Raw genomic sequence first — 69,857 nt, forward strand, 5'->3', positions numbered from 1 at the left:
CTGCAGGAAGCTGCCAGCTGCCGCTAACCCAGCCCTGACAAACAGCCACCGCTGGAGCACAGCTGGTTCTGCCGAGCAGAAAGGCACCAGAAGACCTGTGGCAAGGTTTGAGTTACAGGATGCTATTATTTTGCTGTTCCTATTTCCCCACGCATACACACAACACTTTCTTTCTTTCTTTTTGAAATCTTCCTTTCAATTGCGTTGTCAGCATTTATGATCCCAATCATATACTAAGGAGAGAAGAGAGAAAATTGCTTTCTGAGCAGCCTGGCAGAAGAATCGCACTGCTTAAGGTCTTCCTCCTCCTCGCTGTGGCAATGAAGGTACTCAGGTGGCTTTGTAAGTCGCTTCCTTTGCTTCATTGCAGTCCTGATTGACTGGAGCAGAAAGCAGTGGCTGGCGTGATTAGGAGACGTGGAGATACAGCCGCCTCAAAAACTACCCCTAGCTTTAGCAAACCTTTTCTGGCAATGAGCTTCTTGCACATGGGGAAGCTGTCAATTTATTATCACTTGAACGGCACACAAAGCAGAATATCGGCCCGTCTTTGTTCACAGCTCCCAACTGTACCAGCCATTGCTGCACCTTCTCCTCTCCTGAGGCAGGCAAATATCGCTTCCTGAACCAGAGGGGGGGGGCTTAGGCTGCAGAAATAAGCAGACGGCACCAGCCCTGCCGTGTATCTCTGCTCTCATCTGAGGTCTCCGACGCTGACGACAGATGACTCTTTTCATCACAGAAGGATTTTAGGGTTCAGGTCCACGAATCAGTCTAGGCTGGTCTAAGCTGGCCGTGCCTCCACCCCAGCAAGCCACATCGGTGACCAGGGCCACTGACCCGCACTGTCTTTTTTCACTTAGATTATACCCTGTTGGTTAGCACAAATGAACTGAATAGAAAGAGGAAAATTGCTCCCCAGGCCCAGCGCTTGGCAATAGATTTTCTACACGAAAAGGAAATGCCTGTCTCTTCAGTTTTAAGTGTTCGTATTCTTAAGCTAACAAAGAGAGGTTCCTGGTATTCCTCCTCTGCAGCCATTCATTTGCCTCTGGGAAAGGTTTGGCTTCTGTGCTTGCCAAGCTAATCAGTGAAACAAAACACAGAACATTAATGTGCATTTAAATCCCAGGCACTGTATAGTCACAAAAAAAAAGAAAAAATGTTCGAAAGAGATACCCACCTGATCCCCACGGCCGCTCGACGGGAAGTGCCTCAGTCTAGGGAGAGAAAAGCAGAGGGGACTTTTTCAATTTGAAGTTTCCTGACTGAGATACCAGCTGAGACAGGAAAAATGTGGAAGAAAAATGGATAGGACCTGAGTTCCAGGTTGGATAAGCCCCAAATACACAAATTAACCCATCACCCAGTGTAATTAAGCATCGCCGACATGAGGAGCAGGTTGCCAGGGAGGCTGATGAACAGGCAGTTCGGGCAGGCTTTCCAGAGGTCCTGGCGCGGGCCTTGGCGCCGAGGAGGACAGCAGTAAGCCGACCGAAGGCTTTGAAATCCTGCTCTGCGTTTCCTCCTGGGAAAAGCCGTCACCAGCAGCGTTTTGCTCGGCGTCTGTATTTTTGCCCACCGGGAGACTCCTGCAATGCGCGGGTCTCCTCCTCTTTGACGTCGAATGCTTTGCAGCCCCACGTTACGCATTTCGGAGTCTCAGGCGGGCGCTGGGTGCCGTGCGGCGTGCATCGGGGAGGGCAGGCAGGGAGGGAGCAGGCAGTCCCCTGTGAGCATCCTCTCGCCAAACCCTGCTCCTTTCACCCGTATCCCAGGCAGTTTCTGGGAGAAGCCGGGACATGCGGTAAGCAGCAGACCTGTTGGACGCTTAGTGCCTCCTCTCCTTAGCAAAGCATCACAAAAGTAAGGAAGGGTTTCGTAATTTTTGCTTTCACATCTGGAAGGGGAAGAACCCCACAGGACTGTGATTTAGATCAGTCCCTTGAGCAAGAGTCGAACAGAAGCAGGAGATCAGCATTCCTGAAACCTCTCCTCGTGCCAGAGGTACCTCAGCTTCAGAGAGGGCTAACAGCCTCTCATCTGCTCCGACAGGCTCCGAAGAGCTGAACAAAGCTCCCCTGAATCCGGAGGGAAACCTGAGAGTTTCAAAAATACTTTGAAGTTTCATTTGAACCCAGTGGCACGGAAAACGTTTTCCACCTTGGCCGAGGGGGACCGACCCCTGCAGAAATCCCACAAGCTGAAGGGTAATAGCTGGGACGCAGCGTGCTGCTCCTGCCGCGCGCCAGCCGTGGTGCTGAGACGTGACCCCCGCTGCCGGTGTGACAGCTTGGGAAGCTTTACTAGCTATGCTCGCTAATGATAGGTATTTTTTCTCTTTTTTGTGAGAACCTAATCTTCTGGTGTAATAAAGTTGCATGTTTTTTTCTTAAGCTGAGTTAAGCAGGAATTTCGCAGAAGCTGGCAAGTGCTTGGTATTTCCCTAGAGATAACAAACCCAGAGGGAGTGTGTGCAGGTAAATCTCCGGGGTGTCCGGCCGGGCGGGAGCGCCCGGAGCTGGGTTTGCTCCCCACGGATGCACGCCCATCACTGCCCGTCCGGATCTCCCTGCGGGAGGGGGCTCCAGCGGCCGAAGGCGGAGCGAGGCTGGTGGGTCGAGACCACAGGCGGCAGCTGTGTCAAGCCTTGGCAGTTCGTCCGAGACAAAAAGACCATGAACCGACGAGGTGGTACGCCGTAACGTAGCTCCCTTCCGTTTTGCTGACTCCTGCGCTTCTTCCCCAATCCCAGTTCCAGAAGAGTTAAGTTTAAAATCCAGAGCAGCAAGGGTGCAAAACTCGCCCACGGGCGCTGCTGGAGGAAGGCGGCAGACGGCAGAGGAGCCTCGTGCCCGCACCGCTCCGAGCGCGGAGCTCCGTCTGGCTCCTCGGGGAGAAGGGGAAGGGACCGGCCAGTGCCTGACTTCAGTCCCAGGTTCAGCTCTCTGGTTTCTTTTGGATGCCTGATCTTTTAAGAAACAACCTACAATAGGAAAAACTGCCTTTTTAAAATTTGTGTTTATGCTTTTTTCCCCCTAGAAAACAGTATACTAATATTGTAGTGAAGAGGAAATAATCTGTCCCAACTTTACACAGCAGTGAAATGCGTATTGATGGGCCTTAACTTCGCACTGCGCGACTGTTTCCATTTGAGTAAGTTGTACAAAATATTGCGGATAAAAGAGCCGAAGTTTGCACAAGTAATATCTTTTGCCCAATAATTGAAGCCAGGAGCAGTCTTCACGGAGGATGCTGGCTGGCTGTATTCTACAGCCGTATGCTAGCTGGGTGGTTTGTGTGTTTATTTCTTGCCTGGATTGTCTAGGATTCTGTACCAGTAAGGAAAGAAATGGAAAATTACTACCTTCACCACAGTTATTACAGAAATCTAAGTCTCCAAGCGGCTCTGGAAATCTTTCCATATCGCTTGGTCCCAGGTCCAGAGATCACTCCCCAGTGCTCTTATTTAGCTCCTTAGACCTGAGGCTTTGAGGCGCCGATTTTCTCAAGCACTGCATTTTGATAAGACACTGTAGCCCCTGAGCTGTTTGTTTGCTTTAAGGTGTAGAGGTGCAAGTGTGGTGCTGCATAACTACATGTCTAAACTGCAGCATTTTTCCAGCACCTGAAGGCCAGCCCTTCAGGAAAGTCCCAGCACTGCTCAGCAAACCCGAGGCTTTTCACGACATTGAAAAATGCTCCTCTTCATTTCAGACCAGTTAAGCTATTCCTCTGTCGCTGCAGTGTTTCCCCTGAAGTGTTTCTCTGAGCCTACGGCCCTGCTGTGGTTGTCCATATGCCCTATGCACGCAGACTGACGCTATCCCGGGACGGCAAAGCCGGCAGGCAATTGCTCTCTGCCAGGCTTGCCCATTCCTGGGGCTGGTTGGGCTGCCCCGTGCCCACGGTCCTGCAGCAGCTCCGTTTCTTCAAAATCCTTCGTTGAGAAACCCAGCTGAAACCTTCCTGGGGACCCAAACTGGCTGTACATAGGGGGTCCTCCTTATCCACGTTGCCTCCTTCAAGCAAGGATAGCTTTTCTCTAAAACGAAGGTGTCTGGACTTTTCCTCCAGTTATCACATTTCTCCACGTGCGCATTAATCCTATTTTTCAGGCTGCTTGGAAGGGAAGTTGGGTGTAAAATAACCAGGATTGCCCCTGGAGCCCATTTTAGAAAGGATGCCACATTTGCCATTTTCTGTTCCCTTGGTGGTAAGGCAGGTTTAACTTATAAATTAAAAAGCATGATAATCAGTAATTTTGTAATTGAGCTCTTTAGACCTCCTGGGGAAGTGCCATTTGGAGTATGCTCTTCAGATTTCATTATTATAATTTCATAACCTCTTTTGACTGAATTAGCTGAAAGCTAAATATTGAATGCTTCAGAGCGAGTGACTGCCAAAACCCCGCTCCTTTCCTGATTGTTTTTGCTTCTGCTGCCGTTTGTTGGCAAATACAGAGCGATGTACTGCTCAAACCCCTCCGCCACCCGCTGAATCCCAGCTTTGCAAAGGCTTTTGCCCCCCGTCCTCCCTGCGAGCACGCTGCCGATGCGCTTGGCTTTTTTGCTGTTCAGAAACCCGCAGAGCCTCAGCACCCTGCGTCCTCTGCCTCGGCTGCGCCCCAGCCCTGGCCGCCCCGGGCTGCGCGGGCGGAGCTGCGCCCACGGCAGGGCGAGCCTCCGCACGTGCCGTGCGGGAAAAGGGCCAGGGCAAAACGCCGGCCGGCCACGGGGCGATGCAGGGAGATACCCGTCACTGGTGCTTCGCCACCTTTTCTCCCCCATCCAGAAGATGGGGAAATGCAGAGATCCCTCCCCGCTGAGCGGGTGAGCTTTCACCAGAGCTCCACAGCTCAGAGGTTTAATGACCTGACATGTCCGTTTACAGCTGCCCACAGATACATTTGCCACCCCATTAAGGTCCCCAAATCAGCGGCTGGTGGGTGACTGGGACCCAGTTAGAGCTTGGAAGGACGCTGCAGTTGCTGTCAGCTTCTCTGCATGACCGTCCTTTGCTGGCTTATGCAACTTCTGGCTTTGTCACCTCTCTTCCTTTGGTCAGAACTGCACAAAGGGACAGAGTTTTGAAGTAAATGTGTATTTTACCACTACTTTTTGAGCCACATCTTCCTTCATTCCTCCCTTCCTTTGGTATGTGAGCCATGACAGCAAACGTATCATGCCTTCAAATTAATCAGGCCTTTAAAGGGAAAAGAGATGATGAGCCGTTACAGGATGCCATTATTTAAAAGCCAGGAAAATGTACAGCAAATGCTAAGGTGCTACCTAAGTTTTCCTCACCTTGTCAGGCTTGGCCTCCTTGGCTCGTGGGGGCTGAGGTGCAAATGAGAGCTCTCTCGGCGTCTGCCGGCGCTCTTGCCTCCCGGTCTCAGGCACCTTCAAAAGGGTTCAAAGTGACAGCGTTTCTGTCGCAAAGTCTCGCCTGCAGAGTTTCGGCTCTCTGGCCTCAAATCAGCTATGCACTCGTGGACAGGCTTAGTTCTAAGACTGTGAAAAGTGAGCGAGTTTTGAACTTTTCATCAAAGGCAACAGGGCTCCTTGTGAACGCAGTGGAGTGTGGTTCTAAATGTGGTTTTTGCATGGTCTCACCTGAACTTGGGAGTGTCCCTGTTTACTGTTTCTGTATCTTCACAGGCAGGCTAAAAGCAATATGCACTGGCTGGTGCACCCAAGAGTAAGCCGGGATGAAGTAAGAGGGATGAAGAAATAAACGTGCACAGTGACGGTCGTACGTACATCACACACAAGAAATGACTTATCCTTTCCACTCATTGTCAAGTCAGTTTTATTAGCAATGAGTTTTCTGTTAAGGAAAACATGGTTGGTTGGCTGGTTTGTTTTTCTGTCCTGTCCTCCTACACAGAGGGTGAAGAAGAACTACAGAAGAACCTCCTAAGAAGAAAACATACCCCTTGGTGTATGGAGCCAAGTCTACCACAGCAAAGGAAGATGGATTCTTCAGAGAAGGTCGGAGGGGTTGGTCTTCCCACACGTACGGGCTGTTCCGATCTAAGGACAGAAGATTGCTGACCCGCGCAACAGCCGGGCTGGAGCGCTGGGAGGCACAGGTAGGGACTGGCTGGCTGTCACTGTCCGCTGCTGGTTTGTCAGACCACAGTGGAAATCATGCGGCCAGCTGTCAGGCAGGAACTGAACATGCTGTCAGTGGCGTTCTGTGTGATTTCAAGGAGGAAAAAAGGAAAAAAAAAAAAAAAATCAAGGCTGAAGATCCAGACCTCAGTGGAGCCACTAGACAATACCCATCAGCTCAGGGAGAGGGCAGATTTACAACATCATATTGGTTTTCTTTGTTCTGTCACCCAAGCCTTTCAGCTGAAAATTCAAGGACTATCAAATCCATTTTAAAGCCTTTCTTTTCCAACCACTCTGAAGTTCCATTATTAGTAGCTATTACATACTTGCCATTTGTATTTTGAATAATAAAGTCTAAATTGTAACTGTCCACAGAAAATCAAATGCAATTGCTATTGCATTTTTGCTCTTTTCTTATTTCTCCTATTGAAGCCCATTTTGTAAAACTTGCCCCTCCACCCACTCGCTTGTGATGAATGTAAGTGCTATTTAGAATATGTGCTAATGGCAGACTTTAATCTGAAATAATGTGTTTGAAAGCACTGTTCCCATTTAAATGGGCAGCTAATGCTAGATCACACTCTGACCCTGGGGAAATTGTGCCTGAGTGTCACTGGAAGATTAGTTTGCACTTCCCAGTTACTGCCACCTGAATTTTAATTTGACTTAAGATAGCAGATGAATTTAAAATCTGGTTGTAGTTTCTGTTTTAAATGTGAAATATCAGTTGTTTAGAAATCTGGCATGTTTATCCCAGGTTAGGAAAGCCTCCGCATGGCTGCTGCAGAGTGGCTCCATCTGGAGGGAGGCTTGTAGTCCACGCTGCGTGAGCCGAGCCCAGATGCGACAGTAAGACGAAGGGAAGCAGTCTGGTGCAGAAGATCTTGCCCTGCAGTTTTGAAGTTATTAATTCAAGCCCTGGCTGTGCTGCAGCCACCTTCGGTAAACCTGAGCTGGCTTTTTAAATGTGTCTCAGGAGCGAGAAGGGGTGAGTGACCTACACGTTGCCCATCTGTGCACATTAAACAGCGCATGTAGGTATAGGGCTTGGTAATAAATATTTCAGGGACTCAGCTCTATCTTTTGTGCCTTAAAATCTGGTGGTGATAACAGAGTAGACACCAATATTTGCGAGCAAAAAGAGGAGTTCTTGCAGCTCATAAGTTACAATGCCTCTGGTGCCTGTGTATCTGTGGTATTATTAATTCATCTGTCTAGAGGGCATCTAGCCCTACAGGAAAGAAAAAGACCTTCTGACATTTAAAAGTAAGACACAAGAAGGAAAGATACTGAATGTCTTTAATATCTCCAGCCTGCAAAGCCTCTGCAGAGACAGGCAGGTAACTTGAATATTGCCCAAGAAAAACAGGCAGAAAACTCTAAGCAATTTTATTCCACAGCACAGCCATTCCTGCTCCTAAAATGTTTTCGACAGGTAAAAAAGCAGACAAGCACCAAAGAGACACTTGTCTAATGACATGGAAAACAAAGGACTGGCAGCTCCATGGAGCGTCCATGGGACAGGAGGTGGCTGGCATGGAGCAAAGACAAGAGTGCGCAGTGTCAACGTCAGTCAAAGCATCAGCGTCATGGGAAGCTTAAGGCAAAGGGAGACTCATTTTGTTGCTATGAATTCCTTTAAAATAGCCTGATTTCAATCAAATGCTTTCAACTGTGCTTTTGGCAGCATTGCTGACAATGATGTTAGCCTCCGCTTGGATTTCAGGTTGCAAACTATCTGAGCTGTTCAGTTCATCGGACATTGAGGCACATGCATGAACACTGACTGCAGCAGAACATCAAACCCGCCGCAGCACTGGGACCCGTGGATGATGAATCACCTCGACCTGCTGGAGGCTGTGCGCAGGCCGGCTGAGCGTGGAAGGTCCATTTCAGCCACCAGGAAAGCGTACAGAGAGAGTGGGGTGGAGAAGGAGAAGGCTCCTGGACAAACCCCTTCCTCTTCCCCCTTCACCGAGCAGAGGGGCAGTAACCCAGGGCAAGAGGAGAAGCCAGGAGGAGTAGTGGGCATCCAGCTTCTTGTCTATCCTCAATCCAGAAACCAAGCAAGCGGTAAGGCGTAAGTGGGCAATAGCGGGACCAACTGCAAAGAGAAGAGTCTCTGTCCCCAGTCAGGAGGGTTAATAAGGATTATTGTTGTACAAAGGAAGGCTAGATGCAGCAATTGTAATCAATCAAGTCTTAATTCTTCAACCAGTGAGTGCTAGAGAACCTGCAAGAGGCTCTAGCACATACCTGTAATTAAATAATTTGCACCTGGAGAAAGATAACATGCCTGGTATTTTGCTGGAAATTTGATTAGACAAACTCATAGCTTTCCTCTTTGAACATAGTTGCAGTTATTAAAGCCAGTAATAATATGTGCCAGGCAAGAAAAATAGGAGAGGATAATGAAATGACTCTTCAGCTGCATGGGAATCTCACAGTCGTGATGAGAATGACTTCAGGGGGGAAAAAAAAAGGCAGAAGCCTACCAGATCATCTCGTTGTAATGATAATAAATGTACAGCATGTCCTTTCTACAGCCCTCAGGCAAGAAACTCCATATAGTAAATACAAGACTTCATTCTGCTTTTGCTGAAAGCAACTGGAGTTTTGCCACAGCCTTGAACTGGAGCAGCTTTGAGACCCTGGGAAGCAATAAATACAAAATTCTGAGCAAAGAACTGGTTCCCTGGAAACACATACATCAAACGTACATAGCTTTCCTCCCACAGAAGGAATTCCTATCTCTATCTAGCTCTCTTTTTCTCCTGTTTACTAGGAAGACCTTCACTGGTTTCTCAAAAAGCCTCTGGCTGATGCGGTGCAAGCTGGGATGCTCGGTCTGCTTCACGGCAGATATCCAAACTGGAAAAAAAAAAAAATCTTTACGTTATCATTACTATTTATTTGCCTTGACAGAGGTTACAGATGTGGCTGGGGACCAGGGTGTGTGCTAGAGCCAGGACAAGTGATCCCGTCAAGGCTGAGGGAGCACAAGGACCCATCGCTCCAGCCCCGCACGTGGCTCCATGGCCGCCAGCGGCTCCAGCTTTGGGCGGTGTAGGAGAGGGCACACGCTGAGTTACCTCTCCCCAGCACCACCTCAGCTTCCCAGGAACGGGCAGCTGAGCTTGAGGATACGTCTGGATTATCGTTTTTTAATTCTTGGTAGTAACAGCTACTGGAGACTAGTCCATCTTCCCAGAGAAGAACTGGGGACACCAACTGGTCGCTCTAACAGCATGCAGAAAAGGTGAACTTAACGCCAGAGAACAGGACAGGTGTCAGGAAGCTCATGTATAACAATTTTAAATGCATTATTAATTGGAATTAGCAATAATTAGATCATTTGGAAAATAAAAGTGTTATTATCATTGTAACAAACAGGACTACCAATAGCTGCTTGTTGAATTGGCCTGGACCATTAAAACCTTAGATTTGCAATAAATTTGAATTATTGGCACATCAGTGTGTGACCTTTTTACCTGTAAACAAAATTCTGAATCTAGCAGGAGGCATGTTCTCTGCGTCCCATGTCCCTCCCGTGCATTCCCCATCCTGTAGCTGCCGGGAGCCAGCCGTCGGCTTGGCGTGACGTGGCCGTAGTGGTGCCAGGCACGAAAGGGACAGTGGGAACGGAGCCACGGGCAGGATCAGGAGATCACAGAGGTGACTGGAAGTGGGCAGAAAACAAAACCTTCTTTCTTTTTTTTTTAAATAAGGTGTGAGTGACACACACAGCATGCAAAATGAGAAAGATGATAATACCCAGTTTAAAAACATGTTGTCTAAAATCTTTGTCTGAAACCTAAACTGTGTCAGCATCTGTCAAGAGGAATCCAGACATGGGAAAAACACTTATCTAAGAAAAACCCATCAGTGCTGAAAATCCACTAAAAGCCTCATTTCAGAAATTCGGTCTTGGAGAGTTTTGTGAGGGTTTTTTTCTTTTCCTGTTAATTACATTGCAAGCGTCTCTGCACACACAGATGCTCCATACTAGAAAAGGCGGCGAAGGACCCACGTTCACAGCCCACCCAGCCTGGTTTTGCACCTGCAGCACGGTGGCTGTAGCGGGCTCCGCTTTTCGGCACCACAGCTCTGCCCATCCCTGCCCGAGGACTTGATCTGGAGCCCAGAGAAGTCAACACTAAGATCTCCATTGAGCTTGCTGGGCTTCGAATCAGGCTTTTCAACAATCCGCTTTCAGGAAGGTGGCACAGGCACTAGCTTTCCATACCAGCTGGTCTGGGAATTAATGTGGGGAGGAGATCAGACTTTCATCCTCAGCATCAGCGTGTATGTGTTCTGGCAACCCCCACGGAAGAAAAAACCGATATGTTATTCTAGCTCCTGTTAATGACTTTTGAGACCAGCCAAATCTCTTAGAAGAAAAGAGTCTTGTTCCTTTTTCACAAGAACTTATGAACAGCTCGTCTCCAGAAGGAACAGTGACAACCTTCACTACATTAATCGAGCATCCTATCTGCTGTTTCTTATACTTTTAAAATGAAAGAATAACATGAAACTTGTAAGCCGCTCTTTACCCTGCTAAAATGCCATAGAGGAACACGTGAGTTGTGATTCTTATAGATTCCTCCATGCTGCAAACTTCTGTCTTTTTCTGGACCTCTCTTTTCATGCCTGTAAAGTATATGGAGACCTGTGGCACAGAAATAAATCAAAATTCCAATCAAACGGAATAACTAACTCCTGTTCCTTGGAGCGCAGATCGATACGGGAGCCGTGCACCGGGTGCGCAGAGCCGGCTCAGGGGCGAGGCTTTGTTAAGAACTAAGGAACCGAGCGCAGCCAGCGCGTCGGGAGACCTCGGGGCCCTGCCTCGGGCCCCGCCGGGGCGGCTGCCGCAGCCAGCTCTGCCCGCAGAGAGCCGCCCCCCGCCGCCCCCGCCCGGGCTGCACCAGGGCCCCGCTCCCGCGGGTGGGAGCTCCCGCCCGCGCCGCGCAGGCCAGCCCGGACGCCCCCCCGCCGTCCCGCGAGGGAGGTCCCCGGCCGCGCGGGGGGAAGGCACGGCGCGGCGCCCGTGGGTGGGCGCGGCGCGCCCTGAGTGAGAGCGTCTCCCGCCGCACGCTCCGCGTGACGGCCGCCCCCCGCCACGAGGACACGCTGCGCCCCTCCCGCCCCCCGGCACCTTCCTGGGGAAGCCGCCGGCAGCGGGGGCAGCGGGGGGGGCAGCGGGGCTCGGCGCCGCGCCTAGGGGGCTCCGCGGGCGCGCCCGGGGCTTTTTATGAATGGAGTGGTGACCCCCCCCTCCCCCGAGCCCCGCCCCGCCCCCGGATTGGCGGCTCCGCACCCTCTCGGCTGCGCGCGAGGCGGGGCGGGGCGGGGCCGCGGGGGGGGACACGGGGCGGTGGCGGCTGTGGGGGGGTTCGGTCACAGGGCACGGAGGAGCCGCCGCTGCCCCGTGGGACCGGGGCCGGGATGCAAGCGGCGGATGGCGGGGGGGGTAAGTGATGAGGGTTCTTTTCTCCTTGGGCTTTGTTGGGAAACTGCGTATAACTTGCGCTTGCAACGTATATACTCCTATGTAAGGATTTATCTGGTTCAGTGAGAGAAACGTTGATGTCTGTTGAGGATTCAAATCGCTTGGCAGGCTGCTCTTGGAAAGGTGTCTTTAAACTTGCCAGCGTGGAAGGTTAACATTTCTGCACCAGGAAGAAATGAGTGCCGGAGCAGGTAGGGGTCTGCAGCCAGCCTGTCGGAACCAGGTACTAGAGGAGCTGGGAAAAGTTGTACTGCGGCAGGCTCTTCCTCTCTGGTCCTTCAGGTTATATCAAGTTATAAAAACTGAAAGCTAAACTCTCTTATTGCATGAAACCATAGTATTTCAACTCATCAGGATAAGCTGCATTTAAACACACCCTTTCTCAGGAGAACGGGAGAGCCCTCTCTGCTGCACCTGTGGTCTTGTCCAAGGCAGCAGCCAATGCCGAGAGCTTCAACAGTTACTGAAAGTCATGTTTTACTGGATACAGAAAGATCTGAGGAGAAATGCCATGTTAGAACATCAAGTTACAGCTCCATCACCTGAAGCTCTTCCATCCTCCTTGGGCTCCCCAGGGAAGTGGTCACGGCACCAAGCCTGTCAGAGTTCAAGGAGTGTCTGGACAATGCTCTTAGCCGTACGGTTTAGTGTTAGGTAGGCCTGCCAGGAGCAGGGAGTTGGACTCGATCATTCTTATGGGGCCCTTCCACCTCGAGGTAGTCTATGTTTCTGTGATTTGTTCCTAGCGCCTTCCCTGGAAAGAACAAGGTTCAGCCATGCCATGGGTCAGGTCAGGAAACCGATCCAGCTGAAAACACCGTTTATTTAATTTTCAGATGGATCAGCTTTTTGTTTTGATTGTACAGGGACCTGGACATAGGCACAAGAGAAATGGCTATATGTAGTAAGGAAGAAGAGATGTCCCTATTCATCATCCACGTTTAGGGCCATGGTTCGCTGATCACTGTGAGCTACTCAACAGTGCAGGTCGTACAGGTAGTCCTTGAGAAACGGGCTTCTCAAACACATGGGCACTTGAGAAAAGCCTGTTTGGCTTTTTTAAATTGAATAATCTGGACACGGTTTCTTCTTGCTATCTACCAGTCTGAAGCATACGGGCTGCAAATCTGATTTCACCCATGCATTATAGCAGTTTCTTGAAACTCGGCCTCATCTCATGGCAGCAAAGACACATGAGAGCCTGATGTAAATTGGTGCAGGGAAGGCAATAGGTGGTTTCATCTGTCACACCACAGCATCCTGTCTCAAGCTCAGTGATGGCATTTCAGTGTAGCATGAATATCCCAGCTGTGCTTATTCAAAGATCAAAGTGGTTCAGCTGGAGCTGACTAAAATAATATTTTTTTGTTACACACATGCTGCATTACCCTTAGGTCCCTCTCACTGCTCACTGAGAGCTGCCATGCACCATAAAGAATGACACCCTCAGTATATACCACAGCGGACAGTAAAGAGGTGTGGAGTTCTGTGCGCCTTACCCGGGCGTGGGATAAACCTCGCAGGTCTCTCAAGGCCCTCAATGGAGTGGAGAGCCTGTCTGCTCTCCCGGCCCAGAAGCCCAGAGGGATGTAGTTCTGGATTCTCTCGTTACCTGTGTAAGCATTAAGTCCTTTCTGACTCGTGCCAGGCTCCTATCTGAGACAGAGGTGTTTTGCTGCAGTGAGTCCCGTGTGCCAACCTTTTTCAAACGAGGTGAATGATCCCTTTCCCTGGTTTCAGCTCTGCTCCCAGTTTCATGGCAGCTCCCCAGGTTCATGTCTTGTGAGAGACTCAGACCGGGACCTGGTCTAGGGCTGGTCCTGAGGCTCCCAATACCATCAGCACTGGGAGAACACCAAGGAGCTGAATTGCCTGCTGCATTACAGCTGCTTTGCTCTAGCGGAATCCGCGAGCGTTTGTCGTTCTCTCTGTCCTGCCCAGTCTTCTTTCACTCATAAATTTGCCCGGGAAACAGCCATAGCCTCTTTTCAAGGTTTGTTTTTCTCTCCCTCTCCTGGATGATTCCTCCCTCCTTCCACCTCACCAAGTTGCTTTACCATCCACTTTTGAGAGGCATCCTCTCGTAGGTCCTCCGGTATTCCCGACGTCCAAGGAGTAAGCAGACAAGCCAAAGCAGATCGTATTACGGGAACGTATGGGTACAGACACACACACGCTTAGTCCCCTGCACCTTATTTCCGACAGAAAACGGTCGCTCGCCGGCTCTTGCGTGGGGGTGCCTGCAGCCGAGGCCGCCGCCGTGGCTGAGCGGTGTGTGGTTTGGGCTCTGCTGGGTGCCTGCCTCAGGCCACCACCTGCCGCGCCGCGAGCTGGCTGCCCGGGGCAGCCTGCAGCCTGCTGTGTGGGAAGGGATCGGGGAGCCTTTTAGCGCTCTGGAAGCTCTGCTTATTAATCCCCCACACCGTGTGAGGTCCATTGATTTGCGCGCACAGCCACGGGGCTTGACGGGAACGGCATGTACCAGACGAACCAGCCACCCTCTCGGAGAACCCAACAGAGCTTCTGAACGGCTTTCTCCTCCCGTAGGTAGCATATCTGTGAATACCGGTGTGCACAGTTAATAGGTTCCACCTAACATCGGTAGGTCAATGCAATCTACAATTACCAGAAATATCTAAAAATGGGTATTGGTAAAGGTGAGGAAGCAGAGATTTTTGTCTGTAGGGAATCGTTCTTGTGTATCTAGTGCTGTGTGTTGGTTTGTTTGTACATGGTGTAAGTGGCTCCTCTGTCAGTTGCATGCCTCTACTGCTAAGTCCCGCCTTTTGCAGGAAAGACCGTTTTCTCGCTGAAACACTGGAAGCAGAATTCAGTTGTTGTTTGGAGGAGAACATATGAGATAGACTAAAGTCAACTTCTGATGTGATTTCTGGGTTCTGAATTGCTTTAGGATAATTGCTGGGGTTAGATGCAGACAAAAGTTACCTCTGCTCTTAAAAAATGATCCCCCAAATGGCTCTGCCTTTACCTTTCAACAGAAAAGAACCAGGTGTTTTGAAGTAGAGGATGAAAGCACCAACAGCGCAGCCTTCTGTGGAAGAGGAAAAATGGACTCAGGTGAGAACAAAGAAGAAAAAGCTGACGTGAGATTAAAACAACTTCAAACCCTACCTGAGGTTTTCCTACATTTGCTACATGTAATAACTAGTTCTTCTTTCCAGCCCGCCTGTGGAGCTATTGCTGCTCTTGATATGTGAAGGGATTGAGAGCATGCGGTCCCAAACCAGCCCCTTTCCAATGTGCCTGTTGGAACTGCTCCCCAGTGCCGCCTCTGCCCCTGGGGAACCCATCGCACCATAGAGGCTCCCTCCAGCTTTCCGTTTTAAGGTGGTGTTTGTAAAGGCAGCTGCATCTTCACCGGCTGCCTAAAGAACCAAGCAGTTGAAGCTGGTTGCTATGTCAGCTGGAGCTGTTATCCCAGCGGCCTCGAGCTGAGTGAAGACTCAGGTTAACCCACCATGCCTCGCTTGCTGCTTCAGTCACACAGGTCACAAATGGTGGGGTTTCTTGAGGAGTTCGACCATTACTCTTCCTTGGCCAAACTCATGTCAATCTACCAAGCAACCAACAGGACCACCTTCAACTGGACAGACAGCCGCATTGTTGAGTGGGAGAAATTTGCCGAGCTGGCTAAATACGAGCCGGAATCCCAGAAACCAACAGTGAAAGCTCTCCTAATCGTGGCGTACTCGGTCATTATCATCATGTCTCTCTTTGGGAACATGCTGGTGTGCCATGTGGTGCTGAAGAACAAGAGGATGCACTCAGCCACCAGCCTTTTCATTGTCAACCTGGCAGTGTCTGACATTATGATCACGCTGCTCAACACGCCTTTTACCCTGGTAAGTAGTGGCCCACCGTGCAGTCCCTTCAGCCAGGAGGGGAGTCTCTCCCAGGAATGCTCTGCCTGGTGGTCACCCCCTCTCTGCGCATGCTCTTCTAGGACTGAGGCATGAACCCAACACAATCAAGTCTAATAGACAACTCTGCCAGGCAAGTAAAACGCTGTTCAGCAACCTGCGGGCTCCCTTTGCTCCTTTAGACTCTGTATCTCCTAAAAGAGTCTAAGGTCTCCCCAAGTATGCCACCAAGCCACAGCAAGAGCTTCTTGGGGAATGCAGAATAAGCGCCTGGACGAACATGTGCTTTTAACATACACGCAGCAAAGCACTAGGGAGTCACACTTAAAACTTAGTGGGTCAAAACAACTTGAATGCCAGTCATACTCGGGTGACTGGAAGAAAGTAGTCAAGCTTTTCAGAGCTGCCGGTTGGGTAGAGTCTTCAGTGAAAGCTCTCCAGACCTGAAGGGGGGTTTGTGTGACCAAAACTGGGTCCACTTTTTCCAAATATAGTTGTTAGTATAATCAAAAAGTCATTACCGCTGTTCACAAATGGTGTTTACACGAATAGGCCAGGAGGGCTGCAACAGGACCACTCGTTTAATCTGTGGGTTTTGACCTTATAAACTCTTATGTAAAGGTGTTTCAAAATCCAGCGTAGCTAGTCTTTCTTTGGGTTTCAGGTGGAGCTGCCCAGCCAAAACCCATGTGCCAGCTCAGACGGAATCCAAAGGGTTTCCCCGTGGATTTGTTTTCAGTACATTCGCTGGCTGGTGACCTGTTGTTTTCCCCTCAGGTTCGCTTTGTGAACAGCACGTGGGTCTTTGGAAAGGCCATGTGCCACATCAGCCGCTTCGTGCAGTACTGCTCCCTCCACGTCTCCACGCTGACCCTGACGGCCATCGCCCTGGACAGGCACCAGGTAAAACGCCGTCCGTCCGCCGTTCCCTTGCAAGGCTCTTCCCAATCAGTCTCGGTCGAGCCATGGGTTCAAGGTGGCTGAATCTTGGGGATTAAACCCACATCCAGTGAGAGGGCTCTAGCGCTGAATTCAAAGACGTCCCCTCGTGTGTCAGGGGTAGGAAGGCTTGATGGACTTCTGTAGGCTCCCAGGTACGGGGCAGGAGGGAGAGAACAAAACGTGGCATCACAGGTTTCACAGGAGACTCCCAGACTTTCAGTGGAAAGGGGTGAGCACACCTTTTTCAAGTAGTTTGAAAAGAGCCAGGTCCAACCTAGCCCCCAAGTATGGCAGGGCAAGTTGATTCAAGAGGCTTTGTTTTACATGGGGGGCCTTGAGAGACAGCGGAGCCAACGCTGCGTGCCAAGTCTTACTTCAGCTGCACAGGGGACTTTTCCAAGCTTTTTAGTTTACCACCCAAAGCCCACAGAACACCAGTCTGTAGTGTCCTGAGCTTAAATTCTGATTTAGTTGCCCCTTTGTTCTTTTGCTCTTCTTTTGCCGTTGGGCGTTTACTGCATCATCAGGTTGCAGGACAGCTGGAGTGAAAAGAAATTCTGAGACTAAAGTCCCGTGGTGTAACTATGGGCCTGATGCTGGACCGGTATAAAGGGGAGCGGCAGAGTGGGAAATCTCTGTTGGAAATACGGGGCGGGCTCTTCAGAGCTGTGAGGAGCCCGAGCAGCCGGGCTGTGTCAGCTGCCTGCTGTGGTGACCGCTCGCTGCGGAGAGAGGGGGCAGCCCCGGCCACGCGCTCGTCTCCAGCAATCGCTCTCCTTTCCTGTGCTGTCAGTCAAATAGTATCTTCCAGACTCTCAGATTTTATAAGCTCTTTACCTTTTCATCTACAAAGAAAATTTCATAAAAGAAGAGTTAATGCCTCAGAGGAGGGCTCAGCTTCATAGGTTCAGTTAGAAGAGGAGACATTTCTTTGTGTGATTCATGTAGAATAAACAAACATACCCACAAGTGAAGAGACTTGTGTAGATATCTTCTTTTTTCCCTACCTAATGTAACCCACAATTTAAGGAAAATGGTCCTCAGAGAACAAAAAAGAACAAAAAGTTAATTTGAAAGCACTTCTGAGCAGACTGAAAAGTTCGAGGTTTCCCATTTTCCAGGTCACTCTGATAAGCAGGACAGTTTCCTAATCATGGCTGTCATTTTCTTAACAGCATTCAATCGTGTCACAAAATGCCTCTGCTGTGTGCATTGGTGAAGGGACGTGGCTCTCCTGCGCAGGAGTCACGGTGAAGTCTCTGTTGCAGGTCATCCTGAACCCGCTGAAGCAGAGGATGTCGCTAACGAAGGGAGCGCTGAGCATCTCTGTTATCTGGCTGATGGCAACCTGTTTCTCCCTACCCCATGCCGTCTACCAAAAGCTTTTCCAGTATAACTACAGGTGAGTTATGTCCCCTTCCAAGCGAGCGGGAGAGGTCCGGCAGCCCTCTGCGGCAGCGGCGCTCAGCGGTGAGAGCTGCTGGAGGGGCTCCCGGGCGGGGGGAAGGACACAGTGGAATCGGCGGGAGTTTGCGCGTGGATGAAATCTCACTTCCCACAGCAGAGGCTTGGCCCGCTGGAAGAGCCGCCGGGCTCTGGGCAGGGCACGCACCTCCTGGGGACCTGGGTTTGCTTCCAGCGTCTCCCAGACTCCCGGGGGCGCGTCTCCCCTCCCAGCCTCACGCTGTGGCAGGCTCCGGGCGCAGCCGGGCGGCCGCACAGCCTGGCCGGGAACGGCGGGTCGGTGGGACAAACCTTCTCAAGGTCATGATACCGTCAGGAGACGCCTTGCCCCAAGAAGGCCATGTTCTCCCAAGGGCCTTTCCTCTTCCCTCCTCACCCTCGCTCAGCTCGGGCAAGGAGGGCAGAGAGAGCTGAAGCTGCAATTTGAGAAAGAAAGAAAGTGAAACTCATGGTGTAAACATCTGTTAGCAAGACCATACGGAAAGAACAGGGAGGAGAGGACCACCTTTGTGAGTCAGCAGGGCCACGAACCCCAGGTCTCCAAGACCTCATATGCTGATTCACGCATTTTAGCTCCCTTGCATTTCATCCACCTGGATTTATGGAACAGGACCAGCCTTCCGTAAAGCTTGAGGCTCCTCTGCCCAACATTACATAAACAAGAAAAGCGAAAGAGAAACCTCCACCTCTTCCTCTGCAGCGAAGGGCTGGTGAGAGGAACAGTGCTTCCACAGGGAAACAAGCCATCTCGGTGCGCTGCGTTGCCTTGCCCAGCACGGAAGGGAGCTCTTTGCTTGGCTGAACGCAGCAACAAAAGCTATTAAAAGGAGATGAAGTGGAATTTCACATCCACGTGAGGACTTCTGAAGTATCAGAAGAAAGTGAAGGTTCTGATCTAGAGGGAAAAAAAAAAGAAAGAAAGAAAGAAAGAAAAAAAAAGCTTATCTTCCCCCACTTCCAGCGAGTCTAGCGATGGCATTCATTGCTGGGAAATCACCCGTAGTAGCCTCTGTACTGGGTAGAAATAAAGAACCAGAAGTTTTGGGTTGGTTTGCCCTTGCAATCTTTTGTTTCTCCATGCTACCCAACCTGTTCTGGTCCTCTCGTCCCCACCAGCCTGTGGCATTGCTATGACTCCTCCTGGCTAGAAAACAGTCCGTAATGCTACACAAACTGGTGTTTTTCGTGGTGGTGTGTCACACTGCTGGTGCCTGCGTTTTGCAGGAATGCCGGGCTCGAGCCAAGGGGATAATCTTACAGCAAACAGTATTTTCAACCTGAGCGCGGCGTCCCAGGGAGCAGGGTAAGGAGGCAGTAACAGGCAGCGGGAGAAAGATCTCTGTTGTAGATATTGAGCTTCTGTATAAAGGACAAATAACTTTCTTCCTACAGCGCAGCCACTTCCCTTCCATCAGCATGGCAGGGAGAGTGCTTTTTATTGCTCTCTGTGTACGAGAGGTTACCCAAAATGGGGCTTCGCAGCTCTTCCTTACTTGTGCTTGTGGTTGAATTCACTGCGAGATACCTCCACGAGGGATATAATATCTTCAACTGCTTAGACTTTGTAAACAAAGTGCTGGGTTACTCCTGTGCTCGCATTGCTTCGCAGCTGTGTTCAGGGTGTTACTGAACAAATTGCTTATGAATGAACCAACGCCGTATCTGTTTCACAGCACCTGTCTCTGATCATCCTTTAGCACGGCCCGAGGAAACCTAGCCTCGCGTCGGCATGAGGCAGCTCAGCGATATAAGGACTTCCAGGATCGGCTATTCTCATCCCTGCTTTCCATTGAATAAAAATCGCAGTTGTAATATTGCTCGTAATAGCTCCCGCAGGGCCAGGAGCTCCTGAGAAGTCCCACCAGGGAGCTGTCGGGGTTCTGTGGACAGGAGAACATGGGCTCCGCCAGCATCAAACCTCTCTGGCTGCAGGGCACAGGAGCGTGGCCAAGTCCACGGTCATACCAGAATTTACCAAAATACAGTGTACTGTCTGGTTTTGCTCTCAACCAGCCTCTTCCCCAAAATAATCGTGAGCCTCTCGTGCAGCTCTGCGCCCCTCCTTTAGATGGTGAGAGGGAGGGGGGCGAGGGCAGCAGCTGGTTTTTTGATTACCTGCGGCTCACGCTGCTGCCCGCTCTGTTCAAATGCGTTTTTAGGCTCCGCAAGCACCGAAGCATCACCCTCGCCAGACTGCAGCCCTGACACCATCCCGGGCTCAAGGCGTTCCCCAAACGGCCGGTTGCTGGGGAGATGGTGAGGGGTGACCTGCTCGTCCCCCGTCGTTCCCCGTCGGCTCTGCTCTTTCCCTGCGGCTTCGCTCCTTGGCCGTGGCCGGGGAGGGTCTGACCCCGCGTGCGGTGCCACCTCGGTCTGCGCTCCCTTCCCCTGCCAGGTCACTTTGGCAGGTCCCCTGCGGCAGGCAGGCGGCAGGGGCTGGCCTCGCCCGTGCTGGCAGCGATCCGGATCCTGGGGAGGAGAAGGTCAGGAGCGCGGTTCACAAAGGATGATTTTCCCCTCTGCGTCAGTTCTCCTCTTGACAAACATCTTCAGGGTCCTCCATGGCCGCGCTCGGTGGAGCTCTGCTCCCCCACCCTTTGTCATCCCTCCGACAGCTGCCCGCAGGCCCTGCTCACAGCCGTCTGTTTTCAACCGATCTATTTGTGGCATAAAAGCCAGCTCTAGAGGTTGAAAACAGGATATTAAAGATATTAATCAATACTGCAACAAATAGTGCAGCTTGATCGGGGCTAAAGTCTGTGCTCAATACAAGTGAGCAGAGGACAAGGGCTGAAGAGAGAAGGGCAAAATGGAATAAGAGAAGAAAAAGAGCGGGGAAAAAAGGAAAGAAAAGGAGAAAACATCCACCAGAATAAAGCGTGAGTGCTCCTTTCTCCTAACGTTTCATCATTTCCAGTCACTGCGGGCTGCGGAGGGGACGCGTGGTGTTCTGCGGAGGGTGCTGGGGTGCGTCAGCTGAGAGCCGCTGCTAGCTGGAAAATGCGAACAGAGCCTGGATCTGTCCGGTTGAACGGGACAGAGTGCTGAAGTGCTGTTAAAATAAGCTATTGCATATAGTTAAACTCAGTTCTTTTGTTAGCTAACCATCAGAAGTTAAACTGTCAGGCTTAAGTTAAACTTGAGTTAAGCGACCAGGCTTTCTAATTATCGTGCCTGTTTTGAGAGGTAGCGATAAGGTTTTAATAGCCGGTCTCCTGAAAAGGAGATGGAAATGGAATGGAAATCCTACGAGAAGGAAGGAATGCTGTCTGTGCAGGTGGGATCGTGCCTGCGAGACTTTCACATGGCCCCCAGCCTCCAGCAGCCCCTTCCCTGTCCATCCGTAACGGCTTTGACCTCCCAGCTGGTGCAGCGGTTCTCTGCTCTGGCCGAGGGGGCACAGCAAGGCGGGCGTACCCGTGCAGGGCATGGACTGCAGATCCAACGCGGCAAAGACGAGTCAGAGCTATTGCGAGCGTGCTGCAGTGGTGATCCCAGCCCGTGCTGTGACTCTGCCGTGTCCCAGGTCAGTTGTGCTTGGCCGGACAGCAGTTCATGCAACCCCCGTGCAAGGGGAGTGACACGTCCCGGGCTGGACTTCTGGGTGGGCACATTCAGGGAAGCCTATGCATAATGTGTCCTCTTTCCAGGTGCGTAGGAATCGCCTCTGGGACTGGAGAAAAGCAGGCGTGAGGTGGGTCTCACCCACTGCCCTCTTTCCTCCTGCACTGGGTTTTTGGGGAAGAGGAGAGCGGCACTGCCGTGTCTCTGTGCCCGTGCACACGGGAAGGGGCAGATGCAGCCAGGTCAGCGCTGCTTTCACAGTAGCCCCTTTTGTAAGAATGGGCCATCAGGGGTGACTTTTGCCATGTTAAGGGGACACGAGGGACTCATTCAATTAAAATCAACTGCAGCTTCTAAGAGAAAACTCCAGTTTGTCTTTCTAAGAATTTCTTTTGTCAGACAACACAACAGTTTAAGGGGAAAGGAGATAACAACATGCAGTAGCCAGGCTTATCCTTGGTGAGACAGACACAGGGAACATCATGAGAAGACTTTCTGGGAAACAGAGGTTTGACTGAGCTTTGTTTTGTTGAGATAAGCAATATCTGGCCCTCCTCTGTCCGTACTACAGATCTGAGGAGGTGGTTGTGGGTGGTGTGGAAGCCCCACTGTGGTTTGCCAAATTAGCAGCATCCGTTTGCACAGCAATAGCCGCATGCTATGCTATATATATGCTATATATATGTATTTCTTTGTTTTTCAAGGGAAGCCACTGTCCGGAGTTTGTGCCTCCCCGATTTTCCTGAGCCCACAGAGCTGGTCTGGAAGTATCTGGACCTGTCTACCTTTCTCCTTCTTTACCTCCTGCCGCTGCTAATCATCACTGTCACCTACACGCGCCTGGCCAAGAAGCTGTGGCTCCGTAACGCCATTGGAGACATCACCACGCAGCAGTATATCACCCACCACAAGAACAAGAAGAAGAGCATCAAGATGCTGATGCTGGTGGTGGTGGTCTTTGCTGTCTGCTGGTTCCCTCTCAACTGCTACGTGGTGCTCATCTCCAGTCTAGGCATCAAGACGAAGAACTCCCTCTATTTCGCCCTGCACTGGTTCGCCATGAGCAGCACCTGCTACAACCCTTTCATCTACTGCTGGCTGAACGAGAGCTTCCGCTCGGAGCTCAAGTCCCTGCTCTGCCTGTGCCAGAAGGTGCCTCAGACGCAGGACAACGTGCTGCCGCCCGTGGTCACGTCCTGCCGCGAGGCGTGGATGGAGCAGGCCCGGCACAGGAAGGGACCCGCCTCGCAGACCATTTGCTCCACCGTAAACATCCAGACGGCCAACACAGACCTGTGAGCCGGAGGGCTGAGGTGAGTTACCTGGATTCGGTGGTCGTCAAAGGGCATCTCCCCGTTTCTCCTCAGGAATCGACGCTGCTGCTCTGGTGTTGGCTGCTGACTTGTGACTTGTGTCACAGCAGCACCCCCTCTACTCGCTGCAGCGGGGGCACGGCCGCTCAGGCACCCTCCCCGTGAGCCCACAGCTGCAGCTGCCCCGAGGAGCAGGTATATGCGCGGGGGACATGGCGGTCCACAGACGTGATGTGCTTTTGCGGTTTCCCATCTTATTGCTAGCAGAGGGAGTGGGACCCAGGTTTCCATCATTGCTCCTGCTGTCCCGAGTCGCTGGCATGTCTCGGCGCTCGTAACACGTGCCACGACACCATCGGGGCTTTGCAGAGCAACAGAAACGGACCCGTTCTGACGTGTGTTTGAAGGAAGGACTTGGACATCCAGGTTGACTCCATCCATACGGAGTTTCAGCAGATAATTTATACCAAAGCCTCCCGGCAGAGGTAAGGGTCATCAACAGCAATTTCCCCTCAGACAGTGCTGCTCCTCCTCCCCTCGCTCCTTCTGCCCCGGCTCTGTCCCACCCCTCCCGCTGCAGAGCCGGCAGCTGGAAACCAGCCCGGCCGAGGGGAGCGGGAATGCACGCCGGGCATCGGTGGCACAGCCTCAGAAGGCACGCAGGCGGACAAATTTAGTCCATTGAGAATTTCTTTTTGGTTTTATTATAACTATATTAATTCAGGAAATAAACCTACACTGGCACTAAACAAAAGGCCACAAAATATTTCATCAGGGCTGCAGCATTCACTAACTGAAGACTGGAATCCTTCTGCATAATTACTAATTGGTGTAAAAGAGTTTCATTAAAACAACGGAATTGACTCTGACTGAGAGGAAAGGTTTTGTTTACAGTCCTGGGAAAAATACAGTGTAATTTAGCTGCGCTTGGGAGGTAGGTGAAAAAAAGGATACAGAACAAAGGAAAGATTTAGTACACAAGAGAGAAGGGAAAAAAAGAAAAAGACAGGGAAAAGAGACATTAAAGGCAGAAAGAAACCAGAATTGCTACGTGGTTTCGCAAGCAGTGTGGAGCAGTGGCTGGGCGCTGGGGAGCAGGGACTGGAAGGACCTCCTGGCCTGGCCAGCGATGTCCCTTTCTCCATCATACCATCCCTCTTAAAAGTTGCACCAAGACCAGAGAGGCCAGACTTCTCCTCTCAGTTTCCCTGGTTGAGCTTGAGCAAGGGACTTCTCTTACTTGGAGAAGACAGACAAAAGACGGGAAAATATTTATTACTTACTTATCCATCCAGACTTTGGGTTGAGTAGCTGTAAGTCTTCTGCAGGAGTAAAGCTATGTGTGTTTTGATCCCCGACAGTTCCTGGGTAATCCTTCAAAACTCGGTGCTGGCGACCGGTACGTGCTGCAATGGTGACAGAGGGGCTCTGGTATGGACCAGCTGGGGCGGTTACTCTCTGGTCCTCAGACCTGAAATTCATAGGGGAACATTGTACTCGTGGCAAAAAAACCCAAACAAACTGCTTTGGATAAAAAGTATTCGGCGTTGCTGCGGCCTCACCTGGAGCCCCACAATTTAAGAAGGAGGTGAAGGTCCTTGAACGCCTCCAGAGGAGGGCAACGCAGCTGCTGAAGGGCTGGAAGGAGCCCTGCGAGGAGCGGCTGAGGACTCTGGGTTGGATCAGCTGGTGAAAACCAGGTGGTGGTTTTCAGTAGTTTAAAGGCAGTCGTGGCTGCTCGGGGTCAGGGATGCTCCGGGTCTACCCTGGCGATAGCCTGGGCTGAGCTTCTGCCTGGGGAGGAGGTGGGGGGACCCGGGTTGCTGGCGGGGACGAGGATGTGCTCCCACCACCTTTCTGGGGGAGGATAAGACAGACCAAAGAAGGGAAACTAAGGATTGATTTTTTTCCCCCATTTGCGCAGGGAGAAGGAACAGGAGAGAAAGGAGGGGAGTCCTCACTTCCAGGCCACTTGACCCCACTCGGGCACGTCCCTGCACCTCAGGTGTACGTGGCAACATCTGCACGAGGAGAAGAGAGCAGAGCATCGGGAGCGGCAGCAGAACTGGACCAACACACGATCCCTGACGCACTTCACTTGGAAACTTAACCATTATTTGACTATGGGAGTTTAAGGCCGCCTGCCGCTGGGTGCAGGCACTGCCCTCTCTCTGTGTAGAGCAGGGTCCCTTTTCAGTTGAAAAGCATCATTGTGAGTCTGTCAAAATGTTAAAAGCATCTCTAATTATTGAGCATCACCTCATTTAATTATTAAGAGAAGCTGTCATTTGCCTTTTTACTGTTCCTTGCTTCTCATCAACTTTTAGTGAAAGGCCCTCAAACTACCATGTGTTCCACTTCATTAAAATATTATTTCTTCCCTGTGGAAAGGTGGATGTCAGTATGGAGTTTTCAGTTTCCACTACAGAAGTGTAGCAGCCCGTTTCCACTCAAATATCTTCAGAAGTTTAAGAGACTTTTTCCCAAAGATTGCAAAACCCAGCATCCTTCATCCTTTGGTTGCTGTAACACAAGTTTTTAGCGTGAGCTGAGGATGTAAATAAGACTCAGTTATAAGGTACCGTGGACGGGCTTCTCCCAGCAACTGGAAAGTTTCCTTCGAGAGTGGACACGTGAGCGATGGCAGCCTTGGGGCAAACCGGGAGATGGCCACAAAAAGCCTGGGATGTGCCATGTCATATGGGAACAGGAAGGAAAAAAGTCCTGGGAGGTCCTACTTTAAAAGGACTAACTGGAAAAAGCCTCCCCCCTCCTCAGAGTCCAGAACAGGGATGAAAAAATCAGCAGAAAAGAGAGTTCAGCAACGGTTGGGTAAAGCATGGAGTCACCCAGGACCTGGCCTGGGGGCAGGAGGGGACAGCCCCGTGGCACCGAGACCCCCACGGTGCTTGCTCTGAATCCGGAGGACTTGATCTGGGCTATTGAGCTTCTCCGATATGCTCTTGCAGGACCCCTTCAGAAAACGAGGTTTTAACTCACTATTTGCCAGTAGGTAACAGGGTTCATGCCAAGTGATAAGTAAAAAAAGAGTACCCACGTCTCTAGTGCCGTAGCAGTGGTGCTGAGTGAACTGTGACAGCAGCATCCATCAGTTAATAAGGCAGACGCAGAGCTTCGTTAGCTGAGATTCACGGGCTTATTTGCTGTTCACAGTTATTCAGCTGATTCAGATAGATACTCATGACTGGTGTCACCCGAAAACCGTGCAGAGTTTAACAAAAGCACTCACCTAAAATTTCATCCTGGATGAGCATGTTCTTTATTTGCTATGTTTTATTGCCCCGGACAAAACTTCCCAGGGCACTTTGAATAACACCTGCAAAGCAAACATTTCACAGAGAACCCACAGAAAGTGAGAATCGCATCCTGCCCCTGAAGCTGTCTGTAACAGCTCGGGGAGCTGTGCGTGACCCTACAGCCGAGCGGCAGCGCTGGCACGGACTTCCAGCCCCGAGCTCAGCCCGTTGTTCTCAGGGGGCCTCTCCGTGGGCTGCTGTACGATCCACTGGGCACACGAAACTCACAGTTTCTAAAGAGATATTTCTATGTTTTCTTTCAATGTACACATTATATCTTGAGCTTCTATGAAATAACCGTAGCGACAACACTAACACTGATATCTTCCATGAGAAATATTAAGCTACGGCTCTTGCTGTGATTCCAAAATGAAATCTACCACGCTGTTGGCAAATTGTGGGGTACGAGCCAAGCCACGGATTAAATCCCATCCCCAGGGCTGTTTTACAAGGCAAGACGGATAGATAGAAATTTTCAGTAGGTTCTTGAGATGTTTGTCCAAGAATACCGATACAGACTGGCTGCTGGTTTCCTCAGAAACAGCCAAATTTCTGGGAAGGAGCAAGCAAACCTTGGAGTCGTACCTGCCCATCTTCCCTTCGACAGGAGAGCTGTTCTGGGAGCCCCTGTCACCTCTAGTGGCTATGGGTGAACTAGAAGTCTCTTAACCTTGTGTTGAGTCCATCTTTAATATTTCTTAGGTTGTTCCCCCCCCCCCCCCCTTTCTTTCTTTAAATGGCTTAATAATCTTTTTCTGGAAGAACCAAAGACCTCAATCCAAAGAAGTGGGTCTCTCTTCATACTCCCTTGATCTTCTGCTAATCCATGTAGTTAGCTATCTTTTGCTGTGAAAAACAACCTAGCTGGTTTTCCTTGGATCTGTCAATCGTAGCATCTCTTCATTGCTGAATTTTTCTCCCCTAAATGGGCATGATGTAAGAGCTGACTGTATTGCATCTTCGTAACGGCTTAGCTATCTAGACTGGTAATTATCAATGCCTGAATGAGATTCAAAGCCTCGCACGCTTTGCCCGTTGCCTCGAGGCTCTTGTATCACTTGAGGATGCTCTGACTAACACGGCAGCACTCTCTCAGCAGCATTTAGGCAAACGATAGGATGCACAACATAAATAAAAAAGATAAACTGAGCTATGTTGTTTGATTTGGGCAAGGCGCAGTGACTGAGGGGCAAGAGATCGCATCTCTGCTGAACTGCAGGCGCAAGGCTTGCTGCAGCAATCGAGGGTTTACCTAGCCAAGGTCTGGAAAAGAGAACCTAAGAAATTCTGCTTTTGCTGAAACAGGTCAAGGTCTGAGCCAACTCAGCAGGTAAATAGATGCTTAAACGTTCATTCGTCTTCAGACACGCCGCTCGCCTGTGGGAATGGCTTCCTGAGTGGCGTCGGAGGCAGCCCCGTGTCCAAGATGAATAGGACCAAGGCAGATCTCCCAAAATCGGGACCACCGCTTCCCCCTGGGTGTTTTCCTCCCCGTTCCCAGCAGGGCTGCTGCGGGTTTTGTGCACAGAGCCCTGCCCTGGCTGGGGCAGCAGGCAGCAGCATGCAGGCAGCAGAAGCACGTGTTTGCTCCCTGCAGCCCGATGGTGTGGCAGCCCCGAGGCCGGAGGGCAGGGTGGGAGCGTGGGGTGGCAGAAGAGTCCCCTGGGAAGCCTGTGCCATCCGGAGAGGCCTCGTCCTGCTCACCGCTGCGGACAGAGCCGTCACCCTGCGCCTTTGGCAGCTGCAGTGCTGCCGTCCTCGGCAGGCAGATGACTTGAACCTGTCCCTGGCGGGCAAAGCCCCAGGAGGCAAGACCCCGAGGTGAATTTGGAGGGCAGATTGTTAAAACACTGGGTTACCAGAAGTCTACTCCAGAGAAACTATTTGAGCACACACAAATCAGTATGCAAAGATTCAACAGAGGCATGTCTGAGTGATTAACAACCCAGATTTATTAACGTTAGCTCATGCCAAATGCATCTAACTGCCTTCAGCATAGTTGCTGATGAAGACGATAACAGAGAACACAGAGCAGGGGATACCTGAATTCCAGAGACAAATCCCCTTATATAGCCCCATCACATAATGAACAAAGAAACCACAAAATGCCAACTAGATTAACAAAAAGCAAGCAGAAAAACCCCACAATGAGTCAGAAAATTAGCTCAGGAAGGAGAAACAGAATACAATTATCATCAGTTAGCTCTTCAAGTGGAAAACAGTACCGAGGGGCTGTCCGAAGCACGCTGGAGGAGTAAATGGAAATGTCCTCAGTTAAATCCAGATCCTGGGAAGTGGGGATATAGCTGGGTCAGTGTCAGAGACCATCCTCTTGCACTGAGATATAACTCAGCAGCTTGGGTCACTCCCAGACCAGGGGAAGAAGAGGGAGGAAAAACCCCAAACCTCGCCCAGGAGGCTTGGATGCAAAGGGCACACCCAGAATTAACACTTGGACGATAATGAGCAGACACTCTCTGCCATGGGCAGCAAGGGAGAGTCTCTGCCTCAAGTCAGGGCAGATGGCTCTACCCTCTCACCGACTGAGGAGCAAACATGCCTGCTTCCCTTGAGCTATCGCCTCCTGCGCTGCGGTAGGGAGAAAAATGCTTCTGATCTCCCCAGACTTTGGATGAAGCCCAAGCAGGAATACTGGCAGGGTAAGGGCAGGTTTATCACGCCAAGCACAGTGCTGCAGTCAGCTCTCGGCTAAAGATTCAAGGCTTTTCACAAAGCTGCCCTGTCCGACCAGTGCTCAGCAGTACCCCTACCCAAACTCTAGCATATATTCCTAAACCGCTCCTCCGAGCTTGATGTCCCAGCCCTCCCAGCGCACACACCTTGCCCATGACGACCGCACCGCCCAGCTCACCCTGCGGAGCTTTCTCTGCCGAGCAGGTACGTCAGGGGCAGTCCCATTGCCAAGACGTGTTGGCAGTGCTGCGTCGGAACAGGACTGAAGTCCTTTGGGGTCGCTGGCTGAGGGTACGAGGCAGAGTGCAGGAGCAGCTTACCGAACGCTGCTGCAGCTCAGGCGAGTGCCTGAGCGATGCTCCGGAGAGGGCAAGTAACAGCGAGCGGAGGCGGCCGGGAGGGCTACGAGCCTCCGTGCCTGGTGCGCCGCACTGAAGCACACCCTTCCTCAGGAGGTTACTGGAAGTCTCCCCAGACAGCAAAACAAAAGCACTTCTTGCCCTGCCCCCACCAGTATTTTTTTCCTTTGCCCCAGTAATAAGGGTTGAATTAATGCATTTGGCCCCTGTAATGAAGTTTTATTCTCCCATGAACCAATACTGGCTGATAATGGCTTGTTCAGCAATGCTAAATAGGGTGAGGACACTGCCCTCTGCAATGAGCTGTCAATGAAGAGCAGCTGTCACTTAATCAGAGGTGAGAGGAAAAAAACAAGTAATAAAAAAACCAAAGAACCAACAGGCTGAGTCCTGCAGAAACCATGTGTCTGATTTTACAACACAATAGTCTGTCACTTGAAGAGACTTCTCCATGACAGGCCTCATAAAAATCTCCTTGGCAGATATGAACAGACGAATTGCTTTATAAAATCAGATTGATGGGCCAGCTAATTTGTCTGCTGGAGACAAAAACAATTGCTTTACGGGACACCATAAGGGGCAATTAAAGGGAGTGTCCCCATTAATGGAATTTCTGCTTATTGCCTCGCAATAAATGCTGCTTCAGAGCATAAAGGTTTATATCCTCTCCAGGTCTCATCTCTATCTAACATACCCATATGCTTTCATTGTATGCCGAAGTATCTAATCCATACTGTGTCCTGGCAGGCTGTCAAACCTCGGTGGTCTCTTGCCCAAGGATTTCCCCCCTGCAAGGATCTTCAGTTGGTGATTGTAGCTGAAAGTAGCGACAGTGATTTCAAACCACCATTTGGACAGTTTCGTGCCATTCTACAGAACTGCAGCAGATTCCTCAGCCAGACCTGCCGAAGTCATTGCTATTATTTCAGATCCACACTTGTGGCCAACTTGAGTACCGTAATCAGCATGATTCCAAGGTGGCCAGACTTTGGGGGTTGTTAGGAGATAGTTTATGATACATAATAAAAATGATGGCAGGCAAATTTTAGAGCAACAGATTTTGTTCTTCTTTTTTGAGATGATGTTTGCTTGCTGCCACATCTTGTCCCAGGCAATTTCAAACAGGAATTAAATGATCAATTAGTCAACGACCTAAACCTTCTGCAGCTTCTTTCTCCTTCCACTGCTCATTTTGATCTTTTACTGGTGACACATGTCAAACAAGGCAGAATTCAGAATTATAAGGAGTTCCTGGATCACCCAAAATTTCCATGATGGATTTGCCACAAAGCTCAGTTAATGAGGAGTTGCAATAGCCTGGATGACCCTGGGCTATTTTGGAAGTTTTTGTTTCCTTCTGAATTGTGATACATTGCTCAGACCTTTCACATTAAGGTTAATAAACCAAGTCCCTCCTAAAGACTGGAAAGGAATCAAGTTTTAGTTTTTACCATTAGGGTATTTCTAGGATTCCCTTCATAGCACAGTGTCTTTCGTGAATCTGTCTTTACAGGTCCACGAAAGTTATTTAACAGACTATCTTCATTTTCTACCCTGTTCTTGAATTAAATGCACCAGTGGCTCTTGCTTACAAACAGTGAATAATGCCGACAGTTCCCTGCATGGAGATGGCAATAGCTACAGCTCCGAATAAATGCCTTAACACAGTATCCCCTCTTTATGTTCACATTTCTATTGCAGGCTATAGATTTTTTTCCCTTTATTGAATTTGAAGGTTAATTTTAAGAAACCTAAAGCTAAAGCTGACTTGAACATAAGGGTACCCAGTGTTCTATTTAAAAGAATTGTATTAAATTGCATTACCTTGTCTTCTATTTAGTGGAATAGAAGTATTCTGTTGTCCTTCACAGATTGCAGGGCATAATGTAGAAATATATTCATCCTCTGGGTGAACTGTAATGATTAACATAGCTAATAAAGACCATGAATATTCAGCAATATATTCAGACATCTCAGCTATAAATGGGAACAGGTTGAAAATGAACCTTAACCTTCTCTGATCCCCAGCATTCAAATGCTGCAGGCACCATCGTGTTCCTCCTGCCAGCAGTGGCCAGGATGAGCAACTTTTAATGACTCACTGGTGCCCTTGTGAAATATTTCTGGTGAGAAGCTGGAGGATTGTACCTTTAAACTGTACATTGCAAATATGAAGTTTAGTGCCCTACATTTCTGGCTAGCTCTGGGGGCACTAATTCTAATTTAAGGGAAGATTTTTATTTCATTTATGATGTGATTCACGGTGCGGACGGAGAAATGGAGGGACAGAAAAAAAAAGAGGAAAAAGAGCACTCTGAGGGTTAGTGACAAACCAGCTCGGGTGTGCCAGACCTTCCAGCAGCAATTCCTACGCTCGTTCCCTCAGCTCTGTCCACGCACCCTGGCCGAGCATCCCTCGACCCCTCTGGGTGCCGATGGGCCGGTCAGAGCCCCGTGCCCAGCCTGAGCCCCCCACCTGCCCAGCAGCCAGTCTTCTGCTCTTAACTCGGTTTCACAGGGGGCCAGGCAGAAACAATGGGTTCCTGGGGTTTTGGCCAGGGAATTAGCAGTTAAGGCATTCATTTCAGTCCTGCGTGCAACCCTGCAAAGCGATCCCTGCATTTTAAAGCAGCAGGGTTGCTAACGCCTGCAAGTGACAGTAAAGGGAGGCTGGTGACCTCAGGACTGGCTATGTTTTGTGCTCTTCTTTTCCTCCGAACTCAAACATTATAAAATCCAGCTGGCTCACGTTCTTGCCACATGAAAGGTTATTTATCGCTGCATCCTCTAGGTCTTATCTGAGAATGACAGAGGAGCTTGCTCAAGAAGAGGTCAGACCCTTCAGCTCCAGAAGAGCTGAAGTTCTCTTCTTACAAGCAGGAACTTGTAAGAAGTTCCTCTAAATCTAAAGGAAGATTCTCTCCCTTCCCCCTGGATGATTTCGCTCATCAGCGCTACCGCCCCGCTGCCAGTGCCCGCAGCCAGCTGTGGCACAGCTGTCTGCCCCGCGCCCAGGGCGTGCCTTTGGGAGAGGCACCGCGTCGCAGGTGGGCCCAGGAAGAGTGGCCTGCAGCAGAGCTGACCGCTTGCAGGCTGGTGTCAAAAGGGGCAGCAAAAAAAGGAAAGGGGAGGACACTGGCAACATCAGCTTGGCTCATATCCCTTGTTATAGAAGCTTAAAATAGCACAGAAAGCCCAAATATCATGTAACTACATGATTCCATGATTTTATTCTCCATATTCTTGGAAAAACTAAAGCTCTTTTAGAAACTTTAAGAGTGCCGGTTTACAACCTTTTATCTCTTTGCTCCTTTGAGCACTTATCATGGCTAGCCATAATGTTTGGTAAGTGAAGAACACTGCATTTTCATTATCCCAGAAAATCGACATAGCAGCAAATTAATAGAATAGGAAATAAAACACAGGCTTGGACAAAGCCAGGGAACGAAGAGGAGGAAAGGCAGAGGGAAGGGATGCTTTATGCTAAGGTGGCATTCACAGGGGTGCATTGTGCACGCAGCTGGACCTGAACAGAGATCCGTTCATCCGCGCAGGCAGCTGAGGAGCCTGGCTGGTTTCGCCAGAGGCAAAGGTAGTGCTGACAGCGCTGCGTTCATCGGCTCTTCGCTGGCTCCCGCACGGTGATTCCACGCTGGGCACCAAGTGCCTGGAAAGGAAAAGCTCACACCCTTTAATGGCAGTCTAGTTCCTGCTTGTAAAAGATGCTGAGATCTTCCAGAGCTCCTCTCCGTGGGGAGAGAAGTGGGGGTACGGACACAGTCTCGTACCAGCAAAAATGGGGCGGGAAGGGGGAGCGCCTGCAAGCGTTGCTGCAGGTTGTGTGCTCATGGGCACGGGCTGCCGGTTCCTCCGGGGATCCAACCCGGGGCCTGCGTCTGCCTCAGCCTGCAAGCGAAAGCAAGGTGTTGGAGGAAGTTATGCCGGGTTTTACCAAAATACTCTACTCCAAAACATTCTAAATCATGGCTGTAAAGAACATGAGAGTTGGAGAATCAAACAGTAAAAAAGTAGGAAATCAAAGCTTCCCATGAAAATCGGCGTTCTCGTGCCTATGCATTGTGCTACAGGTACTGCCATTTTCAGCTAAATGTCAGCCAGAGGTGATGAATGAGATCTCATATGTGTACGTCTGCATGAAACAGGTTTTCCACTAACCTCATTCTCGGGAAAAGCTTAGTTCTTTCATCTGGAGCTCCCCCATAAAAACATGATTAGTCTAAGGCAGACAGAGTATGGTAAAAATCCATGGAACCTACGCGAGGCAAAGTTAATAGCTGTGAAAACCAGAGCTCCTCGCTGGAAAGTAGTGCTCACGGCACTCATCCAGCGCTGTCTGGAGCCATGGTGCCTAATGGCCAAGTGACAACGTGACCCCCAGCTCTCCCAGAGACCCCTCCTGCTTTCGCCCCTTGTCGCCCACCAGCAGCTCGAGCTTTCCACCCCGGCTTGCGTCTCCCGCATCCCAGCTCCCTCGGCCTCTCCTCCCTGCCCAGCTGGCCAGGCAGTCACTGCTGTCCCCCTGAGCTGGCCCCGGCTTGTGCCAGGCCAGTAACGGCCCCAGTGGCCAAGCCTGAATTGATTTACTTATTTTTTCTGAAGCCAAGTTGTCAAATTTTTTATTTTGCCTTCGTGTTTTCCTGGTCGTTTCAAAGGAAGGAGAGACCGAGGGTGAAGGTGGGAGGAACTGCAGTACTTTCCTGTCTGTTGCTTTAAGCATTGCTAATATGTTCTCTGCTCCCCCTCCTTGCCCAAAGTGGAGGATATGAGCCTTTCCTCCATTGCATTTAGTTTGTATCTATATTTACGTGTGCGTATGTATGTGTACACACACACACTGCGGATGCGAGGCTGCCATTTCAAATACCCTTCCGTGGCGCCTGTGCCACGGGACAGGAGCAGGTCTCCGCCGGTGCCCCGGCTGAGGGGTGCACGCTTTGGGAGGACCCCCTGGGGCACGACCAGGGTGAGACCTCAGCGAGGACGGGAGAGCAGCTCACAGGCCGCCCTGCTCCTGCCAGCGCTCTGCCGGCGGAGCGGTCCTCGCCGCGTGCCCCGGGTCCTGCCGCACCCGCCGAGCAGCACCGGGGCCGGGCAGGACAGAGCCCCCCGGCTCGGGGCCGTATCTGACCCGAGGCATCGTGTGCTCGTCACTCCTACTTGTTTTACATCAGCGGTAGGAGGTAAGAAATTATGAAAATTGGCCCTATTGTTGTTGTATTTGATTGGGGTATTTATTTGTAATCCAATAATTCCTTAAAACCAGCTCAGAGGAGGATGTGAGGGGGAGTTTGAAGAGGTGTTGAATAGGTTGCAAAAACATTTTATTCTTTTGCTAAAACTCCGTTCCCCAATGCAGCTGCATTCGAATCCCAAACCAGCCCATTATCCAGTGTATTGGCTCCCGTTAACAACATAATTGTCACACACAAATAGGCTGGCCAGTCTCAAAAAACCTCATTTACCACCAGGACTCAGGGAGGGAATATAGGAATTTCACTGGGATAATAATGTATTTTGATGGATAGTAATAATTATTGGCATCACACTGTCCCTGAAGACAAAGAGTGTTTGTTTTTCATCAGTAAGGCTTTATGATTGGAGCTGCAATGTTTTTCCTTAAAAATTAACTTCTGCTGCCAATAAAAGGAATCAGGTTCCCATTTTTAATCTCTTTTTTTTTTTTTTTTTTTTGGTGGTGGTTGTTGTTGCTGCCAGTTTGGTTCCAGCTGAGAGGGTTTGCTCTCATTAATGTCCCCCTAATCCCTAAACACTGTGTCCAGTTTCCCAGCCCTCCGTCCACACAGCCGGGGCAGCGTGGGGTGGGGGGGTCCCCTTCTTCAAATTTGGAGGGAATCTGATGGCAGAGACCGTCCTCGGGCCTGGCTGCGGTTTCGTCTGCCCAGCAAAGCCATGGGGTGATATTTGCACTTACTGCGCGGGCGATGCAAAGCAGCCGGAGACGCTGCGTGCCAAACACAGCACTGCGAAGCTTTTTAGCTGCTTTTTGAAGACTACATCTGGAGAGTCCCTGGGAGTCAGCTCACAGGTCTGACAGGTGGGTTTGGAAGGTAGAAGAAAAATAAATTTCTGTCTCCTGGCAAACACATTCAATAATTTGCTGTAAAATGTGTGTTTTCATTCACTTGTAATTGCCCTGGTGTCCTGCAGAGAGGCAGTTACAGGAGAACCATGCACGCAAGGGAGAGCCTGTGGAAAATACAAAATGGGAAAATCAGAGAACAAACAATAAAAAATCGTCTGTGGGGAAGGAGAGGAAAGTAGAGAAGGAAAGAAACTTGGGACTGGAAATTCAGTTCTCTCTAATTGATTTAAGTCTTCATTTTTAGCAACCGATATTTAACGAACTGTCCTCTAGCCCCCTATGCAGAGGAGACAGGCGCAGAAATTGGTGCAGAGCAGGTCTGAAAGGTTCAGTGCCACAATGACTCCGTCAAGGAGAGCACGGAGGTGTGCGGCTGAGCGAGGTGAGCCCAGCGGGAGAAGTGGGTTTTTACGGTCCTGAGTGCGACCGGTGCCCGCGGGGGCGAGTAATCCCCACGCGAGCCGCAGCAGCACGGGGAGCTGAGCATCACCCGGGCCTGGCCCTCCTGACATCAAAACGAGCTGAAATTTAATTACCGGCTTTCTCCTTGAGTTCACCCCTGTGAATCCCCTTCTCTCCCCGCCGTCGTCCCTGTGGGGTTCCTGCTCTTTCCTGCTCGCGACGGACGCGCGCAGGGAGGCTGGGGAGCGGGGCCGGACCCTCCGCTGGGGTGGCTGCTGCATCGCCACTTCCGCCAGCCTCCCCTCACCTAAAAGCCGGGGCAGCAGCTCGTCACCACCGCTGGGCTTGGGGACACGGGGCGGGGGCTGCGCGGCCAGGGACAACCTCGCACGCGAGGGCAGTGGGCTGAGAGCAGGGACCCGCAGCAGGCGCCAGCACGGAGAGAGCCAGCAGCACGTTCCTCCCCTCCTTCCTCTTCTCCATGGCTGTCCCACCTTGGGTCGAGGACAGCCTGTCGCAGGTGTTTGAAGGAAACCTCTGGAGGAACATAGTTTCCGTACTGGTGAGCTTCCAAGTCCAGGTGCAGTTTGGTGCCCGGCTGTCTACCTAAATTCTGCCAAAGTATTCATGCTGGGCAAGTAGATGTTAATGACTTGGCTTAAGTTACCTTAGACTGACACAGAAATTTGGTCAGACCGTTTTCCGCCCACCTGAAATGCGCTCTGAACGTTTGGGAAAGATTCTTCTGTCACATAAGTGAATGCAATCAGGCATCTCTGTGTGCTAATGAAGCAGCTGTGCCAGGTCAAGGCTCTGCAGAGCCGAGCTGCGCAGGGCTCACCTCCGCTCGCTGCCGGTGGGTTTTCTGCCTCTCTTATTTGTGGTGGCTCGCTTTTCTTCAGACCCTGTTGGGCTGTGTTTAAACATCATAGCTTTCTGTAGGGTAGGCAAGAAAATGAAGTGCAAAAGCAGGAAAGCTGCATTTGCCCGAGGTGTTACTGAGCACTCCATCATTTCTGCTATCGGCTCGCTCCACCCCAGCTTTGCAGTTTAGCCAAACTCTCCGGAGGAGAACCTGCTTCCCTCTTCTGACCCTTTTCTACAGAGAAAAGAGCAGCCTTTCTCTGGTCACACAGTCCCTTTTCCTGCCCTCTCCTTCCTCTAAGTACAGTTTTTTGGTCTGTGTTTTCATGCAACGCTGTTTTTAGTCCAGATCATCTCAGACCAAAGAGGGACAGGCAAACACAGGGTTTCAGGAACAAGGTCTTAATGTAAAAGCACTTGCTCTGTGCATCCAGAATCTGCACACGAAGGAAACCTTAGAAAGCTCATCTCGCTTAACTGTTCACAGGGCTCATTAATTAGCCTGGCTCTTGCCGAAGGCTGCCAAGCAGGATCCCACCCGGAGCGTTTCATTAGTGGGAACATCTCCTCCAGCCTGGTGAGACCTCTCCATCAGCTCCCCTTTGCGACTCAGTGCTGGCTGGGCAGAAGGACGTGCCCTCAGATGGGAGCCCCGTGAGGAAGAAGCAAAGACCCCACTTGACTTGCCACAGCACCTCAGGAGGTCTTAAATAAAGTCTGCTCAGGATGTACCGGTCTACACAAGGACATAGAGTCACTGGTCTCCCCCTCTGCAGTTACTTCGTCAGGGGATGCAAGTGATGTGTCTCAACAGCCCACACGTTTCAGCCAAATTCTTTGAAGTAAAAACCCATCAGGAATATTTGGCTTGGCAGGATCAAGCTGTGGCTGCTGTGAAAGGCAGGACACACGTCTGCATTCCTGCTCCAGAGACCAGCTCAGGAGAACGCCCAGTGCACATGCCTCGTGTGGGCCAAGTGGCATTTACTGGCATCCTCCTCTGGAACTGGAGGCTTGTCCAGCAGTCGCCCTGTGTGCTTTGAATGCCTTTGTATCAGTTTTGTGTCCCAGCTGGAGATGTTCCTCCCGGAGGCAGTTGAGGTGAGGACCGTGTGTACCCCAGCATCTTGATATGCTGCCAGCCTCTCTGCAAATTGTGGCTGATGAGGCACCAGGAACTGGAGAGGCAGGAGTCAGCCTTGTTCTGACCACTGCGGAGCTGGTTTTCAACCCCACACTTCTCTCCTTGCATGGAGTATTCCTCCTGCCAGCTCTGGTCCACAGATGTCTGCGTTTATCACAGTGCTGAGAACAAGAATCCCAAGTACTTTGAGGGGAACATGGTTTATCACCGTTCCTTGTGCATCAGCCAAAGATGAGGCGAGACCAGACAACACAAACGCTCTGAGGCAAGAGGCAGAGCGGGGTGTAAACCTCGTGTTCTCAGGGAGCTCCTGGTTTGGGCGTAAGCGTCTGCTTTGCATGGGAGTGGTCACCCCAGGGACTTCTCCAGAAGAGCGGACCCTTGAGGTGGGGCCAAACCCACCCACCCCTTACCTACTGCAGCGTGTCCAGTCCTCAGGCACCGGAGGATGAAAAGTCCTGGACGGTTACAGCCCCAAACCCAGGAGTCACGCGCAGGCAAGGCAAGGCAAGGCACACTGAACGTGCCCGCCCCAGCGGCGCGCAAGAGGCTGCTCTCCCAACAGATGCGCCGCGGGCGCTCTCCTCCACGCGCAGCCTTCCTGCAGCGAGCCAGCGGCCGCAGGCAAGCTGCTGGGCACGGGCTGGGCTCTCGGCCCAGCCGCAAGGCCTGCCTCGCCCGCGGGAGGCTGGGCTCCTCCGAGCTGCGGCACGCCTGCCCGCACCACCCACCCCCCGTGTTACTGGGGGCTCGGTGCGGGCAGAGACGTCAGGATCCCCGAGCCCTTGCCGACCTTCAGTTAGGCTGGTTGTCCTCAGTGCAGCAGCAAATTCACTTCCCCGTTAACCTGGGGTGTATTATTTCAAGCATCTGTGAGAACAGAAGCCCCACGCACCCGAGGAACTCCGTGGAAAAGGCTTCTTTGGAAGCCACGTACGCTGAATACCTCTACCGATCCTATGGTTTTGCATTCAGTGATGAATGACCGGTTCTTCTGGGCCCCGTCAGAGGCTTCTCTATCCACACCTATCGTACGCTTTAAGGGCAGAGGCACAGTCAGCGACGCAGGGCTGCACGCAGCAGCAGCGCGTGTGGGTATTCTTCACAACAGGAATGAGCGGTAGCAATACCAGCACCTGTAAGGCCTGTGAGAGTTTGGACAAGTATAATAGCTTTAATTAGAAAAGAAAATCATATCCTTCATTCCAATAATTATTTAAAAGAACAGACCAAGTGTAAGGGCATGAACAGACTTAACGAGCACTGTAATTACCGAGCTTAAAGAACAACTGTTCCTCGGCAAAGCTTCAGGAACAGGAGCTCCTTGGGCATCATTTATGGGGTCTCTGCCACCTCCCCCTCCCCAGGCCACGCAGCGAACCCCACCTGGGGTTTGGCCCTTTGAGGAAGATTAAACAACAAACAGCGGCTGATGCCCCCCGTCGGGGCAGGCACCTCGCGGGGAAGGGGCCGGGGCCACAGCTGCTCCTCTCCAGCAGTGCCCATTTGAGCTGCTCCTGCCCCATTCCCACACCAGCATCATGAGGATGACGGACTTGGCCGCAACAGCATCTCCTCTGAAAAGCGCCGCCGGCCCCTGCCAGAGGCACCCCTCCGGGGCACCGCCGCGGCCAGCACGCACGGCCAGGTCCCCGGCCGCACGGCTGCCCCGAGGGCTGGCGCTGCCCCGTGCCCGCGGCCGGGCGGCGGGGCTGGGGGTCTGTACGCTCCTGCCCGACAGACCGACCCGAGGAATCGACACCGAGCATCACCACCTCCGACCTTGAAATTTATTTAACTACAAACATACAGCATTCGAGAGCACCAGGTCTGGGAGGAACGTGGGGCACGCACGCATGCACCCCTTGTTTAACAAAAAGGGCAGGAGCCTCAGCTACTGCTTTATTTGAATACAGTCATCAGCCCAAAAAACAACAGGAACAACTCTACTTAAGAATTACAATGGTAATGACACAGAATTTACAAAAATATAAATAACCTATTCGTAACCTTAAAGAAAAATAACATCCACCATAAAAAATACCATGTATTCCCCTAGGTAAACCATGGCTACAGAAATGTATGGTTTTAATTATCTTTTTTAAGAAGCACCAGAGTCTGCATTATTAAGTAATCCAAAACACATAGGGCATTTCCCCCTAACACTTGCAGACTTTTCTGAGAAGTGTGCCCAGATCCTTAAAACCGAGTTTTCTTCAGTATTGCCTGCTTCTGTAAGAACATATTGAAGGCACAATTCTTATAAGCACCCTGTTCAAGAAAAGCACCCAAGGATGTACTAATTGTTCATTTTAATGAACGCTTTAATAGGATTTAAGTATGTGCCTATTTTAAGTCTATGCTTAAGAGCCTTCCAGAACAGGGCTGGATTTAAACTTATCATACAAATTCCTCTGCAAATCAGACTTCCAGACAAGAGTGGTGTCAAAAACAATCGCTTGTAAAAAAATAATCCTGCTGCACAAGAGTCTTTCCATTGTTCAGCCCCAGCTAAAGTTTGCACAGATGCTGAATTATTTGATTTCTTTCAACTCTTTTTGAGCCATGCCAGCTTGGCACAGACAGCTTCCTGACGCTGCAACACGAGATCCAGCGCTATGGGAATTTCCTTCCCTTACATTCCACGTATTGTGCTGAAAATACTATTAAAAAGCAAAAGTCAAGTATCAAGTCCATTGGTTCCCAGCTAAAGAAATTCACTGCCCAGGGACTGCCGCCGTTTCTGACGTCCAAACCGCAGCGCTATGCCCTGTTTTTCAGGCTCTCGTGGTTCCCCATCTCCCGAGGGCTTCATCTGGGCTTGTGGCAACCCGGCCAAAGGGGTCCCCAGGGGTGAGTTGAAGGCCACCTGTAGAAGTTTGGCCCGTGTAAACACAGCTGATTTTGTCACCACAGCCAGAAGGAGGGTACCTGCCACGGACACCAGTGAGAGTGGGGAGCAGCCCTTGGGTGGGAGCTGGGGGGGCTCCACCGCTGAAAAGCCCCGTCCCGCAATGCTCTCGTGCGGGGTCAAGCCTCCCTGGAGCACCAACCACGGCGACTCGCACCGGGACCACGTATGAGGCTCTGGGTGGGACTGAGAACAGTAAACACACACTTAAAACCACCCCTGCCTTGCGCTGCCAGCTCCTGCCAGCCCAGCGCCGCAGGCAGCGCGCCCCGCGGCACGGCTGCGGCTCGAGGGGCAGCACCGGGAGCTGCGGCACAGCACAAACCCACCCTACACATTGTATACGGCATGGCACACACCCACCCTACGCACCGTGCAGGGCATGGCACACACCCACCCTACACATTGTATATGGCATGCACACACCCACCCTACGTGCCACCTCCTCAGCCTCGAGGCAGAGGTTAAGTTTTGACCATGAATAATATTGCTCAGACAGCAAACAGCTGAAAAAATAATACTTTACCTTAAAAACTATGAAGGGAATGGGGTTGATTTCTTTAAAGAAGGAAGAAAAAAAAAAAAATTAAAAAATAATCCATCCAATGGGTCCAGAGCCGACCCATTGGCACACCAGCAGAAGTGCTCAGCACGTGCGGGAGGGACAAATGCAAGGACCTGCAGCACACGCGTGTGACGATGTCCTCATTATTCACTGTTTTTAATTTAACAGCCGTTCCTGCCTATCCCTTGCTCCCGACGCTGCCGTGGGAGAGGAGGAAGCCGGCTCTGCTGTCCTGCCCGGCCGCCACGGCTCTGGGCACCCTGAGGGACCACCCACTGGTGGCACCGGTGACACCCGTACACAGGGACACGCTGGACAAGCCACCCAGATGGGGCCCAACTTCAAAGCCAGAGCTGGTGAGTTGAGCTGCACGAATGCTCTTACTCAGACGCTCTAGGTGAATTTATCTTAATTCCCACTGGAAGTGACTAAGTGTGTCCACAGAGGGACTAAATATTTATTCAATTTTGTTACATGATTAATCCAAACGCTCTCACTCTGCCGCAGATAAACCTCAAACAAAAAAACCCTGACCCCGGGCTGCGTTTGCTTTAGCAATACTTTTCCCGACTGCTCTGTAACAGACCAAGCATGTAACGAGAGCCTGACTAACCCCGGCCTAAAACGGGTACAAGGTCTCATACTTCTGGGTCTTGCAGAGCACCGAGCAATAAAACGACCTTGACTTTGGAAGAAACGAACAGCGGGGGAGAGAAAGTGTCACATCCAGCTGAAACTGCCCGTGCCTCGCGTTATCTAACCACATCCTGAGCGCGTTCAAGTCCTAACAGCATGTAACAGGGAAAAGAAAAGAGAACAGCAGCTATTAATACCCGTGTTCGGGCAGGTCTGAGGAAAGGGCTGCCTTCCCAGAAGGTCGCCTGCTTTTTCCAAGTACTGTGGTCAGATAAAAGGCAAAACTTGCGAGCTCAGCCGGGGATGCCTGGCGGGTGCCCGGGCAGGCAGCAGGGTAATAGTGCCGCTTGCTGGCGACCGCCGTGCCGCCGGCATGGCCAAGGACCCCGGTGACAGGGGAGAAAGCAGAAAGCGGTCGCCAGACCCAGCCGCAGCATTGAGGAACAAAGCAACTCAATGCCAGAGCGAGTGCCGCCAGCTCGGCCCTGGCGCTGCCGCACAGGGGTCCCGGGACAACCCGGGGTGACACTTATGGGATGACACCTAAAGGCGCCGGGCGTTGAACCGCCGGTCGCAGGGAGTTGCGGGTCGCCGGCGCCCGCCGCAGCCCCGCTGCCGGCTGCTCTGCCCATGACCTCAGCAGGAACGGCATCCGTGGCCGGGCGCCGGCACCGCCGCGTTGGCCCCACGCCGGCTGGCGGCCGCGCCGGGGCAGCTCCCCGCATGCCTGGCCGCCCCCGCGCCGCCTCGCCCTGCGCGCAGGCACTCGCCCCCGACAGACGTGCCAGACTGCAGAGAGACGGGCAGGAGCAGCGCTCGCCGGGCAGGGCTCGGCTCCGGCACGGGCTCCCGCTGCATCCCCCAAGCCCCGTCTGTCGGGCCTCCGGCAAAATCCCGTGTAATGCCGCAGAGGCTGGGGGCAGATTCAGAACAGCCCGGACGCCTGCAGCCACCAGCCCCGGGGCACAACACCCAAAATCAGGGGCGCATGGTGCAGGCGGGGCTGTTGCAAGCTCCGACAAATCCTCCAGGAAGAAATTAAAAGCAGAAGGGTGCTCCCCTCCCTAGCAGCTACTCCCAGAAATTAGAAAACTGGGCCATTTTTAGGCAGGGGAAAAAAAAAAAGAGAAAGATTATTTTAAAACAAGCCGGCTCTGCCGTGACTGGCACAGGGACGTCACCGCTGACTGTGACGCAGCCACGGTCACGGCTTCAGCCTCCAGCTGCTGCCTGGCGCTGGCTTGGCGCCGGCCGCTCCCCGGGGCACGGCGGTGAAGCAGCCCTGGCTCTGCTGCCCTGTGTCACCGCAGGGCGGTTTGCAAAGCCTCGGCGCTCGGAGGCGGCGGTCAGCAGAGGTCTGCGGGGCCGGGGCGCACGGCAGGAGCCCAGGGCACGAGCCAGCACCTCCCCAGGCCGGCAGCCACAGCTCTGCGCTGTAACAAGGACATACGTCCCCCATCCCGGGGATCAGTCTGAGACTCCTGCAAGAAAACCGCACCGCTTCACAAAAAGGACACGAAGGGGAAGGCGCCAGGGTGGCACAGGGAGACCGAAGGCTGGAGCCCGGCGCAGCAGCCACAGCCAGGTCCTCTGCCGAGGACCACATCCGGCACAGAGGGAGAGGAGCGAGCGAAGAGTAAACTGGGAAAGTGGCCACCGGCACCCGGGAAAGCAGAGCATGGGCCAGATGAAGGACAGGAAAGCTGGAATGGGAGGGAGGCGGCGGCTGGGCCCACAGGAGGGTGGCTGCGCGTGGAGACCGAGCCCCGTGGGCGAGGGACCCCATGCCAACAGTGGGGGCTCGCTGCAGAGCGAGAGCACCGCGGCACGGGCGGCAGAGCGACTGACGGCACTCCGCTGCCAGACAAGGGTGTCCACACAGCCGGAGAAAAATGGCCTCCAGAGGGGCCTGAGCGAACCCTCCCGCGTGGAGGCTGGGAGGAGGCACGGCTGCGGCCTCCCGGCACTCCCCCGCGGAGGGATGCTGCCCCTCGCGTCCTTCTGCTCCGCGATGCAAAGACCACCTCCACGTACTCCCCACGTGCACACCAGAGAGACGATGTGACCGCAGGGCTACCGGATCCTCTCCCGTACCAGTACACACAGTGCCTGGAGCTTCCTCCGTCCCTCCCCTGTCCTCTCTAGCGCTGGCGGCCCTGAGCCTGGCTGAGCGCAAAGTGGTCGCAGAGCAGGAGCAAGGCATCGAACCGCTGGAGCCGCTGCAGAGCCTGGGCCAGGAGCGGGATGGTGACCGCGTCTCCCGAGTAGGTGAAGTGAGCGACGAGCTGCTCAAATCCAGATATCCGTCCCAGCAACTGGGGCGCGACCCCCAGCTCCAGTGCCACGTGGCTGAAGTTCTTCACACCGTTCAAGGAAGGGTCCAACAAGAAGGCAAGTGACTGCACCAAGGAATGGGGCAGCTCTGCTACTGGGAGACCTGGGGGCAGCAAAGCGGGGTTAGAAACCAACCTATCTGGCTAGGATAAGGATAAACAAAGCAGCCAGACTCCAGCCCCTGTCCCCGCCGAGCAGGTGGAACGCCACGCTGCCAGGGCAGGTATCTCCTCCAAACATCACTTTCAGAGCTCAGCAACATGGAGCTGGCTCAGTCCCGGGGAGGCTGGTAACTGGTGACAACTGGGCGTCCATCCGCCACCCACCCGCAGACCATTCAAGGCAGCATCACAAAAAACCTACCCTGTGAACTAGCACCAAAGGCCACAAAAGTCAGGTAAGTCCCTGTGATGACTGGCACCTCCACGTAGCCGTGGCGGGCTTCTGGAGGAGCTCCCTTCCAAGAATCTGCCTCTCTCCACTGCCCCAATACTTGGAGAACAAAGATGAAGCTGAGAAGACACTTACCCTTCGCCGTGCTGCTGATCTGAGTCACGAGGCTCTGGGCATCATCCACCTGGCAAGACAAAGACCCCACGGTTGGTGGCGGTCTGGTGAGAACAGCAACGCCTGTCACTGCTCCCAGGGCCGTCACAGAGGCTCAGGGGAATGGCGCTTCTCCTTCCAGCTCCACCATCCCACGCAGCCAACGACCTCCTCGGGATGCTCCAGGGCCTCCCAGCAAACTGCTTCTATAAACGGTCACCTACAGCTACGCTGTTAAACGCGAGACTCTGCCAGACACTGTCTGAGCCTCAGTGATGTGAGTCACCGGGTTCATGACGAGCCCACCAGAGAGGGAGGAGGAAGCAGCTCCCCGCTGCCAGGCCAGCTTTCTGGAGAGCAAGAGGACAGGAACCACTCGGGAGCACATCAGTTAGAGATACGCTTATACATTCAATGCATTGACTCTGGTCTTCCGGGTGTTTGAAACCGCCCCAGCAGGGCACGTCTCCGTGGCCGATGGCCTGTTGAGTGACACATCACTGAACATCTGACAAATCATTTTTGGTAATTACCAGTTAGTCCCAGATATTAACGAACCTTCGCCTACATCCCTAACCCACCAGCGAGCCCAGCACCCTGTGCCCGAGCCCCGGGTGTCCGGCGGTGGTTCAGAGGAGCAACGAGGCCGGAGGAACTTACTGGCTGCTCCCCGCTTTCGGCGGTGGGGTTCGGGAAGGTGGAGGGCAGGTGCCGGGCTCCCTCCCTCCCTGCGCCGCTGCTCTCTGCCGGGATCCTCTGCACCGCCCGGCTCGCCACGTCGTCCGGCCGCTCGCCGCCCACAAACTCTGCCTGGGTGGAGAACTTCTGGAGGTCCAGCTCGGTGCACTCCACCGGGGCGTGCGGCCACTTGTGCTGCATCTCGGAGGCGCAGGAGGAGAGGGGGGCCAGGGCCTCCGCCGTGCCCGGCTGGCCCTGCCTGGGGTCGGAGGGCGGCAGGACCCCGGCCAGGCAGTCGCCACGGCCCGAGGCCCGGATGAGGGGCTGGCTTTCCAGGAGGCTCCTGCCCAGCTGGGCTTTGGAGGCAGTGCCGACCGCGACGGCCGGTGGCAAGTCCATCTCCGGCTGGAGAGAGGGGAGCTGGAGACCCACGGCTTCCCCGTCTGAGATGAACTGCACCGCTTCCACGGGGCCTGAAACCAGAAACCGGCACGGCTCAGCGAAGCCCGGGATCTGCCCTGGCCCCTGCCGGGGGTCTGCCAGCCCCGCTGCTAAACCCACTGGCCCAGGGCCTGCAGGCGGAGCTGGGAGACCCTGTCAGGGGCCCGATCCTGTGCCCTGCACCACCCCTGAGCAAAGCCACTTTTGTGCCTTTCAGCGAAGTTTTGAGTGGGGTCGATCCCTCCCCCAGTCGCAGGGAGAGCGGGAGCGGGCTGGGGGGATGAGGAGCCGCAGGGGCTGCACGCACGCATTTCTGGTACAAGGCCTGCAAGCATTCGTTAAGAGAGGTCCCAGATTTCCTGTTGGTGGGACTCGGACACTGTCCAGCCCCATCCTTCCTGCCTAAGGGCATCTCAGTAGGTCCTAGGACCGTGCGAGCTGGAGCCCAGCACCACCCTCCCTCCACCCAGAGGAGCAGGTACCTTCTGCCTGCCTGTAGCAGGGGCTCAGGTTCTTCACACCCAGGCAGCAGGGACCAGACATCTGCTCCTCACACAGGAATCTGCCGGGCGCCGCCGCGGTCGGGAACATTGCTCGCTGGCCCGAGAAGTTCTGAGTCCTCAGGAAGACTTGCAGGACAGAGGAGAACCAGTCTGAGTGAAGGCTTGGCTTGCTTCCCCAGCACGTCCTCAGCTGTGCGGTATGTCTGCCGGCGAGGAGCCGGGAGCCAGCAGCTCCCTGGCACGCTGCTGGACACCAACATGCCCCAGCCCCAGCCCCAGCCCCAGCCCCAGCCCCCAAACCTGCTGCCCTCTTCCCTCACCACCCTACGGTCCTGCCCGGCAAAGAGCCGCTCCACCTCAGCCTGCCCCCGAGAAACCCCAGTTCTGCCTGTGAAACGGCATCCTCCTCCTGCCAATTACGGTACTGGGGAGGAGGGAGGCTCCTCCGCCTCTGAGCAGGCAGAGCACAAGAGAGGTCCTGCAGATGTAAAAGGCAGGACGAGGCGTTTATTCTGCATGAGCAGAGGAACGTTTGGGTCACTGTATGCTGCAAGAGCAGCAACGCTCGGGCAATGCTCCAAACAGCGAGGAGGCACGTGCGAACAGCAAAGGGAGAAGGAAGAGAAGCTGGCATTGACTCACCTCGCTGGCACTGGCTCTTCCAAAACCGCTTACAGTAGATGATGGAGAGCGCCAGAAGCACCAGTACGATGATGACCAGGGCACTGCTGGTCAGTGCAAGAAGGGCCGTGTCCTGTGGCGGTACGGTCGGGATGGCTACCTTCACCAGGTTTGTTCTGGACCGACCTGCAAACACACCAGCCACAAAACGTTGGAACCCATCCCCAAGGCTTGGGCCACCCCCTCCCTGCCCGTCCCTCTTCACGTGTAATGACCGTGCCTCCTCCAGCAGGTCTGTGGGACAGGGGCTTGTGCTGTGGCCGGTGGAGTAGGCTGGCCAGCAGGCAGGATCGGTGAAAGGATGGCGCACATCCGAGTGCACGCCTTTGACACGGTCACAATGGCTCAGCATGTACCACGAATCTGCTCCACCACGTCCTCACCGCCCCCTCTACCCCAGAGGGCCTCCCCCCCGCCGGCGAGGGACGGCACGTACACTGAGGCTCGGAGGAGGGCGTCTGCTTGGTGCAAGGGATACACTCCCAATCCAGCTGCCCGCTGATCCGCGCCTTGCGGTAAAACCTGCCAACAGAGCAGAGGGTCTCAGCAGCGCATGGCCCCGCGGCGAGCCCCCGCCGGCCTGGCTCCGGAGAGACGGGCGGCAGTGCGGGGAGAGCCGACCCCCCTGTGCTCCTGCCCCGGCGGGCTGGGACGCCCCAAGGCAGCAGGTCTCTCCATCGCTGGCCGAAGCCGTACCGCAGCTACTTCTTCATGTCTGTCGGCACTTTGACCAAGGAGCAACATCACTGGAGCTGCCTCCACCCCCGCCCCGCGCCTGCTAAAGTGGGCGATAGTGATCAATAGCTCCACGAAGGCACAGCAACACCCCAGCCTACAACTGCGCCTGGGAAGAGCTCATACACCAGAGCCCTGACTCGTTCCCACTGCTCGCCAGCACGTGGTCTGCAGCCCTCGGGCATTTCGCAAGCTGGTTGTACGCAGCAGTCTTCATTTCAGCAACTCCTTAAACCCACCACCCGAGGCACAGTCTGACCTCCTCTCGGGGACCACCCATTGTAGTGGTCTACAGCCACTCATCTTCCAGGGCTTAGCCACCCTGGTGTCCCCAGGAACAACTGAGGCCTGGAAGGAATTTTCTTCCACTGCTCGTTCACTGGAGCCTTCACATTCCCTTCTTTGGAGCTACAAGGGGGCCATCGGATGGGTCTGATTTGCATGTCATTAGCAATGTCCTCAAAGAGGCAGTCCTGGATCACCAGGGCTCCTCTTATGTCCCATGATCTGGGTGGCCCCGATAAAGCCCCCCGTCCATCCCCTCCCTGCACGCTCCCCGGTGCGAGCACCGCGGCACCGCTCAAGCCAGGATCTGGCCCCACTCACCCTGGCAGGCATTCCCCGCAGACCGCGTTGGTCGTCGCCGTGCAGTTGGACTTCTGGACGCGGTTGATGAGGGTGCAGGACAGGCAGGGCTTGCAGCCGTGATGCCCCCAGCTGTCCTTAAACTTCCTGGGAGGGCAGGCAACGCACTGCGCATCCCCCCCGCCGCCGTCGCCACAGTCCTGCAAGACACGAGGTCGGGTGCACGGCTGCGGCGAGGAGCCACTTCAGGTCCCAAAGCGGTACCAAGGGGAACAGTGTCCCTTCTTCGGGGGCACAGGGGTTACCGCTCATGCGAAGGGTGCTCAGAACCCCGCCGAGAGCAGATGCCACCAGAGCAGCTCCGATGGAGACAGGGGAAGCCGTTTGCTGCCCAGCCGGGGCCCGCTGGCCGTGTTTAGGGAGGAGGAAAGCTCCGGCAGCGACGCGCCCCAGGAGGCACCGCTGGCGGGGGGATCCTGCGGGGCGCCTGGGGGGAAGCACCAGTCCCACTGCCGAGGCTGGGCCGGATCCCCCCTGCAGCCGTGTCCTGCTTGCAGCCATCCAGCGTGCAGCCTGGCCGGGCAGCACGGCTTCACCCGGCGCTACGGACCAGGAGGAAATTTAGATTTCCATCCGCAAAAAGGAGAGAGGGCACCCCGAGCAGCAATGCGAAATCCCTTCCCACCCGTCGCTTCCACCGTCTTGCCCTCCTATCCAAGGTGAGGGAAACTGGTCACCGTCCCTTCCCACCGAGTCCCAGCTCTTCCCAACATGCCGGGACCTAAGATTATCCTTCTGAAGGAAGGCTGGCAGAGGATTCCCCTAGCATCGTAAAAGCCTCGGTGCCAGATGATTCCCAGTCCTTCCAGAGCAGCCGATTTACCTTGGAAAGCTCCTGCCCGGGCATGCAGTTTCTGCAGGGGATGCATTTCCCATGCTCATCCAGGTACTCGCTCTCTTGGCAGCTCATCGGGGCCGGAGAGGGGCCGGGAGCCTGAGGAGGAGAGGAAGAGAAGGCAGAGCGGTCACAGCCGGCCCCAACGCTTTTAAGATGAGCAGCATGCCCTTTTCTGGGCAGAAGTTTCCGCTCTGGCCAGGACGGCAGGCTGCATTTCTTATGCATCATGGATGTCACTGGCAGGAGGAGGCTGCCTGCTCCCACCGCACGGAGGGGCTCGGGAAGGGCTTCCCAGCCAGGCTGGGGATGAACTGCCTGGTTTTGCTGCCACATCGCAGCCTTCACGATGGAGCAAATGAAATTTCCTTTCCAGTATTAAGGTAGACCCCCTGATTGCTCAGGTCACAGATTCGCAGGCGGCCAGTGGACTTTGCCAGCCCCGGCTGTAGGACTGCGCACCCCAGACTATCGGCAGAGAGCTCGTACCAGCAAAGTCCCAGCTCTGGGAGCCGGCAGCCCAGCTCCAGCCAGCGCAGGCTGCCCGGGCTCTTGCTCCACACACATTCCGGCTCAGTGCAGGCTCACTTGCAGACATCTCAGAGGACCAGCAGAAGAAGCACCCACCTCCCTTGAAAACACCATCCAGGGCCTTCCCGAGGTGAATTAATGGCTCAGCTGAAGTTAACGGCAGAACCGCCCCAGCCTCAGCAGAGCCACAGTTTGCACCTTCAGCAAGGGTGGCTCACAGGGGAAGACGCGACCGGCGTCTCACCAAGAACAAGCAACTCGGGCTGAAGCTGCAAAACTGAGCAATTTGTTTGGAGTTTTGGAGCTGTCTGTTCATTTCTGCCTATTCTAGATGGGTTCTTGCTGTGATGACAGAAATGGAATAAAATCCACCCCCACTAGACCAATCTTCATTTTGCTTTCCCCATAACATTGTGCAGCAAATCAGGAAAGAAACAGTGTCCAACCAGCCTTCAGAGCAAAACTCGTTAACTTCTAAACACCCACCAGGAATAGGGAACACCTGAAAATGCTCTTTTGAAGACCACCACCCCGAACAGCCTGAACCTCCTGGGGAAGCCTGGCATTTCAACCAGAGCAGTCCTGCTCCACAGCCTCGGGAGGAGGAAAGGCTCGGCCGTCCCCTGCAAGGCTCTAGCAGCAGAAGGGGGAGCAGACTGCAGGGCCCCCGAGCACCCCCTGCCCCTCCTGCCACAGCCCCCTTCCCCTCCCATCCGCACCGTTCCGGGCACCGAACACAACGTCCCACAGCAGCATTCCTCCGCAGGCTTTTTCTGCGCTCCTCTGCTTAATCCCCCACCACTCCCTTGCCGGCTGCCTTTTGGAAGCGGACACTTGGACGGGCTCCCCAGGCTCTGAACGACCGAGATTCATTCGAGATGAAGTCTGCCCCGGACGAGCATAGAAAGTGAGTCACCCCTCGCCGTAGCTCCCGCACGCGGCCGGGTCTCATTAGCTGTTACGAGGAAAGGCAGCGCTAGCCAGCAAGGATTGGCGATGAGAAGCTAAGGGAGCTAAATTTATCTCGCAAACATCTCGGGAGGGGCATGATCACAGCCTATAAATAGCATAAAGGTTACTGACACTACCGAATAAATAAAGGAGATTTGTCACCATCTCAGAAGGTGGCGAAGAGGGAGCTCGGTGCCAATGCCCAGAGAGAAGCACAGGCTTTTGCGTTAGGGTTCAGCTACAGGCTGAATGCAGTAGCAAAAATAAAAAGGGGGGAGACAGGCTCAAGAGGGGTGATACACAACTGCTGCGGAGGGCTGGCACGCTAACGGCCCGAACCCAACCTCTCGGTGAGCTCCGAGCCCGCACGCCCCTCGCCCCCGCCGGCGAGTGCCTCTGCCCAACGCAGGGGGTCAGCGCTGCTGATGCGCTGGTCCGGAGTTTGATGTAGGCTTTCACTCGTAACAAGAGCATAAAGATGTATGAAATAGAGTTGCAAGCAACAGAAAAGGAGCCAAGGCACCAGAGCCTGGAGAACAAGGGGACCGATTTTCATCGGCTCTCCAAAATGCTGTTGTAATACAAGAAGTACTGGTGGAAAAACAAAACACCAAAAAACCAAACCAGCAGTCTTTTTGGTGAAACTGTCCTGTGAACACAACATGACCACTTCCTCTCATATATTTATGGACTTCTCTGCACTTCAGAAGGGCCTGCAGCTAGGGATACATCCCTCGCAGCCTACCTCCCCAGAAGAGGCACAGCTTAAACCAGTTTCCCAAATACAGAAATTACACAGGCAAAAGGAATCCCGTGCCAGTGCAACTCCACGCACAAGGACATCTGCCAGCATGACGGTATCGCTCCGGGATGGCGGGGGAAACAGCGCGCCGCAACCATGCCAGAAAAACTATTAAGTGTAGAGCAGGCCTGCTATTTCTCAAGCCACAATATAATGATACATGGAACGAACGCTTTGTTGAATATCTGGCATGAAATTCAAAGCTGTGGGATTTTTTTCTTACTTCTTATTTTAACCATACCAGAACCGAGACATTTAATTTGTAAGTGGAGCATTCATCCAAACCGCATAGCACTGCCCTGGTAAAGCAGCAATTTCTGATAAGCCACTAAAACCACTGGTCCTAATTAGCCGAAAGTAAAAAACAAAAACAAACAGCAAAACCCTCCCACCTCTTTGGAAACTACATGGGATCTCAAGGTGACTGCCAGAGCAAGAGATGTTACTCGCCAAAGAAAGAGGAATATAAACATGATACAGTATCAATGCACTTACAAGTTGGAGGCAAGCAAAATGTACTGCTTGTACGCACATCGTTTCGAGATGCATGAAATCTCCTAACTTAAAAACATCGTAGTTCGTTAAAGGACTCTTTTATTGTCTTAATGGGACAACTTTCCTGAGCAAGGCGAGCAGAGTGTGTTCCCCACTGCGTTATTATGCAAGACAGCAAAAACATGAGTTGCTGAACGAGTCTCACTGCACGAGGTAAAAAGCATTTCAGCAAAGCTACAGTGCAAGTTGCAGCTCATTCACCTCTGTGACAGTTCTGAGCTCTGTCATTTTGTTTTTCCTGTGAAAATGTAACTTCAAAAAAAAAGTTAGACTATCTGGGAATCTAAACTATTTATAAATTTCTTTTGTGTCCAGCTAATGGATTCTGGTAGGAAAAGGAGGGCAAGGAAATCAATAAGTGAAAGGGTACAAAAAAATCATCCGTGAAAGCGTTAGCGCTTTTCCCCGTCTGACCACGGCCCAGCAGGTACGGGGGTGGGTAGGGCAGGCGCAGACCCCGTCCTCTCGAGCCATGGGTCTCTGCTTGCCCGAGACAGGGGGGTGCCGAGACCCACCTTCCGGGGCTCCGACACCCGCACACCGGCGGCGGCTCTCCTACGTCACTGCGCCAGCCAGCAGGACGTCGCAAGAGGTTTCTACTCTGCTGCACGACAGACTAGCACAGCCAGGCAGTAACTGCGGTTCAGATGAGATACTTGTATATACTGGAACATAAAACTAGAGAGCTGAAATCCTGAATAAGAACTGCAAGTGAAAAGGAAGGGGGAAAAAATGAAATGTTATCTGGAAAATATTACTGCATGCCTTGCGTATGGCAGTGTCTAGTCCCAGTCTCTTGCTCAGTCATTCCTCTGCTCCTGCTCATTAGTCTGCCCTCGTTTTGGCTGGACAGCATCTCTCTGTGCCTCCCTACGCTACAAACCGTGCTGGGAGTGACTCTGCCACAGGATGCCTTGTAGATGAAGGACTGCTCGGGGAAGCAAAAATAGGGGAAAAAAGGCTGAATCCAAATCTTTCCACGTGGCTTGGAAATCAGCCAGTTTTCCAATATATTTGGAAATTTTACTCACAAGATTGTCCACTAATTGTTTAATTTGGAGTGGCTGGGAACTCATGTTTGCTTTAGGTGAAAACACCCCAGCCTCAGGCAGGAAGCACCCTGGGCTGGTCTCATCTCTCTTCACTGCACTGCCACAGCCCCCCGGTTGCAACGCTCACTTTCTACTCCTGCTTGCTCACTTCAGCTGCAGAGGGAGGCATCAGAAACACCACCAACCCCCCAACACAGGACAGAGTGCATCGCTCCTGGTTTTGCTGCTGTTCCCATTCAGCTTTGCAGAGTCCCACAAGGCACCCACCCAGACACAGGTTTATCCCTGCCCAAAGGAAGGGCTGCCCCTGGCGCCACGTGCCCGCAGGGAGCAGGAGCCAGACTACAAGCTGCGGTGGACAACCGAGGCTCGAGAAAGGAGAACCCAGGGTCCTGGAGGAGCAAGACATCCCTCCGGTACGTGGATGACTTCAGTCCTAGGCCACCCCGGGTTGCAGCTACAGGGCTCTACTCCTATATTCACTGCATAGAGGTTTGATAAATAATTACAATTGGGACCATAACCACTGATTTTTGTCAAGTTCTGGCTATCCACCTTGGGCATCCACACTCTGCCCTGCTAGATATCTCAACTAAGACTTCCAAAACTCCTATCAATTTTTTTAAAACCTTGGATTTCTATCTGTTTTTTTTCCCCACACCTACTTCTTAGTAATTGTCACTGTCTTGCTTGCAATAATAATTCAGCCTCTTTGGAGTGCCTGTTTTTTTCTTCAGTTCTTAACACCATTGTAAATAGCTCACACAGATTACACTAAGAGAAAAGCATCATGTAATTTGAATAATGACTGTTATGAATAAAAGAATTTGCAATCAGTACTTATTCTGAACTACTTAAATGTGTCCCCTAAAAATGCCCGACACCTTTCGATAGGTGAAAATACTCACAGCATTTTCAAGGGGTGAACACCGCCATGTGCCCTGACATCTGACCCCAGCAAGCGCTTGGTTACGCGGCTATCACTGGTACATCCCCAAATCCTCGCGTGGAGGTGAGGAGGAACCGAGCACCCCGCGCCAGCGCCTGCGGATCCGACAGCTTAGTTTTGACTGAAACAATCGGGCGAGGCTGGTGGCGGGCTGCGAGACACGGGCGTGCTGTGCAGCGCGGCGTGCGCACCGCCCCACGCGGCTGTGCGATGCGTGTGGCGGGTGCCGCCCACGCGTGTGCACCGCCCACGCGGTGCGGGCGGCGGGCGGGTGCCGTCCGTGGGGCGCGCCCCGGGGCCGCCCGCCTGCGGGTCCCCGCTGTGCCGGGAGCCGCCCGCCCACCCGCCGCGCCGGCCAGCAAGCCCCGGCCTGCCCGCCGCCCCCCCCGGCCCGCCACGCGCGGAGCCCCGCCGCCGCCCGACCCACGCGGGGCGAGCTGCCGGCGCGGCCCCGGCCCGCCCGGCCCCGCCAGCGCCCCCCGCCGCCCGCCCGCGAGAAGGCGGGCAGCGCGCCGGGATATGCCCGGGCACGTCTCGGCGAGGGTCTCCGCGGCGGCACGACCGCCCCGCATCGCCCCGCCCGGCACCCCCGGGCCCAGCACCCCCGGGCTCCCGCACCCCCCGGCGCTCGGAGGTGCCCGCCGGAGCCGGCTGCAGCCGACGTGTATCGCTGCCGCTGCCCTCCCGGGTGCGGCACTCACCGCAGCCCCCGCAACAGCCCCCGCCCGGCGGTGACAGCGGCACCAGGGAGGGTCGGGACCGCCGCCGCGGGCGGGCAGGCAGGTGCGCGGACCCCGCGGCTTACCTGTGTGCCGGTGCCGGCGGGACAGTGCGGAGCGGGGCAGGCAGCACCGGCGGGACGGTGCGGAGCGGGGCAGCGCAGGCAGCACCGGCGGGACGGTGCGGAGCGGGGCAGGCAGGACGGGACGGAGCGGAGCGGCGCAGGCAGGACGGGACGGAGCGGAGCGGAGCGGCGCAGGCAGCACTGGCGGGACGGTGCGGAGCGGGGCAGGCACGACGGGACGGTGCGGAGCGGCGCAGGCAGCACCGGCGGGGCGGTGCGGAGCGGCGCAGGCAGCACCGGCGGGGCGGTGCGGAGCGGAGCGGCGCAGGCAGCACCGGCAGGACCCCGCGTGGAGCGAGCGCGGCGTGCCCCGGGCAGCCGGGAGCGCCGCCGCCACGCCCCACCCCGCCCCGCCGGCTCCCATTGGCGGGCGCCGCCGCCTGGGCGGAGTTATACAAAGGAGCGGCCCTTGCCGGGGCGGCCGGGAGCGGCGCCGACCTGCCGCGCCGAGCACCGGGCCCGGCAGCCGCGGGGCGGGGAGCGGAGCGGGGAGCCGCCACAGGGCGTCTGTGAAAAAAGAGAAACCCCGGGCCACTCGTGCCCGCGTGGGCTCAACAGCCGCCGGCAGCAGCGTAGGGGGTGCCGTGGAGCGGGGAAGGCAGCCTGGAGGCCCAGGCGAGGACCTCGTCCCCAAGACCTGGATTCGTTTGGCATCTCAGCTCCACGCTTCTGGGGGTTGGACGAGGCCCTGTCCAACCACCCCTCGCCGTCAGCGAGAGTGAATACACGCAGGAGATGAACACATTTACCATTTTTGACTGCGGCTCTGCCACGCCGTGCGCACGTACAGCGTGTGTAGGCAGGCAAACACCGGAGCAACCCGAGATGGCCGTGGCCGGGGGGCTTCTCTCACGCTCAGAATTAAACTTCTAACAGCGCATTTGGCGTGACTCATCGCTTGAATCTTTGGGGTGGCTCAGGGGTGTTATCCTGGAAGTATCCCAGGATTATTGTGCAAAAGACTCCACCACAGTGTTTACCAAATTGTGGAATCTAACTTTCTTGTGCAGGAGGGAGTTTATTTTCCCAGTAGTACTGATCTTGGCACTCTCTCTTCAGTTTATTGTGCCTCCAAACTAGTTAGCTCTTAAGTTTTGATCTGCCAGGCCCATTGCAAAATCTTGCTGTCTTCCCAAGCTTTGGGACATGGAGAGTAGGCAGAGCTAGTGCATATTTTGGTGGCTTGGGCAGTAGCTCTCAGTAACAGTTGCTGCACAAGGATGTGTACCTGAACTGTGGTTTTAAACCTGTTATTTTGGGACATTCTCCCCATTTCTCTCTGTTTCAAAATTTGAGCAATTTCTCTCCAGCAAATGCTTTTGAGAAGTCCCATCCGTTCCCCACCATCATCACATAACCGATTCTAGAGAAGCTAGACTGTCAGATTGGAATAACTGGAAGGATTTTATATAAAATTCAATTAAGCAGTCAACTTCCTCACTGTTTTCTCACTAAGTCTTCTGATTTTTCATAGCTCGGTGCTTCAGCCAGGTTAATGATGCAATCTCCACAGGAAAAAAGCTCAACAGGAGTTGTTCTGCAGGGGGATAAGGATGACTTCATCTTTCACATGGGGCAGTTTGCCTCATGCGGGTCCGTGTCTGATGCAACTGGTCTGCACCGTAACGCCGCTGCCCCTCTTGCATCATGCAGACAGCAGTCGACAGAGGGGCCACCTTGCATCAGGGCTCTGAGGCAGGCAGGACAGTCATGGACATAAACACCAGCTTTTGCACTTTGGAAGGCTGATATAAGAGTTGTTTAACGGAGCAAAATTACGTCAGCAGAGGTCATCTGTAGGATTATTTTCTGCTAAAAAGCTGATTCAATCAAGGTGAAAGATTTGCAATAGAGCATCTGGCACACCACGCCGGCTGGGGGATTCGTGGTTATTCGCAGAGCTTCCCTGAGCCCGTGCAGTTGGTGGTGGTCCGGCTGGCGGCTGATGCACGGTGCTGCTGAGGCGCTGGGAAGCTGCACTGCAGCGGCCAGCCGGAGCCCGCCGGCGCTGGGGCCGAGGCTGAAGCAGGCGGCCCCACTCTTGCCCCAGGTCCTTTCTCTGGGGTTCTGCTCTCGCCCTTCATGGCCTCATGGGAGCCAGAGAAAACTGCCGATAGAGCTGGAAATGCTGTTACGGTGGTGGTGTTTTTTCCCAGTCAGATCAGCACCTCACAGCCACATCCATGAGCACCAGCGCTGCCCCGAGGACGGCTATGAAAGCCTACAGCGACCTGGGGAGGTGGCAGGGCTGCCCTTGCTGGCAGCACAGACTTAGACTGGCTTTAGCGGCTTGCCAGACTGCACCAAGGAGTGACTGGTTGTGAGGTGTTTGCCAGATTTCTGATATTCCAGATGCAGGGGTTGTTGGGTAAGGTAAAGTGTTGTACATCCAACAGATTTGGGTGTATTTTGCAGGCTAAGGCCTTTGAGATGTTAGGTTCAACCTACAGAAACATGTCCTAAGGTATTTGGTGTTGTGACTGTAATTACCTGATATGCTCAGGGTCACGTTATCTTAACTAATCAATAGTTAAGTTGTAACTACGTAGCATAACTACAAAATTACTGTATTATGAGGTAGCAAAATCACGAATTCTGAAGCAGGGAATCCGTTTTACAGTTTTTTCTTACATACTGGAGTATTCACAACACTAGAGGGCACCAAGTCTAGGCACGAATCTATCGTGGGGGCAAAGCAGACTGTAAACACCCCACCCGCACGCAGGCACACACACACACAGACACAAATACCCTCCACTGACACAGGTGGGTCATCCACTTAACACATGATGTGGTGAAGAAGTCACACTTGTACAGTCAGCTGGACACCTTCCACCTTCCCCTCCGTTTCAGATCAGTGCTCTGCCCATCCCTGCCTAAGGCGTCACAAAATCATATTTTAAGCAGGTGGGGAGGTTATGAAAGGCAATGGGAGCAGTGCAGAAATCCCCTCTGCAAATGCTCTGATGCACCTGGTGTCCAGGTGAGACCTGTTGGAGGTGCTCCATGGAAGTGCCCGGTGCTCAGACAGACACGACGTTCAGCTGAAGTCTCATCCCTGCCAGGATGTTTCTCCAGTTGTAGTTCTTGTTTCACGGTCAAGGCCACCTCTTCAGAGCCACCTTTGTTGCTTACCTTGCGAGAGAAGCTGCTTTGGGCTGAGATCTACTGAATTTTCCCTATGAAAAATTTCCTGTGATTGCCTAAGATACAGCTGAGCAGTAGAGTTTTGAGGTGATTTGTGACTTTGTTGTTCTTTGATTCAGTGCCCTTTCCACTCACAGTGCTCAAAATAATAGGGCATGTGTTCAGAGGAAGTTATTATCATGCCTGGCCATGTGGCATTTACTGCACCTATACATCTAACTCAGCAAGCATGGTTTCTTTCCAGGGCCATTACATAAATCAGGTTTTTCACATGATCACCCCATGCTTGCTGCGACTCTTCTGTACATGTCAGTTAGGATTTGTTGCTGTCTTTTTTGTAAAAGTATTTAGAAGACATTTGGCTTCTCTAAAATACTGTCTTGTGGTGCTCCAGGGCCTGAGTCAGGAAGCTAGGCAAGCCTTTCCCAAGACAGGAACGTGCTTTCCAGTGCTCATGGCTCCCAGTGTAAGCCTGGGCCACCGTGGGCTGCAAGTCTAAATGTGAGCTGGACGCTGGCTGGGGGGTACAGCCCGCAGAGAGGTTTTAAGATTCCACTATAATCCAGGTTCAGCTGACCAAGAGACGGTAGCCCTCTGAAAAAGAGACCTGTGCCTCCAAACCCATCCAGGCTGCCCTGTCTTGACAATGATTTAGCATCTTCACACCACTCTCAGAGGCAGCGACACTCGCTTTCTGGACACAGCCTGAGGGAAAGGGGATGGACAGTGGTATCTGCTTTTACATCAGCACCCACTGGCTAAGTCGCTTTCCTGGGAAGTGGAGGAGGCAAATGCAGTTCCCCTCTCAGCGTGAGAAGTCACAAGCTCACCTAAGAACAAGTGTCGCTGGCCAGAAGTCATCTGGCCGACAGCCTTTCTCTGGCAGACATAAGGACAAAGCTAACACGATACTTCTCCAGAAGAGAGATGCTTCTCCCAGCCTCCCAGCAAACTGTGGTTCAGGGACAAATGATGCCTTTGCATTAAATAATGCAGATGGCTTATTTGTCCAGTGAATTTGTCCAGCCCATAAAAGCCAGATAGGCTTTTACATCCTCAACCTTCCCGGGCAGAGTATCCAAACTCACCTGTGTGGGACACAGTCATCTCTCCTTTCAAACTTGCAGATTCGCTCTTGGGTACGGGCCGGGAAAAGTTAATGCCACAGCATCTCGTTTGCCAATGCCTGAAGTCGTTACTTGGACTTATAGTAGCCATCACGAATCTTTCCAGGGCGTTAATGGTTAAAAATGTTCCCAATCCTCACATTTGAAAAAACCAGCCTCTAAAATAAAGGTTATCATTTCTGTGTCTGAAAGCTTATTTGTTTGGTTTCCCTAGCTATCTCAGCCTGTCTCTCGCTGCAAGCCTTGCCTTTGTACCACTCTCACAGGACTGTTTTTCCACAGCATCTCGTGAGGCTGAATCACGGGTATTTCCGTGTGCACTGGAAGGTCTGAGGACGCGCGTTGGCAGGCAGGCATGGGCAGGACACAGGACCCGCAAGAGCTCGGGGAGGGCCAGGCCAGCGTCGTTTTCAACATTTCCCCAGAGGGGAATTGTTGGGTTTTCTTGTTGCCAGAGGAATTAAGAGCTCAGAAACCTGCGTTTGCTAAGCTGCCTGCAGCGGAAAACGTGCGGGCTCCCTGCAGAAGCTGCTGCTCGGCCTCGTGTCAGCAGAGGGCACTGGGTGCTCGCTGGGAGCATCCTCACCTCTGCACAAAGCGAGTGACACCAGCAAATCACCCTCTCGTTCCCGAGCACAGTTTATGAAGGTCTCGCAACCACCGGCACAGATTTCATTTTAGTTTGCCTTAAATTTTCCTTTTCTTTCCTTCTACTCTCCCACCCAGTTTCACTCATTTTCTCCCATTTTTCCTCACCACTCCTCTGCTGCGTTCCTTCCCAGACATAAAACGCAAGGCTTTCTGAGTAACTGAGACCTCTTCCCCATGATCTCGTTGACCATGCTCTTCACCCCTTTCAGTCCGCACAGCTTGCTCATGTGTGACAGGACGCTTTGGACCTCTCTGTTTCATACAATTATGTGCAACAACCTGCAGTTCTAACTGTAAGAATAGAAGCAGGCAGTGCCCCTGACGACAGAGATGATGTGTTAAAACTCGGCATTGTACAGGCAAATGGTCCTTGCTTTCACGCTATTCTTTGCAACAGCAAGCCCCAAATGAGTTGTGCTTTGCCTCACTCCATTGTTCACTCCTCTCCATACCATTGCTAAAAGCCCCTTTTTCCCACCAGAGCTTGCACCCTTCAGACAGCTAAAGACAACCCAAATATCCTTACTTAAAATCAGCAGATGAGCCAAGAAGGGAGACTCAAACCATTCTGTCTGTGCTTGGTTTTGCTTGTAAGCAGGTGGCCTTGGGGCATCATCTCATCAGAGATGGGACACACCAACCGAACTTTTCCAAAACAGCAAGTGCAGTGAGGAGACTGCTACACCTTCTGGAGAAGGGGCCAGGGAGGCGTTGGAGGCTCTGGGTGAATCAGGGATGCTGTGGATCTCTCCCCAACTCCTCCTTAACTCACTGCTTTCCAAGTGATCCAAGAGAAGAGAGCTTGAGATCCATCTTCGGGGGACGATATCCTGCCAGAGAAGCTGCAGTGGATAACGATCTCTGGTATGGCTACGATCCCCACTCCACTAGTGTGGGACACTGGACACCCTTCCTGAGAACGGTGACCAGAAGTGGTATTGGAGGACACAGACCACCTCAGCCCTTTTCCACTGCTTGAACAGAGAGGGCCGCCCCAGCTCTGTGGGGAGAAGATTATCACAAAGGCACGCGGAGCCAGAGGGCCTGGGCTGGGCCACACGCTACGACCACCGACATCATGGTCACGCAGCAGGACTGACTCCTAATGGCACCGGTCTCCTCTGCGGCACCTGCGGTTCGGCAGTGGCACCCCTCTCCTGCTGAACAGGAGCCGTCACTGCGCCCGGGCCACGCCGGGATTCATGTACGGGGCTGGTACGGGACCACCCCACCAAGAAAAAAGAAGGGAGCAGACGTCCTTTATGCCTGCTGCTCAGACTCCCCCCGAAGAGAGCCCGTCTCTGCCCCCCAGACCCAGGATCAGACGCGGGATCCCACCCAGCGCTTGCCCCAGTCATCCTGCTATTGCCCCCTCTCCTCAGCATCCGCCAGCTTCCCGCTTCGCTTTGTTTTTCCACACCGAGGCATTTTGCTCTTTCGCTGCTGTGTCTCTCACTTGAGTAACTCACTGGTGGTTTCCAGCCGGCATTTACTTACCTCACTCCTCTAGTGGAAACGTCCGTAAGGGGCTGTCGATTCTTCGCCCATCGGGGTCACAAGGCAGCAGTCGCGCTTGCAGTGACTTGCAGTGACCCTCTGAGTGCTCCCAGCTCTGGGCTGCCCACCGAGCCTTGCTGTCACCAGCCGCATGGGTTACTCTTCCCTGCGATCAGTACTCTTCTCTGAGCAACATCTTTGTACAGTCTCTTAGGGCAAACGCCCCAAACTGGCCCAATTTCGAGTGACATCAGAGAAGGCAGGATCAGACCGCTCAGGAATGGGAGAGACTCAATTGTCTTAGGGGACTGAGCATATCTGTCCAAGAGCAACAGGCAGAGCCCACGGCTTGCCTAAGAGTGGTAAGATGCAACTGAAAACTCTCAGAGAGAAAAGCACTACTCCTGTACCCAACCCTGTTGCCTACATAAGTCTTGCGGGACATAATGTGCTTCATTTTGGTTCTTTCCAATGCTCTCCAGGTGGTCTTTCTTAAAGGAAAAAGGATAGGAGTATCCAGAGAGGTATTCCACTTTGTTTCACCCAATTAAAGCCACTAGCAAAACTGCATTTACACCTACATAAGGGAAACAATCACACATATGTGGGCAGTAAAGCAGAACTCTTGCTCTTCTAGCAACTTAGAGCCTCAGCGTCACCACCTTGCCATCGGCAGTCTGCCGCTCTCCTGACAGAGCAGCGTGCTCCGTGCTCCCCTGCGCTAGCCGGACTGGAAAGGCAGGGAGGCATTTCTTGCCCTCTGTCACTGTCTCTGCTGCAGAATGAGCTCCCCACAGGCTTCCTCAGCCTTCAGCTGGGGCAACACTATTTTGCAGAGCACTGGCAGAGCTGCAGAGGGGCCTGGAGGTCTTTGGCAGCAGGGAAGAGAACAAAAAGAAACTCTAATTTGAGCGAAAAAGGTCAAGGAATGATTTTGCTTTTTCACATTCCCAACTGGGAGGATGAAGAGCTCTGAAAGGTAGAGACTGCACACCAGCTAGTCACAGCTCCAGCTAGCTGGGTCACAGACCCTGCCACAGGGATTAGCAGTGTTAAGCATTCAGCTTTCTACCTGCACTGCAGTTAGGTCTAAAGTTCAGATTTTGAGTCCTCTATAACAACTGACATTTACTTAGGGACCACGGCAAATAAGGGCTCATTCCAGCTCCCACTGCAAAGAAACTATGCACAGAAACCACATCTGCTGCTGTATTCCCTGAGTAGGTCTGGTGGGTCATCACCAGGATACTCTTAACTATCCAGAATCATTACTGCCTGCCAGTGGAAAAGGCCTAAATACATAAATAAATAGATCAAACAATCAGAATGAATGAATTGGCGAGCCCCAAGCAAAAATCAACCTGGCAAAAATACGCCCCCAGTAGGGAATTGTTCTTCTCATGTGGTTCCTTCCTTTCTTCCTTCTTTCCTTCTTTCCTTCCTTCTCTCCTTCCTTCCCTCCTTCCTTCCCTCCCTCCTTCCTTCCTTCCTGACAAACAGTGGGGTGAGGCTGGTCCTTCACCGGACACCTGAGGAAATACACCTACTGTTTTTTATTCCTCAGTTACACATCCTTCCAACACTTCAAGGAAAATCTGATGGGAACCAGAGTCTTGGGCATTTAGCAGGGAAGAGGCAGAGTTTTACTTGCAGAGTGAAAACAGTTCTGCATAATCCCTAATGCTTTTCATGGCATCCATTTTTGGCAACCTGTTCTTTCAGCATGATTACAAGTAAAAACAGAAACGACAGAAATTGTTGGCACACATCTTTCCCCTGCAGCATTTAGAGGACATTACAATGTGTTTCAGGAGCTTTCCTTTGGCAGGAGTGGTAGAAAGTTACTGACAATCTTTCTGGCAGTCCCAAGGTGCTGTCAGAGAACAAGCAAGCATGTGGTTTTTATGTACTCCTAATAATTGCATATTTGAGAAAAGTAGGAATTACGTGCTTAATACTCATTGGTTTTTGCTCCCTAGTTAAACAAAAAAGGTATTTCGATATTGTATTGTTTGTTCTTTACTGACTCACCACCTTAGCTAAGGGCAAGCTGGTGTCACTGCCAGAAAGAGTGAAGATGGCGTAACTGCTTGACCAGCCCTTGCGCCACAGCCTGGTAGCTGCAGGATGCAGGGCGCATCGCGGCGCGCTGCAGTGCTCATACGCTGGGCCACGTGCTCCTGTGCCTTTCCCACCGCGGAGACACTGCTATTTCCTCCTCGCCCCGCGTCAGTTTTACGGGAAGAATCGAGTAGATAATAAAGGCTAGAAACTCCCCCCCACACTTGGAACAAACCTGGCGCCTTTCTACCACTATTCTAACTCCCTCTCTGACTTTTGGCTTGTCAGACAGGAGTTTCTTTGTTCACTGTTTCTCTTGTCACGAGCCCAGGGTCAGCCATCGCTGGGCACCTCCTCACTGCTCAACCCTTCCTTCGTGGTACTGCCTCTTTCGCTGGTGACACAAACACTCTCACTGCTCTCTTAACCCTGATTAATGATTACTCTGTATTGTCAGTCTTTTGCACGGCACCCGGGAGGAGAGATGTTCTTCCAAACCCCAAGGACAGACCCTGCCTTGAAGATCTCTCAGGCCAAATTCCACTGGCAGAATAAAACCGGCAAAGAGCACAGGGAGCCCGAGCCAGGCACTGGAGCTGGATTGCGTAAAGCTGTTGATGTGAAAACCTGACAAACAGTGGGGAGAGGCTGAGAGCATTGGCACAGACCGTTGGCTCAAGGACAAGGTGGCATGAACCTGACAAAAAGGACCATATGCAGATGACCAGAGCTATGTAAAGCTTTGCAGGTAAAGACAAGGACTCAGTTTAATGGAGGGAAAGACTCCAGAAAGGGAATTACCAAAGAATAGAAGAATGAGTTTCCAGGGCCACACCAAAGGACCCTCCAGCCTGGTACCCCTATTCTGACAATAGCCAGATGTTGGGACAGGGGGAAGAGAGTGGAAACAGAGCACAAACATTTATTTAGTAAACCTTGATGGACTTCCTTGAACTCTCTAGTTTGCTCCCAAACCTGCGGACAAATGTAGCATCCACAGAATCTTTTGGTGAGGAGTTTCGTGGCTCAACTACCTGTTGCGTAAGGAAGCACCTCTTTTATTTATTCTGAACTGGAAACCCAGAGCTTGTTTGACAACCTCCCATTTTTGCGTTACAGGGGGAAGCGAGCAATCCATCCCTGGGCATCCTGACCAAGCGAGGAGCAGGAAAGAAGAGATTACTTCTTCAGGTACACTGCAGCCTTGCCCTGCTTGTTTACCATTTATTCTTCTTGCTTGTATGACTGGTGCTGCTAGATTGCAGCTGCAAAAACAACACTGCTTTTTATATACATCTTCCAGTCTGCTCACGGTAAAGAGAAGAGCTTAAGCTTTCCACAAGGAAAGATTTCACTTGTTGCCACTGAGTCCACCTGATTTTGCAGACATGTGTAACTCCTCTGATTTCAATAGCACGCAGTCCATTTGCAGCTGAACAGAAGTCAACCTTAAATGTGTCTATACATCAGGTGCCAAAGCTGCCAGTCCGGAATAAATCATTAAGCAGAAATTCAACGATGGCAGTAGCAGCCTGCTGCCTAAAGTATGTTTGTAGGCATTAATGCAAATCAACTGTTCTTAACCACCTGGCAATTACTATGGCTGTTACATAGTTGTTATTGTACAACTAAATAACATTTCAGCCTTTGATAAATTAATATTGCAAAGAACTGTTTCAGAAGGGCAGTGACAGCATGAAGTCAGCTTACATCAGTGCGATTCTTTAACGTATCAGGATCTTTGGGCAACCTTTTGCTCTCACTTGTACCCACAGCCTCGTTCTATGTCAATTGATTACATTCTTTGAATTGATTTTTCAAACTTACTTTCAAATCCATGAGAGAGCTTTCTCTCTATAAGAGACTTGGCAGTGTTCAGGGGCTGCAGGCATTAATTATTCCTGTTTTCCACTAAAACTTGAGCCCTGACCTTGCATCTTAATGTTGACCCGTGGAAGCTAAGAAGAGCAGATGCATTTTTTTTCAATCACTAAAAAATTTCTGGTCTGAAAAGGCAAGTTCTTCTGCTGAATAAAAAGGTGTTATTAGCACTAGCTAATATACCTTACTTCTAAGGATAAATTCAGACTTGTTTATAAGATGTCAGTGAACTGGTGCTGGCCCATACTTCAGGAGAGTGGATTACGCTGCAGATGAAGTCACTGAGTGTCCCATAATCGTCCCATAAGCGCTGCTGCTGCTTTCCCTGTAGCATGAACAGTGGGAATTAATGTGTGTGCACAAGACAGTAGCTGTCCAGATGTCAGGGTTAGAGGTCTGTTACATACAATAAAAAGCAGATCCTGCTTCTCTCTTCCTTAAATATTCAGCTGTTTTCACACGCACTAGGAGGAAGACTTAGTTTTCAATTTTATCTCACACACACAACCCCCGGAGCAGCTGAATGCAGGAGTGGACTGTCTTTTAGAGAGAACTGAGCATTGCCAGCTCCTTTGAAATCCACTGGCAGCTGAGAGCATTCAGTAAGTAATATTTTTGTTGAAAAGTTTTGTTTTATTAACATCAAAATACTGCTGGGAATCATACTGATTTAGAAGGAGTTTTTATCAGCTTTCTGAGGTGCTCTCTTTCAGTGAAGGATGGATTCAAATTAAAACACTGGCTTTTTGCTTTTCACTCTAAAAGAGGTATTTCAGCACAATATCATGTCACAAAAACACTGGAGAGATTTTAGTTTCAGATTCAGAATGGACTTTTTGCTCCCTGGAAGGCGGCTTATGCCATCACTCCAAAGCTTGGGATCAAAACCTTCCGCATCACACTCAATATGAACTTGCATTCATTTGTAATGGAATAATGCAGTGAAGATTCAGCTTTCCCTGTTGTGAAATACCTACTTGGGGTTTGTTTATTTGTTTGGTTGGTTGGTTTGCACTCAGTGCATTACGTCTTGGCTGCTCCCACTCCAGTAACATAACACATCTGCAGAGTCATTCCTCAAAACCCCGAAATGCCCATAGTGGGTTCCATGCAAGTGTGTATCTCTGCAAAATCATTCAAAAAGATCATATTTTATCTAATTTATATCTCTTCTTTCTCATTTAAAAACGCACATCCCAGCAAAATCATGCCATTTATACTGATCTATCGTATTTTGCACATAGACAAAGTGCTACAACAAGCAGGGGTACAGCTGGACCGCTCCTGCGAAGGCACGAAGGGGTAGGAGATGCTCCAGCCAGGAGGCATTAGTCAAGCTGGTTTAATACAGAAGTAAGAAAAGGAGTCCCTGTGAATAAACAGAAAGCCAGCTACAAGCTTTGTTTTTACAAAGTCAGCTTTGAGCCATTCCAACACAGGTATCAGCGCTGGTGCCACCAGTCACCCACAGCTCACAGTAGAGATCCCTTTTTTCACCTTTTTCTGGAGGCAGAGAAGCTTGGCTGTGCTTTCTTTAAAATGCAACATTTAAGTCAGGAAGCACCAAAGCAAGGGCCCTACAAAGTCCACATGTCCCAAAGAAAGAGAAAATGCACATAAAGCATCACGGCTTCTGAATACAAAAGCTGGCTGAAGAGGTAAGCAACCTCAGTTGCTCACGGAAGGGTTTGTAACCTACACATATTGCAGGTTCCAGTAACGCCCTCTGGCAGGTTCCTTCAGCGCCCACTGAACAACAGTGTTCATCCTCGGCCAGTGAAAAATTAGACTTAACTTACATAAAAAAGTATAACAGCAGCAAAGCCGAGATTTGTAACCTGTACGTCTTCTGACTCCAGCCCATTCCCTTTACACCATGCAACTGCCTCGCAGGAGGACAACCAAAACTAACGTACAGTAGAATTGGATTTAGCACTTCACTTAAAGGCCAACAGGAATGCAAGAACGAAGCCTTTTTCTGCCGTTCTCTGTGTTACGCTTCTTACACGGCTGTACCGACCTGCATAAACCCAGGAGGGTTTTTGCCTCGACAGCAGTTCTGCTCTGCTGCCCTGCAGCCTCAGCTGCTGGGACACACAGCAGCTCTGCTGGAGCTGAAGTGCTGGGGAGTCACTGCTGGATAAAGGATTTGTGAGAAGGGCGTGATGGTCACGCCACTCTGAGACGTCCCCCTGAGGAAGGGCTGGCGCCGGACACCACCCCAGACGGGTGATGTAGATAAACAGCCTTCAGGAGCCACAGCGGTGGACAGACCTTGCTTCACTTTGGACTTTGAGCAGGACTGCAGCAAGGTTTCCAGAAATGAGACAAAGAACTTCAAAACACCCACAGTTGCCAGAGGTTTGTAAGCAAGAAAAGCCTCTTATTTACTGGGCCCAACTCCTACGTCCCATCGAACAAGCAACAACTTGACCTACAGGACACTTTCCAAGCTGGACACCATGTGTATGAGAGAAAGCCTGTAGTTATCTGCTATCCACCTCTGTATTTATAGCCTTCGTTTATGGCTGTGTTATTGTTTGGTGGCCTTTTGTCTTTTTTTGGCAGTGACAATGACTTTTCTGCTGTAATATAAACGAGAAGCCATGTCCATGAGCATATTCCAGGTCATTTTCACAGTACAGTGGTCACAAGCACTGGGCAGGCTGCCTGCCCAGGCGTCTCCGCCAGCCTGCTGTGGGGCAGGCAGCTCCAGCGCTGCCACGCACGCTGGTATGTGGGTCTGCAAAACTGGAAGGTGGGCCTGGGCCATAATTTCTCTCGATATACTTCATGGAGGAAGTGGTCAGGGTGAGAACCGTCTCCGAAGGTCGGGTGGAGACATTTGCTCCAGGACCTAGTGCACTCAGAGCTTCACATATGCCTTGGCCCAGGCTATTGGAGCTCCCAGGAAAGTTGCTTAGGAATCCAGGCAATTGTTTAATTTGTTTCTTCCGAGGCTCACTTTCTTTTGGAAGGTAGAAGTAAACTAGATGATCTTCTTTTTGTCCTGCCTCCAGCCTCTTCTCTGGCTAACTTCAGTTTGAGCACTTTTGACACAGCTCTTATTTTGCTCACCTAGCTGCAGACTTCAGCTTTTCCAAATTTGCTATTTTCCCCAGAGGATGAAACGTGTCCATGGACAAGCATAACCTCAAAGACTCCCCAGAGCAGGAGGACTCGGTCAAACCCAGCTCAGCAGGCGTGTGAAGAGAGTTAGGCAGTTCTAATTAGGCTCATTTTCCTGCCCGAATCACCGTGCCGGGGCTGGTGTGGGGATCCAGGCAGGAAGACACAGAGGGAATAAAAACCTGAGGGGAGGGGAGCATCTGGAAAGGCTTGCTCCCAGGGGTGAGCCTGTGGGGTGCAAATGAGGGAACACCAGAACGAGAGCGGAAGGGACGGAGAGCAGGGTGTGCTCTCCCACTCGGCCGCGGTGTGCGAAGGAAAGCACGCTCAACGCGCTCGGAGATGTCGGTCACGCAGAGCAGCGCAGCAGCAGCGGTGCATTCCCAGGGCGGCACGCGTTGGCCCGCGCGGCCACGAGGCAGGCCCAGGGAGCGTCTGGGCACCCCGGAAAGGGGGAGCTCAGCTTGACACCCACAGAAGAGACTGACCCGAGACCCTCGTGCCCGGCGTCTCTGCGGTGGCGTGGAGGGAGGCGACCCTTCGCAGCCTCTTGCAAGACTTGGGGCCCCGCTGGCACAAGAGAAAACAATAGATGAATCTATTACTTCATGCATTACAGCTGGTTTCACCCTTGACTCTGTTGACGTTTTCGAGGCAAATATCCAACAAAGCTACGGTGAAAACAAAATGCCACAGATTTATGACTTCAGTTCTTAATTAAGTTTTTCTTTTGTAGCTGCTCGCTCACATGCAACACTCCTGGCTCCACGGTGAACCGAGAAGGTAAAAGATACAGCTTTGCTCTCCTGGTGGGTAACTCTCCCTTCTGGCCTGGGAAGAGATCAGTCCTCGCTTCCCTGCTGGAAGCAGCCAGGGTAAGGGGGGCCAGGCTGTCCACGACCGCAGCGAAGTCTCTCAGGCAGCTGGTGACCGTCCCTTGATTCTGCCTCAAGGTTTTCCAGCTTGGTTTGACCTTTGGCAACAAGTGAGTCGTGACAGGGAGTCACTATGTGACATCTGCTCAGATGATGGATATATCTCTTTGCCCAACAGATGCCCTCTGTGTAAAAATCCCTGGCAAGAAAAGGCAGCCCTGGTTAGCGCTCTTGTCTAATGAGAAGCATTTCTGGGTCTCGATAGCCTGCCTTCCAATTCAAGGAAAAGCACAACTACGAGGTAGCTCAGAGGACACACGTAGAGCAGCTGCCTGTGCTGCATTTATTCTGGGTTTTAGCTTTGCACATTTTCTACATGCGTTACAAGAAGAAAAACAATGTGAGCGGGGGGCCAGGCTGCGCCCGGAGAGCAGCTCACAGGCGGCAGAGGAAGGAAGAAGTGCGAGCACCTTCTCCTTGTCAGTTGTTGAGGAAGAGATCTGAAGCAGACTCAGAATAAATGCCCCTAAGAAATGGAGAAGAAAGTAAAAGATTGTGAGGAAACAATTCTGACTACGAAATATTTTTTGCTGTAA

At 52.4% G+C, this 69,857-nt stretch overlaps 2 protein-coding genes across 2 annotated transcripts; one reads left to right on the top strand and one right to left on the bottom strand.

Moving 5' to 3' along the window:
- Positions 1-11,478: 11,478 nt before the first annotated feature.
- On the top strand, positions 11,479-27,241 carry LOC142087552 (G-protein coupled receptor 83-like). The gene is made up of 7 exons (XM_075161873.1): positions 11,479-11,592; positions 14,631-14,709; positions 14,814-15,494; positions 16,290-16,415; positions 17,723-17,856; positions 22,187-22,795; positions 24,720-27,241. Exons 3-6 carry the CDS (start codon positions 15,111-15,113, stop codon positions 22,779-22,781), a joined length of 1,239 nt encoding a protein of 412 aa, XP_075017974.1. The 5' UTR covers positions 11,479-11,592; positions 14,631-14,709; positions 14,814-15,110; the 3' UTR covers positions 22,782-22,795; positions 24,720-27,241.
- A 15,317-nt stretch (positions 27,242-42,558) lies between these two features.
- On the bottom strand, positions 42,559-49,302 carry EDA2R (ectodysplasin A2 receptor). Its single transcript, XM_075162692.1, has 8 exons — positions 49,198-49,302; positions 48,336-48,514; positions 47,431-47,516; positions 46,956-47,120; positions 46,293-46,439; positions 45,352-45,842; positions 44,674-44,722; positions 42,559-44,248 (listed from the first exon to the last, which is right to left on the bottom strand). The coding sequence occupies exons 1-8, from the start codon at positions 49,282-49,284 to the stop codon at positions 43,953-43,955; spliced, it is 1,500 nt and encodes a 499-aa protein (XP_075018793.1). The 5' UTR covers positions 49,285-49,302; the 3' UTR covers positions 42,559-43,952.
- Positions 49,303-69,857: the final 20,555 nt, after the last annotated feature.

Source organism: Calonectris borealis, chromosome 13 (genome assembly GCF_964195595.1).
Source record: "Calonectris borealis chromosome 13, bCalBor7.hap1.2, whole genome shotgun sequence".
NCBI lineage: Eukaryota > Metazoa > Chordata > Aves > Procellariiformes > Procellariidae > Calonectris > Calonectris borealis.

What these genes read in the sequence shown, in the direction of transcription:
- LOC142087552 (XM_075161873.1), top strand. Translation starts at nt 15,111, where the DNA reads ATGCCTCGCTTGCTGCTTCAGTCACACAGGTCACAAATGGTGGGGTTT. An exon ending in TCAACACGCCTTTTACCCTG is followed by an intron (nt 15,495 to 16,289) that starts GTAAGTAGTGGC and finishes TTTTCCCCTCAG; the next exon opens with GTTCGCTTTGTGAACAGCAC. An exon ending in TCGCCCTGGACAGGCACCAG is followed by an intron (nt 16,416 to 17,722) that starts GTAAAACGCCGT and finishes TCTCTGTTGCAG; the next exon opens with GTCATCCTGAACCCGCTGAA.
- EDA2R (XM_075162692.1), bottom strand. Translation starts at nt 49,284, where the DNA reads ATGAGCTGCCAAGAGAGCGAGTACCTGGATGAGCATGGGAAATGCATC. An exon ending in TGCGGGGAATGCCTGCCAGG is followed by an intron (nt 47,517 to 48,335) that starts GTGAGTGGGGCC and finishes CTCTGTTGGCAG; the next exon opens with GTTTTACCGCAAGGCGCGGA. An exon ending in CCGAAAGCGGGGAGCAGCCA is followed by an intron (nt 44,723 to 45,351) that starts GTAAGTTCCTCC and finishes TTGTCTTGCCAG; the next exon opens with GTGGATGATGCCCAGAGCCT.